Consider the following 60948-nt stretch of genomic DNA (forward strand, 5'->3'; position numbering starts at 1 on the left):
AGACAATGACTGATAAATTGATGTACATCCCCAATGATGAAACACAAAATTACCTCTCTGTAGATTACAATTAGGGATTGAAACTTTTGGACACCTAACTTAATAAACCAACCAAACAAAATTTGATAAAAGTCTTCAAAATTGTTACTCCAACGAATAAGATATTGTAGCTATAAATCTTTGGGTACCAGTGTAAATTTCAGTCTAATGTCCCCTCCCTCCCTGGTGGTCATCTGTCTATCTGTAGACTACATATGTAAATGTTAATGTCAAATATTGAATCTTTTCCTGGCACCCTTGGCGAGGGCCTAGTTAATTTTTACCAAATTTTTGGACAATATACCCTGAAATAAAGAGACGACTGGTTAGATAGATCATATTGTCCTGATCCTTAAATAAAAGTAACATGATCTGTGTCTGTATGTAAGTGTGTGCTATCCGCTGAACCCATATAGATCTCTTTTACCTGAGAAGGGGACGTTACCAGCACTCTTCCTATAGAGATCTACCCTAGCAAAAAAATAATCCTAACCTCCAAACAAAAAAAAATACTTTTTCTGTTAAAAACTTAGTAGAATAGGCATCCTCCCCCCCCCCCTTCCCTCAAGTTCCCCTAGAGGCCTCTAACAAAGTAGCCTCTAATATTGTATAAATAATGATTCATTAAACACTTTACTTTAAATTATATTTTATTTGTTCTAGGTTTGTTTTATACAAAATTTATTGGAAGGGCTGGAGCATTAGCAGCCATATTCCTTACGGAGTGCAGCTTCTTAAGACTAATAGGAATAGTCTAAAATACTAATGATTGCATCTAAAAGAAAGGTTAAATTTAAACATGAAGTCGACCTAATTTTGGGTGAAATTTGTTATATAGCCGACCAAATTATTGAACTATTAGTCCAAAAAACTATCTAATTTGAGTGCAGCTAAATTTTGGGTGAAATTTGTTATATAGCCGACCAAATTATTGAACTATAGTCCAAAAAAAACTATCTAATTTGAGCGCAGCTAGATTTTGGATGAAATTTGTTATATAGTCGACAAAATTATTGAACTTTAGTCATAGAATAAGGAGGAATAGAAGTGAAAACCCTAAATATTTCTGGGAAATTTGAAGGAATCTTTGACTTGCGCAGTAAAGACAATATTGCTGAAGTACAAATCACAATGACTAGTTGGACAAAATTAAAACATTTTAATTTGTATCAAAGTCTAATAGATACTGTTAAATATTTGATTTAAGCCTATGCAATTTAATTTCATATTGTGTTTTGTAAATTGTATCTTTGTATATATTGCAAATGTTAGAAGTGGGTACTCTAAAGCCCTTTCAAATATTAGTTTCATAGAATGTATAACCACCGTTGTAATACACACCTCACTTGGTGGTGGTTCCAGCATTAGATGCTTGGTCGTTTTAGACAAAGATGAAAAGTTACTTTTAATGTACACCTTGTTTTGATAAGTATGATTGACCACGTTTATAATTTTTAAGGGTCAGCTAATTGGGTACAACCCCTCCCCCCCCCCCTTCCCTACCTCAAGTTCATGTATGGATGTAGTTGCTAGTATGTATAATCAGCTGTTTGAAAACAGCATAGGAGCGAAACCTATCATATAAATGCTGAGACCAATAATTTTGGTACATTTTTGAAAAGTAAGTTGCTTACTTTAATTAAAATTTTTAAGGCACATAAAATTCGATTTTAATCCATTGTGAATAGGGAAGAGAAAGCTCGAAGCTTGGCTACAAGGCTTTTAGTAAATTATTGCAAAAGGAATTTATTTTGAATATTTTTTCAGAATAATCACTTAAATCATGTGATTTACTAACAGCCTTGTAGCCGTTTTGATCTTTCAAATGTTCCAATTTAGATTCAGGCTAGCCAGGCAGAATCTTCTACCTGGATTCTATTCTATACTTTATCTTCTTTGACTTTAGTCCAAAAAAACTATCTAATTTGAGCGCAGCTAAATTTTGGGTGAAATTTGTTATATAGTCAACCAAATTATTGAACTATAGTCAAAAAAAACTATCTAATTTGAGCGCAGCTAGATTTTGGGTGAAATTTGTTATATAGTCGACCAAATCATTGAACTTTAGTCCAAAAAACTATCTAATTTGAGCGCAGCTAAATTTTGGCACCCTTTCTGGCTATCCGTCTTGAGGCCATGTCAACAATAATTTCATGCACACTTTTTAAAAGCAAAGCTTTTCTATAATTAGGATCGGTCCGTCCGTTAGAGACAGATAGTTTTTTTACGTTAATTTAGGCTGATAGAATTGTCCTATCGATTTCAAACTTTGCATGGGGATTTGCATTACGATTTAGAAAGCGTAGCAACTCTATAATCATTACCAGAATGTCCGTACGTCCATTTAAACATGTTGATTTTTTAAAACTTTTTTAACAACAAATTTTTATGTGATCTAACTAATAATTAATTTTTGGTATACTGATTACTGGGACTACAAAGAACAATATTATAAGCTAAACAACTCTATAATCATGAAAATATAAGTATGTCCATAAACATCATTCTGTATCAAGCAGTTTTTCAACAAATTTACATACAATTTTTCTTTGACTCTTATACAGTTCTGACACTATACAAGTGTTAATGTTTGTTTGTCCTACCGTTCCAGTGCTTCGCTTTTATTGATGATGTCATCCTTGTTTTTAAAAGAAAGATTTATGTCACTTCACACCATGGAGTAAGAATTAAAGTGTTGGATTATGCCTCTTCTTGTAATAAACAATATTAGAATGACAGGCAAAAGACATTAAATCAATATGTCCTCCTATTTAAAAAGCAACATGATGTCTTTAAGTGTGTGGCTTAAAATCTCGGTAATTGCCAGACGAGTCTAGCTTGGGAGTGTCTTTGGATTGGAAGGTCTGATCAAGAGAGCTAGACCGATATGATTCATCTTTGCAGTGAAGCTTTTTATAGGACCAGGGAAGGTGTATAGCTATTAATAGGGATGGTAACTTCATCCTTTTTAAAAAGTAAAAAGGAAAGTTGAGAATAGAATTGCCTTTCTCCCCCCCCCCCCCCTCTTAAAAGAAGTGTTCCTAGAGACCATGGATAGCAGTTGTGTTAAATAGGAATGTGATAACAAAAAAGTATCTTTGGAAAATTTTTGAATGATGATTCACTGTAAACCAGACGATATAGCCAGGTTGAAAAAGTAGCTGCGCTTTTAAAAATAAATATCAATCAATAGCCACTCTTATTTATTACTCTATGAAAACGTAAATATATTTGAGTTTATTATTGATGAACTGATTTTAGTTTCCGAAAGTGTGCGTAGCTTCCGCGTCCTATCTCAATATTTGCTACTAGCTAAAATAGCTTCAAATTTCAAAAAAAATCAAAATTTGAAAAATTAAAATTTTTGAATGTATAATGTATAAATCGTTTATACATTAAATCGCTTTTCCATTTGACCGGAGTCGCTGAAAATAGGGTCTGCAATAATTGGGTTATATGCTGTACACTTTAGGAAACTAGGGCTCGAATAGGAAATTTATTTCAGCTGATCTTATTATTTGTTTAGGGTGCATCTACATGCAGGGAGTAAGGGATGGGACAATGAATCGAATATTCAATTTTTAAGAGTCTCAGACTTTGGGTACTGGCTTAAAGGGAATGTGCACGAATACAGCAGATTCTGACTGACTTTGGGTACTAGCGCATCAATGTTCCGCTAACTAGTTGAGTTAGTTTTGAAAAAAGCAGACAGAAAAATTTGTTATTGATGGCTGGTTTTAACAAATAGTTTTTCCCAAAAAAATGTCATTTCATGTATAGAAACTCTACTGTGATATTTATGTATTAAACAATCTAAGAACCCCTTGAATTTAGGTGTCAGTTAGAAATATATGAGAAGGGTTGACGTAGTACTAAACCAGATTTTTCTAGTGATTAATTACAGAATGTTTACTACATTGTGATGTATAAGTAATTAAATTTTCAAGTAAATGATGTTTTTCTTAGAACTAATTTTGTTCTAAATTAGATTACCATGATCCCTTTACAATGTTGGTCAAATTTTCTTGATAAATCTGGTTTTCAATGCTTTTCAGCGAATACTCTTAAATTGAATTAACTGTCCATTGTCCCCTCCCTTAATCCCTGATCAACATGGCGCGACGATGGGTCTCTAAAGGACACCACAAAACATTAATTTACGTTTTAGTATCTGTAAATATGTTATTTTATGTAAATGTCTTGTATCGTCTATAAATCAAAATCAACTGAAGATTTGTCGAGTCTAGTTCTATAGATCTTCTTGGAGTTTTATTCATAATGTTTCATTATGCCAGCATTTTTTACAAAGCTTTGCTTTTGCTTGAAGTGAAAGACACCCTAAATAGATTTTAAAACCTTTCGTTTACCATAATAATATCTTAGATGATTCCCCTAGTTAATATGCATCTACTGTTTATGTGTCTTTCTAAATATCTTTTCATATTTTTGTGCTTCGCTACTTATGGATGTTGTCATCCTTGTTTTATGAAAAAATTTCACTATTATTAATGTAGACCTAATAAGATAAAAATGAAAAACAGCAATTTTCTTAGGGACATAGGACATAAATTTAATTTTAATGTTTTTTTTAATAGCAAAGCTACTCTAGAATTCGAAATGTCCGTCTTTTCGTCTTGCCGTTGATGTAGGAATGTTAGAAAAGTCCTATTGAATGTAAACTTTAAATTATTTAGAAAACGAAGCAATATAATCATTACCAGACATTACCGTTTTTCAATTTAAAAGACATTAATTTTTGAAAAAAAATTTATACAATAAAATGATTTAGGAGCTTTGTTTTTATAGATGTTGTCATTCTTATTAAAAGCGAAGCTTTTCTATAATAAGGGTCGGTTCGTACGTCCGTCCGTACGTCACAGACAGTTAGCTCTTTCGTTAATTTAAACATGTTAGAATTGTCCTATCGATTTCCATCTTTCCATGATGATTCCTGTAGTAGGTAGGTACAATTTAGAAAGCATAGCACCTCTATAATTGTTACTAGAATGACCGTACGTCCATTTTTAACATGTTGATTTTTAACCTTTTAAACAACTAATTTTTATGTGATAAATTTATCGGATTGTTCTGATTTTTGGAATACTGATTCCTAAAACAACAAAATACAATATTATAAGCTAAGCATCTCTATAATCAAGTCCTAAATGTAAGCATGTCATTAAACAATATTTAAATATGTCCTTAAACAATATCCTGTATTTTAGCAGTTTTTCAACAAATTTACTCTAATTAATTTATGTTGTAATTATTCATTTCTGACACTCTAAAAGTGTTGATATCCCTTTGTCCTACCGTTTTATAGCTTCGCTTCGATGATGTTATCCTTGTTTTTTTTTATGAATAGAAAGCTGAAAATGATTATTTATTATCTGTTAATATATTATTTTATTTAATGTGAATGTCTTGTATTTGTGTGTATTTATTGGTGTCCTGTGGATTTTTAACCTATGTATCAATTAGCATAAATTTTAATCAGTGGTAATTTTATAAAAATTGCATGGTTGGGTCCAAGAAACATGATTATCTATAATACAAAGTAGAACGATGTCTGTCCGTCTGTCCGTCCGTCCGTCCGTCTGAAGCTTAAGATCTCGGTAACCACTGAACCGATTGAATTCTACTCTTCAGGGTATATACCTACTGGTCCTGTGGTGGTTTTAGGCTATTTTCTTGGGGGGTGGGGCACCCCCCACCCTCCAAAAACAAAAAAATCCCCCCCCATTTTTTTTTATTGCAGAAGATTTCCTTAGTCCTTTTTTTGCAGGATATTTCCTTGGTCCTTTTACGAATTTCACCTTTATTTTTTTTATCACCTCTTGGGGCAAAGCCCCTAGAGGCTAGGGGTGAAGCCGCTGGTTTTTTATAAAGGATAAATTATTATTTTTTCATCACATCTTTATAATAAAGTAACAACATCTTTGTCTGTTTTTTTTTGTGTATGTTTGTACTGAAGGATCTCGCTATCCGCTGAACCGATCAGGTTATCCTTTACGAGTTAGCTTCTCATTGTTTAAACATAACATAAACATAAAAAACATTTATTCAGTGACAGATTACGCCCCGTCTTACGAAGCAGTACATACAATAGTACACCAAGCTACTGCTTAGTACCAGGTGTACTTTACAATTTTTCATAATATTTATAAATTTAAATTGCATGACTAACACTAGATGTTATGTGTGGCACTGATTAGGCTTCCCTAAAAGTAGGAATATGCGTATCCGAGATGTTTGCATTGCCTTTTTTAGGTTGGCATTAGGTTAATAAGAAAAATAAGAAATAATAATGTCAAAATAAATGTAGGTAAAATTAAATGGACAGGGGAAAAAGAGAAGGAAAGAAGGGTTACAACAAATTTTAAGGCTAGTTTTTCTTAAATTTTAAAACCATTTCTGTAATTAATGATGCAAGGTTTTTAATAAATCCAGGCAAATCAATATATTTTAAGTACATTCATTACATTCTTCAATATTACATATAGATTTAAAAAGTTCATCTTTAAGATTTAATGCAAATGTTTTTTTAGGAATATTCTCATTTAAAAGATCTTTTTCATGACAAAAATTATTCCATAGTCTTTGGAATGAAAATAATGGAAACCTTTCAATTTTTTTAAATTTGGCTATTGGAATATAAAACTCACTAGAATTTCTTAGTTGTCTCTGATTTCTTAGATTATTTCTAATCCATACACCATCAAAAGAATTTGGTAGCCTCCAGCGAATAAAATCATAAAAAAATAGTAGTTTTGTATAAATAGATAGCTCCTTAATAGGCAAAACATTAATTTTTTTAAACAAAGGTGGCGTATGGCTGTTATAAGCGGATTTGTGTATAATTCTAATAGCTTTTTTTTGTAGAACTACTAAAGGCTTAATAGATGATTCTAAGCCACAGCTCCATGCTGGCAAGCAATACAATAAATGGCTATTTATAAAAGAGTGGAATAGTGTTACTAAGGATTTTTCACATAATATATGCTTAACTCTATTGATTAAAAACAGACTTCTAGATATTTTTTTCCTTAAATATTCAATATGGTATTTAAAGTTAAGTTGAGAATCAATAAACACACCCAAAAATTTAATTGCAGGAATTTCACTCTGTTGGTTGATATAACCCAAATATCTAATTTTATCTGTATCATTCTCATTTTCATTATTAAAATCTAATTTAATTTTAATTTGTTCCCAAGTTATGGAATCCTCCCTTTTATTAAAGATCATAAATTTAGTTTTAGTTGGATTAAGAGACATTTCATTGCAACGAAACCAATCACAGATATTTTTAAGTTCAATGTTGAGTATTTCAATTATCTCATTCAAATCTTTTCCTGATATCAAAAAATTACTGTCATCTGCAAAGAGTAGTGTCATTAAGCTAGTACAATTTTTAATATCATTGATATAAACTAGAAACAAAATTGGACCCAAAATACTTCCCTGTGGGACACCCTTGCTGATTCCTAATAAATCACTTTTTTCGCCATTTGTATAAACAAACTGATTTCTATTACTTAAATAGTTTTTAAACCATTCTAATTCTAATCCATGTATACCAATTTTTTTAAGTTTTTTTAATAAAATTGTATGCGAAATTGTATCAAAACATTTAGCAAGATCACAGAATACCCCTATAGTAATTAAATTTTCATTTTTTGCTTGTCCTAGATAATTCAAAAGGTGAATCATAGGATGTAGTGTAGATTTTTTTGCTTGAAATCCATATTGATGTTCATAGATAATTTGATTAAATTCAAGATATCTTGTGAGTTGTTCAGATACAATTTTTTCTAACAATTTTGAAAAAATAGGTAGCAAACTTATTGGACGATAATTGCCAGGGTTACATTTATCCATTTTAGAGCTGTTACTATATTTAAAAATTGGCAAAACTTTAGCAATTTTTAATTGTGAAGGAATTTGACCTGTTTTAATAGATTGGTTAATAATGTGAACAAGAGGTACGGCAATACTATTTATAATTTGTTTTAATAAACAATTTGATAATCCAAACATGTCAGAGCTCTTTTTATTTTCCATTTTTTTCACTAAATTAAAAAGAACATGAATATTTATTTCTCTTAGCTTAAATACACTGTCTGTATCAGGAATAAAGTCGCACGGATTAAGTGGGGAAGGGTTAATTTGGCTGGCAATTTCATCAGCAATTGAAGTAAAATAAGTATTAAATTTGTTAGAAATATCATGATTATTACTGTAAGATGTATCATTGACAATTATTTCATCTATACACGATGTCTTGTCATTTGATTTTGAGATTACTTGTCTTAAAGTTTGCCAGGTTTTTCTTAGATTTTCTTTATTTTGATTAAGTTGTTCCCTGTAAAAAATTTTCTTTGCATCTTTTATTGCCTTATTGTAAATGTCCCTATATGTTGTATATGCAATGTTATTTTCTGGTGTTTTATTTTTTGAATAAATTGTCCCCAGCTCAAGTTTTTTTCGTCTAGAAATCATAAGCCCTCCCGTCATAAATCCCTCTATTTTATGAATATTTTTATTAAATTTAACTTCTTTGATGGGAAAATGTAAATTAAAAGCACAATCAAATACTTCATGAAAGTTTTCAAAACTAATTTGTGGGTTTAGTTCATTAAGAACATTACCCCAGTTGTTCGTGTTTAACATTGCATTAAATTGATTAATTTTTTCACTTGTTATATCCCTGCTGATAAATGTTTTAGGCTTTTCTATTTTTTGTGTTTGAGAACTAACATGAAAAATAGGGAAATGATCGGAAATTGAGTTCAGAATAACGCCAGATTCCAATGTATTATTGCAAGAATTAGATAAAATATTATCAATCAATGTACATGAAGCATGTGTAACTCTAGTTGGTTTAGTAATTAAAGGCAAAAACCCATTAGATAAAGTGTTCTCTATAAAATCATTTGTTTTTAAATGAGATTCAAATTTAAGGAGATCTAAATTCAAGTCAGACATGATGTAAGAGTCACCTTTATAAGATGACATTGCTGCTTGTAAATTTGATATTTTATCAATGAAATATTCCATCTGATCATTAGAACTCATGCCTTGTATTGGAGAATTAGGACGATAGACACAACTAATTATATTGTTCATTGTTGAAGATTTATAACTATTTTGGGGAAGATATCAAAACCCTCCCAAGAGAAATCGCCCATAAAAAAAATCTGTTTCTTTTTTACTCTAAAATGAAAAATTGGGTTATTGAATTCAACTCCCCCCCCCCCCCTCCTCAATTGCATCTAGAGGCGTAGCCACTAGTTCTAAATAAAAGGGCAAGGGGGTTTAACTCAGCTTACTTTAACTGCAGAGATCTAAAGGGATAAGACAACGGCCAATGAATTAATGTACATCCCCAATGATGATACACCAAATTATTCCTTTTGGTATCATAAAACTTTGGGGACTAGTGCAATAAACAGCCCAATGTCCTCTACCTCTCTGCTTTTACTGTCTTTATTTTCTGCCTTATGACTCCCATTAATTTTTATCTATAATACAAAGTAGCTTGATGTCTGTCCGTTTGTCTGTCCGTCTATCTGTCCGTCTGTCTGTCCGTCTGTCTGTCCAACCCCCAAAAAATTAAAAATCCCCCCCCAAAAAAAAATTTTTTAGATTTATTTTTAAAAATCTAAATTACGAAAAATTGGTTTGATCATACCTCTTGGGGCAAAGCCCCTAGAGGCTAGGGGCGAAGCCGCTAGTATATATAAATAGGGAGGGAATAATATATATACAGAGATACTACTCATATAAATAGGGTGTAGCTAGTATATTAGAGAAACTATATCTCATGAACTATCTATATCTATATATAGTGAGGGAATAATACATATATAGAGATACTACTTATATAAATAGGGTGTAGCTAGTATATTAGAGAAACTATATATCATGAACTATCTGTATATATATATATAGTGAGGGAATAATACATATATAGAGATACTATTCATATAAATAGGGTGTAGCTAGTATATTAGAGAAACTATATCTCCTAAACTATCTATATCTATATATATATAGTGAGGGAATAATACATATATAGAGATACTACTCATATAAATAGGGTGTAGCTAGTATATTAGAGAAACTATATCTCCTAAACTATCTATATCTATATATATATAGTGAGGGAATAATACATATATAGAGATACTACTCATATAAATAGGGTGTAGCTAGTATATTAGAGAAACTATATCTCCTGAACTATCTATATCTATATATATAGTGAGGGAATAATACATATATAGAGATACTACTCATATAAATAGGGTGTAGCTAGTATATTAGAGAAACTATATCTCATGAACTATCTATATCTATATATATAGTGAGGGAATAATACATATATAGAGATACTACTCATATAAATAGGGTGTAGCTAGTATATTAGAGAAACTATATATTCTAAACTATCTATATCTATTATATAGTGAGGGAATAATACATATATTGTGGTAATCAACACCCAAGTTTATGTATCCTTATCCCTGTTCACATTCCTATACTTCTCTGGCTGAGTCAGACCTCCACTTGTAACCGCCACCATACTCCATCCTGCTGTGTTGAGGGCTAGTTGATTGTTGCAGGCCAAAGAGTGAATACGCTTCCTCCCGTCTGCATTCGGTTAGATACAAGCCTATAAGTCTAGGCTGGCGGTATCTATATTTCCTACGTGTTCAAGTACGTCGTTTCTTACCTAACTAAGAAACAGGACGTCCAAGCCTTTAATATATATCATAATAAATATATCCTATAATAATAATCCCATTAATCTGCCTATTTCTAACCAGTTTTATATGTTTAATAAATGTGTATTTTTTAGAAATACTTTGTTAGATTATTGATTATTAAATTGTATCGGAGCTACTCTATACTCGTATTCGCAGTCTGTCTGTACATCCCCTCATACGTCATTTTGGCGCAGTCTTGTCTACCACTCATTTTTTGAGGGGGGAAGGTTTGGATAATTAGCGTACAGACAAAATTAAGTTGTAAAGTAGCTTCGATTGCAAAGTGAAATTAATATTTTCCTGATAACTAAGTTTATTCACGGAAACGGTTTACAGTAACAATTTGTTACAGAATATTTATAATAATTATTTCGTGGCAAACTGCCAAATAAAGATAAAAAGGAACCCGCCTTTTATTTTCACACTAGTATTTAATTTCACACATTTCCATATTTTCTCCTTAAAACAGGAAGAAAGGGATATTCCCAAGTTCTTAAAAAGTTTCGTGGTAGACAAATCAGTGTTAACGAACACTACACTCCAGCACCATGACCGATAAGAAAAATGATGATAAACAAAAACCGCCGCCTCCGCCGGCTCCGGCCGTCTCTGGCACCTCGCAGCAGCAACAGCAGCAGCAGGTTGACCCGCTTACCCCTGAAAAAATCAAAGATCTCATATCGGAAGCGTTAAATGATAAGTTAAACGAATATTCGTCACATTATAGAGATTTAATAAAACAAGAATCCGAGATTATGCAGCTCGAATTGGAAACAAAATGGGCAGGGTTTAAGGACACAGAATCACATCGCAGATTATTAGCCGACACCGACATTTTAGATCTAAAACGCAGAGTATCAAAACTCCCAGCGGACGGAAATCTTGGCCCATTGTTTGCGGAAAAAACGTTAAACGAAAGTCTTAACATGACTCATTTTAACACCATAGGTGATGATTCAATTAATGCCACTTTTTATGACCGGATATCGGTCCAGCAAAAGATAAACGTGGTTGAATGGGTCGCCAAGGATAGGATGACAGCCCCAGGTTGTATGGCCTATTCAATTGTAGGCTTTATAGGTCCGGCGGATAATGACAATTGGATGAATGTAAGAGAAACTTCTCTAACTGAATATGAAAAAACCTTGCTAGAAAGGATTCCCTTTATCCCTGATAGGATTAAGTCGTTAGAACCCCTCCGTAAAACTACAAGGTCTGCACCCAATGTAGCAACAAGACCCTCTACAAGAAATACGCCAAACACAGGCACAGCCGCAACGGCAACAACTAGCGCCGCCGACGATGACTTTATTAAAGAATGCTTTATTAAGGGACAAAAATGGGATTCCGATTTTGCGAGGGATGCCCCTAGGTGGGACGGTAGGGCCGACTTTGATAACTTCTTTTCTAATATGTGGAGGGTTGCAAAGACATATAGAATCTGTGACCCAATCCTTTTTAAGGATATTTTATACCAGCGAATTTATGACTCTAGAGGGGAACGATTAGGAGACTTAATTACGCCTGAAAGAAATCAGGCCTTATCTGCTTTAAGTTATTACCTGATGATTAGGAGGCTGGTCACTCCTTTCTCGGATCCAGAAGTAGCCTCTCAGTACTTCTACAACCTAAAACAGGAGACTAATCAACCCCTTGACACCTATTTTGAAAACAAACTTAGGGTGTTCAAACTCATGAATCCTGGTCTCATACCTAAAAAGAAGTGGAAAGAATTCTATCTTAACGTTAGCAAAAATCTGCTGTATACCAACCTTGCCATAGACATGGCCAACTATGTTGAGAGTATGCAATTTTTGGACGATTACAACGCTTACTTAAATAAACTTATTAATCTCGGACAGAGATACGTTAACTGGGATGGGTCTGGCCATATTAGCAAGGAAAACCTTTCGGCTTGCTATTCTCAAGCCATGGAAATGTTCCTACCTAAAAATTCTGCGGAAACGAAAAAACAACCCATAATCAGTATTATCGAAGATAATATCCCCACTAACACGGCAATGTATAAGGAAAACTTAACCGAAGAACCTGACGAGGTTCCTTCTTGGGTAGACCATGAGGATGATCCTATTGCTTGGGATCAAATCGAGGGCGTTATAGGAGCCTTTAATGGGAGGAGTAAAAATATTAAATGCTGGCATTGTAATATCCCTGGCCATGTAGTGCAAAATTGCAACAAAAAGAAAGCTGGGGAGCCCCCAAATCCTGAGTCCCGCTTTGGTAAAACACGGAGTAAATTCACGCCCAGAAAAGCTCCAAGTAATAGTAATAAAATACCTGAGCAGTATGCGCGTAAAACTATCAACCAAATGGATCAGGAAGCCAGCGAAGAATCTGAAATAGATAAATATGTACAAGCGATTGTTAAAAATCACGTCCACTAAATATAAAAGTGGATTTATGCGATATTAATTGTCCCTATCCCAGAAAATAAAAATTTGCTGAATGAGTTTCATATTTTGATATGAAAGATAAACAAAATATCCCATGCCAAGCTAAGCTTGCAAATTCCTTAATATCAAATATCCCTTGCCAAGCAATGCTTTGGCGCGAAAAAATAAAACAAATTATTGTTATTAAGTCTGACTAAGCAACACAAAATAAACTCCTCCCCCCTCCTTTCCCTATCCAAATGTAGCTGATACAGGAAATTGGGGGAAATAGGGAAGTAACCTGAGGAGCATTTCACATGCACTTAATATTTCCATTTTTAAAAATCTAATAGTCTTTATCAAGAAGCTAATAAGTGAATACCTATTTTCTATTTAGTAGTATTTATTTTTAATATCGCATGACCTATCTAAAATGTAAATATCGTATATTCTGAATGTATATATAGTAGAACCTAAAACATTCTAGTTCAACTTTTAACCGCTAGGGGAACTTAAGCGAATTATCTGTATATAAACAATGATTTTTGAGTTGAACCCTCAGTATCAATTTTATCTGAGAGTTGCTCACTCTTAGCCTCTGATTTTTGTAGCTGAAATATTTCAGCAATTATGTATAATAACTTATCCATATGGATAAATATTATTGCATTTTGTACAGTGACAATAATAGAACTATATTTAATTTATTATGTATCCGAAAGATGTCGCCTAGAATGCTACCGCGGTCCGTATAAGTAAATGATAAGATTAAGCAGGGGGGGGTCTATGGAAAATCTGTATAAATACAAGCAAATTTTCAAATCTAATTCAGTTGTCCTTCAGTTCTTTGTTGTTATCATTTACTCATTTTTGAGCTGCAATCAAGCAGCATTTAAAAATTAAAATCTTTAATCACTTAAGATGTGATTAATAAAATCTTAAAACATTTTGATTAAATTATTTTCCGCTAGGATTACTAGCAGAATGAAATAAAGTTAGTTCTATTAGCTTCCGCTAGGATTACCAGTGGAATAAAAAGTCTATATAAAAGTGAATGCACATTATTAATCGAGGCCAGTTACTACCAAAGCAGTTACTACAAACCACATCCTATTTTTTTAAGCTGATTTCAGCATTAATTATACTCTTGTAAATATATAAGCTTGTTCTACCCCATAGGTGGAAAAAATTAAGTATAAATACTAACAATATCAGAATAATAAACCAGTCATCATTGACCCTCTTTATTATATTAACCATATCTAATAATTTTTGAGCTATAATTTAGCGCTAACCTTAAATTATTTGTATCGTGAATCAGATACTGACTAATGACACTATATTTTGTATAAATACAGATGTAAGTCAAAAAATAAGTCAGTCTGTTTTTAATGTCTTGTTAGTTGCAAGCTGAACACTTATTTTTAAGCTACTTTGTAGCCCTTCAATCTTTTAAAACTTTTTAGTTCAGTTTTATTCCGATAGGTTTCTATCATATATCCAAGTATATAAATAAGGACCCGTATAAAAATTAAGTAGTTTCTTTAGAACTATTAACATTCTCATGCTTATTGAGACATTTCTGGAGCTGAAAAGCGCTTGATAAAAAACTTAATGAAACCCAGAAAGCTATACAAAATTATTTTAACAATTAACCATATTGTTAAAACATTTCATTATTTAAAAAATTTCGACAGACAACTATACCTGGAACACAGGAAGTCTCTGTGTGAGGATTACCATCGTCTAACCGCTGAGGTGGGGATCTTGGAAAATATGCATCTTAGGCTTCGACTAAAAATATAATTTATTTTATAATGCCTATCTGTGCAAAACTAAAAGTTCTTAATCCCGTGGGGGGGGAATTCCTGCAACACGCTTTAGTGGATACAGGAAATAACTTTAGGTCCCTTATTTCTAGAGAAATCTTAGATGATAATAAAATCACATTCACCCCCGCCAATCTTAGCGCTCTGTCTGTAGATTTAAAACCAGTAAATATCATAGGACATGTAAGTTTAAAATTCAGCTTTGATGGGTCAGATAAAATATTCGAAGAAACGTTTTACATCCCTGAAACGACGTCTAAAATTATAAATCTAGGATATGAATTTCTCAAAGTTAATCGAATTAATTTATTATTAGATAAGTTCTCCTTTGAGCTCCCCACTGGCGAGCAAATCCCCATAGAAAATTCAACAATTAATATAGTTGAAGAAAGTAAAAACATACCCTTAATTCCTACAAGTAATGTTCATACGGAACAAAACTCCCTTATCCCGGGAATAAATTGGAGTAACAAGGGGGGTACTGGGACATTAAAACAAAATAAAACATGCGTAAAATTAGCAAAGAAAACAACATTCTTGCCGGGGGGGAATACAACGGTGATAACAATTCCTATTCATCAGAAAAATAGGAAGCTGTATATATCCCCAAATAATTCTAAAATGACAAGCCATAACGGCTTAATGCTTATGGAGGGTATTTATAATGTAAATGAGAAAGGAGAATGTTGGGTAAATTTTGTTAATTTAGCAGGAAAAAATATTACCTTATTGGATAACGTTAAAGTTGGGTATTGCTTTGAATTCGAATCAGATCCCCCAAATTCCTGCAATAAAAGTATTAATCAAATAAATGAATTATCAGGAACTACACTTCTTAAAAGAATTAAATTCATTAAAGAAAAATTAGATTTAGAAAATAGTGATCTTATCAAAAATAACCCAGGGATGAAGGAAAAGGTAGTAAAATTATGCCTTGATCATTTTGATATATTTTCGGCTGACGATGCCGATATCGGTAACTGTGACCTCTTACAGTATAAAATAGACTTGATCCCCGGGGCTAAACCTATTAAGGCTAGAAACATTCAGTTAAACCCATTATACGAAGCCAAATTAAAAGAACAAATTGAAAATTGGCTAAGGGGGGGCGTCATTGAGGAGGGCTACAGCGAGTGGTCCTCCCCAATCTTTGCGGTAAAGAAAAAACCGACGGCTGGGGGGGAAGGCAAGCTTAGGTTCGTTATCGACTTTCGTGCGCTTAATAGTGTAACACGAAAAATTAATTGGCCCCTTCCCCTGATTTCTAGTAATTTAGAAAAATTAGGCACTGGTAATGTATTTACCACCCTCGATTTGACTAGCGCATTCCATGCGCTAGCCATTTCGAAGGAAAGTAAACACTTGACCGCGTTCACAGCCCTTAACAGGCAGTATCTTTTCAAGAAACTGCCGTTTGGACTGTGTAACGCGCCAAGTGTTTTCTGCCACTTGATGGACAAAGTCCTAACCCTTATCCCTGGCTTATATGAATTTATAATATCTTACCTTGATGATCTTATTATATTCTCAAAGAATGTTGAGGAACATCTGAAACATCTCAGAAAACTCTTCGGAGTCCTAAAAATAGCAAAACTTAAGTTAAATCTAGCCAAATGTAAATTTTTCACATCCGAATGTACATATTTAGGTCATATAGTCAGTTCCCAAGGACTTAAAATGAACCCCGAATATTTAGAACAAATTAAAAATTGGAGCAGGCCCAGGACAGGCAAGGAACTCCAGCGTTTCCTGGGCTTCTCCAATTATTATAGGGCCTATTTCCCATCCTATGCGAAAAATTCTTGTACCCTAGATGAACACAGAAATGATAAAATTATCGAATGGACTAATTCCCTATCAAAAGATTGGGAAAATTTCATAAATATGTTCTCAAATTCTATAAGTAAAGGCTACCCCCAGTGGGATAATCCTAACCCCTTTATAGTAGACGTAGATTTTTCTACGAGTTATTTCGCTGGAATTCTCAGCCAAAATCAGGGGGGGGTAGAAAGAATTATTGGAATATGTTCCAAAAAATGTAACGGGGCAGAGAAAAATTATCCAAGTTATAAAGGCGAATTAGCATGTCTAGTATTTGTTCTTAAAACCTTTCTTCATTATTTAAGATTCAGAAACTTTATTGTGCGTACAGATTCGATTTCCTTAGTTCATTACAAAAAATGGCAAAAAGGAACAATAAATGGTGTAACTGTAAGATGGATTTACTTCATCCAAAGTTTTGACTTTACAGTAATTCATCGAAAGGGTAGGGACCATTGTAATGCCGACAATTTATCTAGAGAGCAATTTTTATGCAAAGAACATAAGGAAACCGATTGTGAAAAATGTACTAGCTCATTTACCTTGGATCCTTATGAACAGGATTGCCCATACCAAGACCAGATCTTTGAGTTACATTCGGCTTCGGAAGTCGGTGTGAACAATGTTTGGCAATCTGAAACACAAAAAGATCAAGTATTATCTGAAATTCGTAGGTGGATATTCGAAAAAAAAAAGTTGTCGAGCTTTGAAAAAGCTGAACTAACCGGCCGGAAAGAGGTCCTTTTTAAATTAATAGAACATTTATACGTTATGGAAGGACTTCTAATATTTAGACAACCTCTTAGCAATGGAACATTCATTGAAAGACCCGTCGTACCCATTGGATTATATAATAAAGTTTTTGAATTGGCACATAATAATAGTATAGGTCACAAGGGGGTTAACGAAACAACACGCAAGATAAATGAAAGATTCTTCCTTATAGGAATTAATAAGTTTGTCGAATCACGCATTAAAAATTGTATTACCTGCCTAAGAAAAATAGGACAGGTACCTAAACACAAGCAACCTATCACCCATTCAGCCATTAGTCACGAGATTTTTGGCCAGGTGTCAGTAGACCTTATCGGTCCTTTAACCCCTAACTATTTTCAAGGACAACATGTCCGTTACATATTTATACTGGTTGACCTATTCTCTAGGTATATTATCGCTCACCCCATCAAGGACGCCACCGTGGAAAGCACGGTGAAGGTCATCCTTGAACAGGTGGTACCCATCTACGGCTTATTTCGGTCATTGAGAAGTGACAGGGGAACAAATTTTACTGGGGAAGTTTTCAAAAAGGTTATGGATGAACTAGGTATCGAAACTAAACTTATTCCCCCAAGAAACCCTAATAGTAACCCATGTGAAAGGCATAATCAAAGCATTTATGCAGGTCTTAGATCCGATGACCGATTTGAAAGTAAAGACTGGGCAAGAAAATTAGCCTTGACCACTTTTGTAATTAACTCTAGTACGTCTAGAAGAACGGGGTATACGCCTTATTACCTCATGTTCGGCAGGCAACCAACTCTCAATCTCGATTTCTTTTCTCCAATCTTGCAGAAAAGGCAGGACATTGACTGCAGGTCTTACTTGAACTACCTAAAAAATTTGGAAGAAATTATTGCACAGGTTTCCAAAAAATCTAAGATTTATTTAGAGTTTCAAAATAAATCTAGGAAGGCTTCATCTCCCCTTTTCGTTAACGACGTGGTCTTTGCATTTTTTAACCTAGTCAAAATAGGGGTCAGTAAAAAATTGCAATCTTTCTATGGGGGTCCTTTTATTGTAACAAAAAAATTCTCAGAGGCCCTTTTTGAGCTCAGTCCCTTTGGATCAAATCCAATAAAAACTAACCAAGTTGTTAGTAGAGATAAAATACGGAAAATAGATTCTAAAGTAGAATTATTGGGGGAAACACTTTCCTTTAACGTCTTTCCTATTGAGGAAATCGTCCCGTCTGAGGAAATAACCTTAGGAATAGATAATACCGGGCAAACCGAAATAAACGATAATAAAGGTATGGAAAATGACGATTTTACCTACCTAGATAACGATGGTGACGATTTTATAGAAGGAAACCCTGAAACTAGTCAGGATTTACCCCAGGGGGAGGTGGATTGTGATGGGGGAGGGGATATAATGGAAAAAAACTCACCATTTGAGTCACAGCCCAAAGACCAAGAACCCCCTGGCGCAGATCGGTCATCCGGTCCTCAAATTCACGTCGAAAATAGTTTCTTGGAAGAAACCGTCCCGTCCGAGGCTTCTTTCTTCGCACAAAGACCCAAACAATCCAGCCCTGAAAAGGTTATTAACGTTAACAAACAAAGCATAGTACCCAAGTATATATTAGAAGAAGAAAGAAAAACTAGGTCACAAGGGGGGGATAACCGCATACATGTCCAAATCGGACTGCATAACCCAATTAAAAGGAAAAAATAAAATGTATATAAATGTATTATATAAAACCAAGGTGGCAAATGTATATAGCTTAATCTACGTATGTATAATAACGAAAATAAACAAAAAAAATATATGTTAAAACTAACTAATTAACATATTTCAGAGAAAAACGAGAAGCATAAAAATAAAATGCAGCATCATTTGGCAAAGGCACCAGGAGCTCGAGGTAAATTTATTTTGGGATTCTTGGGGCTTTTTATTATTTTGGCAAAATCAAATGCGTCCGAAATAATACAAATAGATGCGACTCAATGTGTAGCAAACGAAAATCCGCGTTTGAAAATCTCTGAATGCGCTGCGTTTCTTAATATTACTAATATTGAACAAAAACAATTTCACCTGCTGCAAAAGGTTGAAAGAAAAATTATACCTGGAATTCGTTGCCACCTCCGAACCAGTACTCATTACTGGTATTGTGGCAGATATAGCCACATACACCTCGCTGCTCCAGCTCTTGTAGAGATACCGAACCTCGTAACTTATGAAGACTGTTACACCATGTCCAAAACTAAAATATTTAACTTTGAAGGAAAATCAGTCTCAGTGTATGAACACCAGATGTCATACACGCGTTTCCTGGTAAACGGGACACTTACTTACCCCAACAACATCCTTAACGGCATCGACCCCGCCTGCGAGGGGAACGGCGTAAACATTAACGGCATTTTTATCCCTGGGACATTTGAGGAAAAACAAATAGGGGTCCAGGCTGAGCCTGTTGAATTATTACAAACAAAAGCGGGCTGTTACCTGGGCAGTCACTGGGTGGGAAACAATTGTTTAGATCACAATCTGAGATTAGGCTACGATAGAATTATCTCAGATGATAAAACTGATAGCGCACAAAAATTCACTTCTCCTTGGCGAACGGTAGACATCTTTAATATTTCATTGTTTACATTTGAAGGAGAACAGGGTACCCAAAAATATCTAGTGATCGATCCCCAAATTACTCTAGCACTAGAACTTAAAGAAAAAAAACATTTTGAAAGTCTAATTCCCGAATTATTTTATTACAAAACTAATATTGATAACTTAATGGTATGGTTCACAAATGCTATAAAACCATATTTCCCACTCTTAAACGCTAAAGAAAAAGATGATATGTTACCACTAGAGATTTTCTATTCCTACCAACAATATAACAAATTAATTGTCCCCGAAACTCGCTGTTTACAGAACCATTTTCTGTCTAAAAGCAGTATTCAGACTCATCGTAAAAAACTAGTTAGGGCGCTCGGTGAGCTGGATTTAGTAATACAGTGCGACAGTCTTAAAATCAATGTTTCTTTGGGAGAAAATTTACCCTGTTTTGTGGATCATTTTTCGGTTTCAATCAATAATAAGACTATGGGAATATCCCCATTTTCACGCAGATTAGTTAATACCACCCATTTAACCCCGACTAAATGTGCCGAAAATCCAATTTTCTTACATTTGTACCAAGGAAAATTCCTTGGTAATCAAGGGCAGGGTATGCAAATACTAAATGTAAATCAATATCTTATGGATAAACCGATTAGCTTATTTCTATATCATTCTTGGCAAAGCCTAGAAAAAACTAATTTCTCAGAAAGTGCCGAGGAATTATACCTCAGCCAACTTGCCGCAGACTCCAATAATTTTGAAGTAAAAATAACTGACTCCTGGTTTATTCAAACGTATCATAAGGTGGTTGATTTTCTATCCAGTACTTGGTATCATATAGTGCTTGTAGTAGCAGCCATCCTTACAGGAATAGGGTCGTTATTATGCGTCGCTTTTATTATCTACATATTAGCCTGCACCAAAATTCACGCGTACAAAGAAGGAGGTACGAGTGAAACGCACGAATTGCGGGATTTTACAAATAATGGGGAAAACTAATCCCCTCAAAAACGGACGACCTGTATCAAGCATATATACCTATAAAATTGTCGTCCCTAAAGGTCGTCTTTGTAAAAATATTTCCTTATTCGGTATAAGGAATTAATGACCCTTAATTTTAAGTTTATTATTTTTGTTTTAGGATATCCCAGGCGGAATTTTTCAAGGGGTTTTCACCACTCCCATGGGGCCGGTCACTCTTCATACCGTCGAGAATATGAAGAGGCACCCTTTTACAATGAAGAGGACTATTACTATGACAGCAATCATGGCTATCCCCAGGGCGGCCCTGAGGAAGCCTACTATGAACCTGATGAAAACAGGTATCAGCCGCGGGTAAAACCACCGCGCAACCCTGAAAACCTCAGTGAACTGCAATGTGTCTCAAAGTCAATCCACGTTTACCGCCAAGCGAGAAAAGATGTTCCAAAGGAACTCCTAGACTTGCAAGAAAAATTGCGGCAGGCTAAAAACTTAGAAGCCAACGAATATTCCGATAAAGCCAGGTCTAGAACCAGGCCTCTAATGGAACAAAATAGGGGAGGGGAACCGCAAAAAAATCGGGTGGAATCGCCGCCAAAACGTAATGCCTCACCTGAATTGGAGGTAGTCGCCGTAAAATCTGCCCCAAAAGCGGTAGAAAAACGTCCGCCAACACCAACAGGCAGCGGCGGCCCAGTAGCCAAAAAGGCTAAGGTGGAAATTCAACCGCCTCCATTACCCCCTAAAAAGAAAGAAACATTAGCAGAAAACAAAAGTGAGCCTAAGGCTTTTTGGGTGACCGCTGAGGAATGGAAAAAAGTCCTATCCTCCACTGTAAAAGAAGCAATGGAGGAAGCTCTTCTCCCCTTCCAGAGAAGTCTGGAAACTAAAATTGCTAGCAATGCTTCATTTGTTGAGAAAGCATATATACAACATGGCAAGCGCCTTATTGAAATTTCCGCAGAATTACTGCGGAACCGCAAAACTTTGCGCGACAAAATTCGCACCGTCTCTGAGGACTCGACCGTTGAGTTAAAATCACGAATGACCACGGTTATTGAGGCCACTAGTCGACTGTTGGACCAAAACTCTGACAGGGTAATTAAATATATTAATACTCGTTGTAATGTAATGAATGTACCTGGGCAGAATGTGGCACCCATAGAGGCATCTCTTCCCGCTGGGGACGTACCCCGGCCAGATGATGATGGAGTTGAGCTGATCTCCCATTATGGCGGTTCTGAGTGCTCTGATGAGTACAGGCCCACCGATAGAGAAGGCAATCCAGAGGTCCTGGATCCTGCAGAGGAAAACAGTGACACAGAGCTCGATGCTCAAATCAGTGAGCTCTTTCCATCTGGAATTGATCTGCCTGTTAATCCGCAGGCTGGCGCTGCCTCTGAAGATCCAGTAGCCACGGCTCCCTGTGAGGGCATGTTAGCCCTCCAGAATGCTGTTGCTCCAGAGCCTCCAGCAGCTCCAGAAAATCCTACTCCCGCTGAACCCAATCCTGTGGATATCGTAGAGAGGGCTATGGCCGCAATCGAAGAACCTGCGAGTACCACATCAACCCGCAGAAGCCGGCGTGCAGGTCAACTGTGAGGGAATATTTCATATTCCCTCAGAGGGGGCAAGTGTGGTAATCAACACCCAAGTTTATGTATCCTTATCCCTGTTCACATTCCTATACTTCTCTGGCTGAGTCAGACCTCCACTTGTAACCGCCACCATACTCCATCCTGCTGTGTTGAGGGCTAGTTGATTGTTGCAGGCCAAAGAGTGAATACGCTTCCTCCCGTCTGCATTCGGTTAGATACAAGCCTATAAGTCTAGGCTGGCGGTATCTATATTTCCTACGTGTTCAAGTACGTCGTTTCTTACCTAACTAAGAAACAGGACGTCCAAGCCTTTAATATATATCATAATAAATATATCCTATAATAATAATCCCATTAATCTGCCTATTTCTAACCAGTTTTATATGTTTAATAAATGTGTATTTTTTAGAAATACTTTGTTAGATTATTGATTATTAAATTGTATCGGAGCTACTCTATACTCGTATTCGCAGTCTGTCTGTACATCCCCTCATACGTCAATATAGAGATACTACTCATATAAATAGGGTGTAGCTAGTATATTAGAGAAACTATATCTCATGAACTATCTATATCTATATATATAGTGAGGGAATAATACATATATAGAGATACTACTCATATAAATAGGGTGTAGCTAGTATATTAGAGAAACTATATCTCATGAACTATCTATATCTATATATATAGTGAGGTAATAATACATATATAGAGATACTACTCATATAAATAGGGTGTGGCTAGTATATTAGAGAAACTATACCTCATGAACTATCTATATCTATATATATAGGAGGGAATAATACATATATAGAGATACTACTCATACAAATAGGGTGTAGCTAGTATATTAGAGAAACTATATCTCATGAGCTATCTATATCTATATACATAGTGAGGGAATAATACATATATAGAGATACTACTCATATAAATAGGGTGTAGCAAGTATATTAGAGAAACTATATCTCATGAACTATCTATATCTATATATATAGTGAGGGAATAATACATATATATAGATACTACTCATATAAATAGGGTGTAGCTAGTATATTAGAGAAACTATACCTCATGAAGTATCTATATCTATATATACATAGTGAGGGAATAATACATATATAGAGATACTACTCATATAAATAGGGTGTAGCTAGTATATTAGAGAAACTATATCTCATGAACTATCTATATCTATATATATAGTGAGGTAATAATACATATATAGAGATACTACTCATATAAATAGGGTGTGGCTAGTATATTAGAGAAACTATACCTCATGAACTATCTATATCTATATATATAGTGAGGGAATAATACATATATAGAGATACTACTCATACAAATAGGGTGTAGCTAGTATATTAGAGAAACTATATCTCATGAGCTATCTATATCTATATACATAGTGAGGGAATAATACATATATAGAGATACTACTCATATAAATAGGGTGTAGCAAGTATATTAGAGAAACTATATCTCATGAACTATCTATATCTATATATATAGTGAGGAAATAATACATATATATAGATACTACTCATATAAATAGGGTGTAGCTAGTATATTAGAGAAACTATACCTCATGAAGTATCTATATCTATATATACATAGTGAGGGAATAATACATATATAGAGATACTACTCATATAAATAGGGTGTAGCTAGTATATTAGAGAAACTATATCTCATGAACTATCTATATCTATATATATAGTGAGGGAATAATACATATATAGAGATACTACTCATATAAATAGGGTGTGGCTAGTATATTAGAGAAACTATATCTCCTGAACTATCTATATCTATATATATAGTGAGGGAATAATACATATATAGAGATACTACTCATACAAATAGGGTGTAGCTAGTATATTAGAGAAACTATATCTCATGAGCTATCTATATCTATATACATAGTGAGGGAATAATACATATATAGAGATACTACTCATATAAATAGGGTGTAGCAAGTATATTAGAGAAACTATATCTCATGAACTATCTATATCTACAGTATGACCCTCGAAAAAGTATCTTTTAGGGTATGCAGCCCTTATTTCTTAATGTATCATCAAAAATAGCATATATCCGTGTTCTCTGTACATTTCCACACAAGCATATATAAAAAAATCAATTTTACCTCCATTAACACTGGAGATTTTTAGAGCTAAAGTTTTGAAAAGGTGACTGAGCAAAAAGTAACTTTTAACATAAAATTACATTATAATGATTTTTTAGTCTAAAAAGCTTAATTAACCCCCTATTAAGGGATTGAGATGTCAAAAAAGGGGGCGGAGCAACTGTCATAATTAATCCTTTTCACAAATAAGGGTAAGTAAATATCCTGAAATTTGCAAATAATCAATTCATTCAGTAGTATTTTTTGCCATTTAAAAATTATAATTTTTTGGTGAAATAAAAAAGAAATAATTAGTTAACTCGTTTTTCTTTGTTTATCATTTTTCAGTTACCAGAAAGACATAATGTAACCATCCAAAAATAGTGGGAAACAAAAAAAAATCTTTTTCTCAGTCACTTTTTCAAAACTTTAGCTCTAAAAATCTCCGGTGTTAATGGAGGTAAAATTAAAATTTTTATATATATTTGTGTGGAAATGTACAGAGAACAAGGATATATGCTATTTTTTATGATACATTAAGAAATAAGGGCTGTATACCCTAAAAGATACTTTTTCGAGGGTCATACTGTATATACAGTGTGTTTTTTTTTATTAGAACTTTTTTGAAAGCAATTTTACCCCACTTATAGTTATCAGAATTTAATGATTAATGGCTTATTTTCTTTGTTTTTAAGCGAAATTATGAAACAACAAAAAAAATTACAGTTTTTGTTGAAAAAGTACAGTAAAGTTGAAAATTAAAAACTTAGGTGTCAACATATAAAAATGGTTTTAGCGCATTTTTCTTAAAAAAATGGATTTTCTGTAGTCGACTTAGGGGGGCCAGTACTCCCTCCCTGGTTGAGATATGACCTTCAAACTTTGATATGTTCTAGTACATGTCCCTAATAGTATCTGTATACATTTTTAGCTCTATATTTCAACCTTTGAAGTGTTTAGCAGCCATTCTTGCAAAAGGTTGATTATTTGAGCATAAGAAAAATGCGCTAAAACCATTTTTTAGATGTTGACACCTAAGTTTTTAATTTTCAACTTTACTGTACTTTTTCAACAAAAACTGTAATTTTTTTGTTGTTTCATAATTTCCCTTAAAAAACGAAGAAAATAAGCCATTAATCATTAAATTCTGATAACTATACGTGGGGTAAAATTGCTTTCAAAAAAGTTCTCATAAAAAAAAACACACTGTATATAGTGAGGGAATAATACATATATAGAGATACTATTAAGATATAAACTCATAATTTATACATAATTTGTAATTAAATGCTTGAATAAAAAAAATTCAAACTTCTTTGTCTTTAGAGAATTTTTTGTCAAATAAAAAGGAGTTTTTTTCTTTTTACTATAACCTACGTTATTAAAGAAGATTCTTTTACTGCAAATGCATCACAATCAAGAAATGTGAAAAAATGACAAATTGCAGTTTCTTAAAAATGCTTTTGTTAGGAGCTAAAAAGCATTTCACCTTTAAAACTCATTAAGGTACTTCTTTTATACCTTTTTCTAAATTAATATTGAAATTCTACGATTTTTTTTATACATAATAGAAGAGTTATTTTGATTTTTCTTGCACAACATTTTTCACATAAAGCATTTTTGGAAACTATGTATCTATCATAGAGGCCGTATTTTTAGAGATAATGAAAAACACCTGTTATAAATTTGATGTACTTTTTTACAGAGAATTAGGACATATAATCGTTTTTTCTGTATTCCTTCTGGTTGTGTCAGAAAAACGGAAAACGCAGTTTTTTCTGAAACACTGTGTATAGTGAGGGAATAATACATATATAGAGATACTACTCATACAAATAGGGTGTAGCTAGTATATTAGAGAAACTATACCTCATGAACTATCTATATCTATATATATAGTGAGGGAATAATACATATATAGAGATACTACTCATATAAATAGGGTGTAGCTAGTATATTAGAGAAACTATATCTCATGAACTATCTATATCTATATATATAGTGAGGGAATAATACATATATAGAGATACTACTCATATAAATAGGGTGTGGCTAGTATATTAGAGAAACTATACCTCATGAACTATCTATATCTATATATATAGTGAGGGAATAATACATATATAGAGATACTACTCATATAAATAGGGTGTAGCTAGTATATTAGAGAAACTATACCTCATGAACTATCTATATCTATATATACATAGTGAGGGAATAATACATATATAGAGATACTACTCATATAAATAGGGTGTAGCTAGTATATTAGAGAAACTATATCTCATGAACTATCTATATCTATATATATAGTGAGGGAATAATACATATATAGAGATACTACTCATATAAATAGGGTGTGGCTAGTATATTAGAGAAACTATACCTCATGAACTATCTATATCTATATATATAGTGAGGGAATAATACATATATAGAGATATTACTCATATAAATAGGGTGTAGCTAGTATATTAGAGAAACTATACCTCATGAACTATCTATATCTATATATACATAGTGAGGGAATAATACATATATAGAGATACTACTCATATAAATAGGGTGTAGCTAGTATATTAGAGAAACTATATCTCATGAACTATCCATATTTCATTCTTGAGGATATTTAAATATATCAATATAGATAGCACACAAAAATACCATAAAATTAGAAAATAAAAAAGTAAATTATTTCGAACTTTGGGGGAAAAAATAAGCAGTTTCTTATTTATGTAATATTCTATATTTAGTTTAAATGCAAGAAAGGTATTTAAATATAGTATAGATGTATATACAGACAACTACCAGCCTACCTTTTTCAATTACCTTTTTCGTCTGCTACTAAATTATTTTCTGCTACTTGGCTGTGCTAATATAAGCGACACCATTGGTTGATTTCCAATGACCCAATAAAAAGGTTGCACAAGGTTGATGCGATGGGGAGATACAGTTATTTAACTCTCTAGTGTTTTACTCTAATGCAACAACAAATAATGTAGACTTGTTCAATCTTGAAAGTGGTATTTAGTGTGTGAAGCCTTATGGGGGTTAAAAAGTGGAACACAGTCCTTTATGACATCTTTAAAGGGTGTTACTCAACACAAATTAACTATTTTACTTTATTGTACGCGCAGTAAAAAGCTAGAGGGTTTAAAGAAAAAATGTACACACGTGCTCATAAAGATTTCGTTCATAAAATATGGCATAGAACATTTAGAAAAAAAATCTATGAGAATTTGTTAAAGATTTTAAAGAAGTTTTCTTTAAATAATTTTTTCATCGTATAACACGTATACAGGACACGTTTTGGAAAAGCTTATTACTAGTCTATGTTTTCTTAGAATTGAGACTGGCCTGAAGCTCCTTGAAACTAAGGACTTAACCATAAGTTTGAATCTGTTGGGAACAATTTCTGTAATGACTTGGAAGTTGCCCTATTTATGTTTGCTACTGAAGAAATAAAAAAAATTTAATAATCCGAACTCATTAAGATTGGATGGCTTATTGGCTGCGTAAGCCACCCAATAAGCCTCATTATCAGCCTTACGGCTGCTTAATCCACCCTAAGTCTCACTAGTCTCAGCCGCGTGACTGCCGACCACTGACAAATTTATATAATTTTTAAGACATAGAATCCTTTTTTTTCTGGTCTAAATAGAGTAAAAATTATATAATAGGATTTAAATTGAATAGCCATATTAGTTATGCCTCATACTTCAAGATCAATACAGGGATACAGGAATGGGTTGGTGGAATTTACGTTGATTTTATCCACAATTAGAAAATAAAACACCTAATGCACAAGTGCTCGAAACATAAAAGAGAGAGAGAGACAGAGAGACAGAGACAGAGATAGAAAGAGAAAGAAAGAGACAGAGAGAGAGAGATAGAATGAAAGAAAGAAGGAAAGAAAGAAGAGAGAGATAGAAAGAGAGAGATAGAAAGAGAGAGAGAGAGAGAGAGAAAGAGAGAGAGAGAGAGAGAGAGAGAGGGAGGGAGGAAGTGAGAGAGAGTGGAAGATCATAGTATTGTACAATAGTAAAAGACACCTATTCTTTTCAAAAATTATAAGAATTGGTGAATATACATATATTTCACTTCACATACCTATGACCTACCCCTGATACATAGGTAATACAGTTTATACAATGCAGATAATATTATACAAGAATAAAATATACCATTTCTTTAAATTGATCCTAATTTATTTCGTGGAATTTTGATAATTATCCCAGAGGCATCAATTAAATAGGACATTTCTTACCCAACGACCCTACTTACGAGGTACTCTACCCCCGGGGTTCTTCCAACCTTTACTTAACGTTACCAATCCTAAAAAAATGTATTTTTCGCATTTAAAAAGTTCGTTTATAATCTTGCAAAAAAAGAAATCGCCCTTTTTTTGGCTGTGATGCAAAAGCAATCTATTGAGTGCATTTATTATTGATGTATATTCATACTTTCACTAATAGATTATATTATAAAACAAGAATGATTTTATTTAAAACTTCATAATGATTCTTTTCTTTCTCTCATTGCTCTGAAAGTTTAAGCATTAAAATTTTTTTATGTAATTTAAAATGTCGTCTTTGCTTTGAAATTATTTTGCAAAAATGCAAGTCATCTTCCCCTATGGTTAAGGACAGAAAGGGGTTAGTTAAAGGGTTGAGGAAAATGATTCTACAATACAGTTTGAATTCTTGTTAGCAATTATTAATATTATTATTGGTAAGGCTCACTTGGTGTAGTGAGCCTTGACGTGATTTAAATTCGGAAACCGGAAACTATAGATTTAAGCAAATCAAGAAACAAACACTAAATTCCAAAAAACACTATTTTGGTTTATTGAAAGGCATAAGAACTATAAAACACAGTAAAAATAACTTAATAACCAGAAATATAAAACAATAAAACTAATACTATTACTTAATGTAGAAATGTCTCTTTGTTTTCCCGTTAAGATCCCACTAACCACAGAGCTATTTGAGTTATCTATTTTAGGGAAGCTTCAAAAGGTCGACGTAGGGCTTTAGTAGCTGTTATTTTTAAATCATTCAAGTCTGTGACTGGTTTTAAGCTGTTTTTTGCCATACCCTTCTCTGTCCAATAAAAAGCCAAAAAAGAGCGCTAGAATAATGCTAAAATGATAACTATTTTTTGTACTGGGAGGGGGGGGGGGTGCTACCCTCCCCCCAAAAAGTTATAAACCTTCCCAGGGCCTATGAGAACCTACTCTTTTAAGGGGAACCATATCGGTTCAGCGGTTAGCAAGATACTTCGGTACAAACAAACAGAGAAACACTCTGTTACTGTATTATAAGAATGATAATTAGAATAATTCTAAAATATTTTTGCTTGCAAATATTTTTAATATGTTGTTTTGTTCGAACATAAGTGAAAATATAAGGTATATGATGATAATGAACAAAAATTTCGCAAATACAAAGTTAGTTTGTGAACTAAATCAGTTTTAAGTGCATTATCAAAACTTGAACTTAAATTTTCTTCAGATAAAAACCCCTCCCTATGGGTGAGAATAATGTAATAACTTATATAATTGTGACGATATAATATTTTATAAAAAAAAGTTTTTCTATAATAAGGGTCGGACCGTCCGTACGTCCGTCCGTCACAGACAGTTAGCTCTTTTCATTAATCTAAACAGGTTAGAATTGCCCTATCGATCCCAAACTTTGTATGGTGATTTCTCTAGTAGCTAGGTACGGTTTAGAAAGCGTAGTAACTCTATAATTGTTAGCAGAATGTCCTTACGTTCATCTTAAACATGATGATTTTTAACTTTTTTAACAATTTTTATAAGTTGAAATTATCCGATTGATCTGATTTTTAGAATACTGATTCCTAGGACAACAAAGAACAATAATATAAGCGAAGCATTTCTATACTTAAGTCCTAAAAATGATAGTATGTCCTTAAACAATATCCTGTATTTAAGCAGTTTTTTAACAGATTTACTTACAATTAGTTTCGATTTTTATACTTTTATATTCTGATTATTCAGTTCTGACACTCTACATGTGTTAATGTTCGTTTGTCTTACCGTTTCAGAGCTTCGCTTTTATGGATGTTGTCATCCTTGATAAAATTTGAAAATAAGTGTACATTCAACGGTTGAGAGGTTGTATTTATAAAACTTTGGCTACCAGTGCAGTGTATAATTTTCAGTCAATTGTCCTATGCCTCCATGTTAAAAACCGTTTCTCCCGTTAGAAACGTCCAGGGTGGGGGGGATAAAGGGGTGATTAACCCCCTTCCCCTCTATAATTAATTTTTAATTCCCCCCCCCCCTCCCCAACAAAAAAAAATAAAAAAGCTTTTATGTATTTGCCTATATGATATAAAAGATTATCCCCCCCCCAAAAAAAAAAAAATGTTTTTTTAACTTTTAATTTTTTAAACCCCCCTATCCCCCTCCCAATTAAAAAAGCTTATCGCCCGTAGCCTCTAGCCTGTTATCCATACTTGAAGAGGATTGTCAAGAAAAAGAGCAAGGACAATGGAATGATAATGTTACGACCCCCTACCCCGCCATTGTTTATTGACTTGTTTTTACATTTGTTAGCTTAAAACTTAAAATTGAATCTTGATTGGGAGAGACAGAAGCAGCTTATAGTGCCTATAAGAAAAATAACGTCGTACAATTCAAATGACCAATGATAGGCCATTTTACGATTGGTCAATTACAATGTTTACTGGTATAAAATTGTTCATATTTATTTATGGCGTCATTTATTATAGGCACTAAATATTTCGGTGAGACAAAGTAACAGTGTCAAAACAATAATATTAATTTACAATTTGATTTGTTTGAGGTTGAGACCACTCTTTCAACCAACCAACTAATTAACCAGATTACATTTCAGATAACTAACTTATCCTATGATAAAATGAAAGCATAATAAAGCAGTCTAATCATGAAAATCAATATAAAAGTAAGTTATAAAATACTTTTCTTTTAAATAAATAAGAAGGACGTTTAAATGTCAAAGCTATGTACAAAATAAAACTAAATAAACAATAAAGATCGAAAATTAAGTTCTTAATCTAATTAGAAATAATAAATCTTGGAAAAGTTATTGTAAATGGTAAAATAAAATATTTTCTCAACTTTTCTGCTATTCAAAATTCCGTATGTATCTTTTATGATTTTCTGTATCAATAGCAGTAATTATGAGACGAAATCTGCAAATTGTCGCGAAAATATTATTGTTTTCTTTCCTCTTTATAGAAACCTTAATATCTAAAACTAACTTATTTTTTAGCCAGTTGTACGTTACATTTTGGCTGTCACTGGATTATTTATATTAACAGGTAATATATGAATCTATCAGATAAATTATTGATGAATTATTTAATTTAATTATCAATTATATTTTGCTAATTCGTAATTTGATTACCGTCACAGGAATCCCAATGCCCAGTTTGAAATCGATAGGACAATTCTAACATTTCCTAGCTGAAATTTAAAATTATTATTTGATAAGTTTAGACACTGCTAGCTAGATATATTACATTTACTCAAAGTTTTTAAGCCAACGTTTACGAGAACGCGTTAATAAAACTTTTGGTACCAGTATGGTATTAACTGATACAGTCCAATGTCCCCTCCCTCCCTAATAATAAACATAATAATGTTTCATGTTTCATGCTACGGGTTGTTGACCAATAATTCTTGTAAATATCTTATTAATCAATTTATTTTTGATTAAATGGAGTATATACATTATTTATTATAAGTAGTACATTTCTGATAAGAATTATGTATTAAAAATAAAAATTATGTAATATTGGTTAGATCCTTGTTCTGTTAGTGTGAAACAATATAACCCTCATTTAGAGACCATAAAACAAACGGACATACATACAAAGCGAGTTATAGATTAGATGCTCATTTTTGGCCTATAGAATATTTTCAAAAACAATGGTTACAACATCCATAAGTAGAGAAGCTTGTAGATACATAGATATATCCTTATAATAAAGTAACAGGATGTGTGTTCGTTTGTCTGTACCGAATGATCTCGCTAACTGCTGAACCGATCGGGTTCTCCTTAATAGGGTAGCTTCTCATAGGTCTCGGGAAGGTTTATAGCTATTTTGGGAGAGGGTACCACCACCCTCCCAAGAGAAATCGCCCCTAGAAAAAAAATTTGCAGACAGACTGACAGAAAGAGTGAGTAATTTAGTATATGATCTTTGGTCATTAAAACTTTTACAACAAAGTTTATCTATCTTTAATAGTAGCTAACAAGAACATATTTTCCTTCTAAAATTACATTTTAAATTGATACAAAAAGTGTAGGTTTAACAAAAATGGATGAGATAATTTCCCCTATCCCTTCTTCTATATGAATAATTTTACCCTGTTGGTAAAAACTTATAGGCGGGGGGCCCAAATTTTACCTACGAAATAAACCCCCACCCCCCCACAAAAAAATAAATGCTTGGACGTCCTTGTTTCCTCCCATATCGGTACTATAAGGGACTAAGCCTCGATATTAATTATGAGAAATTACTAAAATTTCAATTATCAATGACGATATCATTTCTCTTTAATAATTATAGTTTTGTAATGAAATTAATTTCTCTATAATAGCACAGAGTGTCCTTATTTTCTATTTTTTTAGATTAATCCCTTAAATGTTTTACTTCATAAGACAAAATGAATAACGTTTTTGTGGAAAACTATTCTAAAAGATAAATAAAATAATGTCATTGCTTTTCATTTTGTTTTATTTTCTAAAAGAGATTTCGCCCATGGATCTAAAGGGATAAGACAATGGGTGATAAATTGATGCACAACCCCAATGAGGATACACAAAGTTACCCCTTTTGTAGATTACAATTAGTGGTTTAAATATTTGAACACTCAACGTAATGAACCAACCAATCAAATTTCAATAATATCATCTCTGGGTTTCACTTATAAAGATCACTAAGGGCCCTTGAGGGAACGAGGGGGGGGGGGGGGAGTTTACTTATTCTATCCTTTACTTTCAAAGTTTTAAAATGAAAATATAAAAAAATAATTTTTGGTGGGTCGGGGTATTTTTTAAGGGGGTTATAATCTTGGAAGGGCAAAGGTACCTTCCCTCAAAATAGTTATAAACTTTTCCTGGACTTATAAGATTTTTTACTATAAAAGAGAACTATATCGACCCAGTGCAGCGGTTAGCGAGATCATATGATACGGACAGATCCTGTTTTTTTTACATATAATAGTTATTTCTCGCATCGTATTATAAACAGCTTTCCGCGGATATAAAATGTACAATTATAAGATTGAAACCAGTTTTTTTAGCCCAGAGGTGCTATTCGTAAAAAGCTGGATATGATACGATGCTAGACATAGTTTTTTTCGTATGGATTCGAACCGGTTCTTATCCACCGGATTCGAATGAATACGAGAAAATGAATATTTTTTTTTGTGTGTTTAGGTTTAAATTACAGTTTTTGGAAGAGGAATCATGGTCCTACTCTAAATGTTTATACAGGTTCACTTTTTTTCTAATTAATGTGCATCTTATTTACCTGGTTTGTTGGCCCTGTATCATTATTTCTTTCAAGAATAGTTATTTATCTCAACGTATTATAGACAGCTTTTAAGATTTGATTTTATTATTCATGAAAAATTTTTATAATATGATTCAAAACTTGAATTTCCATGACGAAGCCCAATCTGTACCACTTTTGATTACTGTGACGTCATAAAATGCTGGAGATGAGAGGAAAAGTGGGAAAGAAAACCCCTAAAAAAGAGATAGAGAGTCCCTCATTTTTATTACGTCACAAGAATCAAAAGTGGTACAGATTGGACTTTGTCATTTTCATCATTGCTCAGAACCGGTTCTAATCCGGCGGATACGATTCGGTTTTAAAGCCTTAGAAGAAATGTTAATGATTAATCTCATTCTTGTAATTTAGATGATGAGCTACCAAAGATCTCTCCATATTCTTGTCCTAGGTAAAACAGAATGCCGTTTATGGATTTTTTTTATAAGATTTAACCTAATTTTTGGAATATTGGACAATTTTATGAGCAAAGCCTCTCTGTAACCAAGACTCAAAATGTAATTTATTTCAATTTAATCATTCTGTATTAGAAAAAGTTTTGAGATAAGAATTTTTGTTTAGACTTTTAAATAATAATAAACTTTAAAAGAGCTCACACTCTGTTTTTTTATTATATTCGTTTGTCTAGTTAAGCTACACTTTTATAAATGTTGTTGCTCTTGTTTTTATGTAGCGCTGCATTTAAAGAAAATTTTTTTCCATTAGATTAAAATTTTTGGGAATAGTCCCTCTCGTGGCAACGCCCCTTAAGTGGCGATTTGTCGTATTTTTAAAACGTTTTTTTATAGGTTATTTTAGGTTAGGTTAGGTTATATTGGGTTAGGTAATTGCCCCAAAGGGTTAGGCAATTGACCCCGCAGGGTTAGAGCACCCCGCAGGGGCTAGAAATAGGAGAAAAGCTACTGTAAAAAATACGAAGAATCGCCCCTTAAGGTGCGTTGCCACGAAAGGGACTATACCCGAATATTTTTTAGGGTATCATATAACTCAACATCTTTTCCAATCTGTATAAAAGATCCCCAAAAAGATAGGGTAAGTGTTATTATTTATGTACAATTTCATAGCATAAATCATCCCAGGACCTATGTGAAACCTTTCTATAATGGAGAACTCAATCGGTTCATTATATAGTTATTGAAATCTTAAGCTTCAGACAAAAAAACTCACTAGTTACTTAAAATAACAGGATAAAATAAAGGCCCCCTAGAATCTAGGGACTCTGTATTCTTAAAGAAAGGGAAAAATAGCTTGAAATCATGCTCAAGTTTTAAATAAAACCGCCTAAAACCAACCCAGGATCTATGTGAAGCTTCCCTAAGAAGAAGAACTCACTCGATTCGCGGGGGGGTGGTCATGTTGTTAAAATCGCCTATTTCAAGTAAAATAATTACTTTTTTTGTTTTCAGGAAATCTCAGGACATTTAATAACAGGTGACAAATAAACTTTTTAAAGTGTAGCTTTTCTAAAAGTCATTTATTTAGTTGGTTGATTTGTACTAAGAATATATTACGCAAAATTTGAATGTAATATATAAAGATAGCATTAAAAACCCCACTGCAAAACAAACGTTAGAACTCCCTGTAAATTTTTGTGTAGTTATTAAATCAAATTAGACCAATCTTATACTCGGCATACACGTCATTCATGGTCGCTTTTATTTAATGCCAAATAGCCGTTACAATTGATCGCATCGTATTATAAACAGCTTTCCACGGATATAGAAATCTACAATTATATGATTGAGACCAGTGTTTTTTAGCCTTGCGAAACTGGTTTTAATCTTATGGTCGTATTTTTTTTAATTGTAGAAAACTGGATTTTATACGATGCTATACATAATTTTTCATTATGGCTGAGAACCGGTTCTAATCCACCGGAAATTAAACAATTTGGAAGCGATTCTGTAATAGTCTACTATATGATTTGAAAAATTTCATGTTGATGTTATGTCGGCTATGGCCATTGTCTTTTTTATCGACAGAATACCACGATAGAAAACTAGAGCATGTTATTTAAGGTTCAGGAGAAGCTACTTTAATTTTTTTTAAATTTATACCTTAATTATGCATTTGATTCAGGGAGAGATATGACATTGGGCTGTTCTTTACACTAGTTCTCAAAGTATTACCATAACGTTTTCTTATTCGTTGTCTCAACAAATATGCTGGTTGGTTTATTAAGTTGAGTGTCTACACGTTTCAACAACTTATTTTTAATTTACAGAAGGGATAATTTTGTGTATCATTATTGGGGATGTTCATCAATTTAGCGACCTTTGTCCATTTAGACTCCTGCTGTTTATTACAATAGTATTATAATTACGTTTTCTTATTCGTTGTCTTAATATCTTTGAAGGCTTTTATTGAATTTTGATTGGTTGGTTCATTAAGTATAGTGTCCAAACGTTTCAACCACCAATTATAATCTAAAGAAGGGGTAATTTTGTGTGCCATCATTGGGGATATACATAATTGTTATTTCAGATTCATTTGAAAAAGTAGATTTAAATTTTATGATTCAAATCTTCAAGAACTATCCATCAGCCACTTTTATAGGTAAGCATTTATAAATATCATTAAGTAGTAGCTTTCTATGTGCCCTAGCAAAATGGGGATTGATGTCACTGCTTTTGACCAACCTATTCTATTGACGTCAGGAAATACCCTATACTCCATCTCTTTTTTAGGGGGTTTCTTTCCCTCTACTATGATGTCAATAGAATAGGTAGGCAAAAAGCGGTGACATCTATCCCCATTTTCCTAGGGCACTAAACACAGTTACAATTAAGTAAAATACCGTCGCGTCCTTCCGTCCATCTTTAAGAAACTTTTATGGGAAAACGTTTCTCGACTGATATTTAAATTTGAGAGCCAGAATTTGTATGTCTGTCCGTCCGTAACACCATGTTGGAAACTTGATTTTCTCAGCTGTTTTTAAAGATAGACCGCTGATTTTTTTGTAAAGATTCCTTATACATATAAGCTTCCAATACGCAATTTACTTGGTCCGCCAGTATGCCAATCATACCACAAAATATATATATATAGAAAAATTTAAAAATACATGTAGAAGGTTTCGTGATTTTTTTCCAAATATATCTATTCTTAACTTATACATCTGCTCTTTAAATGACCTTGTCCGTATTTGTATCCATAATTTTTGTATGTATCTCTACTAGTAAATATTGTCATTCTTGTTTACATTACTAATAGTTTAATTTTCCTAGATCTTGGTGCTAATGTTGGAGTTTTCAGTCTTTTGGCATCAAATTTTATGAAAAGGTTCAAATTATTATATTATACAGGGTGTTTTTTTTTAATTGGACAAAAATATTGCTTAATTTAACCCACTTGTCATTGACAGAAGTAAATAATCGATATCTTAATTTCTTCATTGGGTTGGGGAGTTTTGTATAAGAAAATAGTTATTTCTCGCATCGTATTATAAACATCTTTCCTCGTAGAAAGCTGGATATAATACGATGCTAGTCAAAGTTTTTTCATATGGATGAGATCCAGTTCCTATCCACCGGATTCGAATCAATACGAGAAAAATATTTAGCGATTTTCAAAAAATATGCCTTAAAAACAGGTTTTTCCAAAGTGCCGATGAAATGAAGATTTTTAGATTATGACCAATTTAAAGATTGTGCAAAAGTGCGTCCTATTAAAAAACACACCCTGTATTAAATCTTTCCATTTTTTATTTCACTGGTTTCCCTGGTCCCCAAAATTCAACAACACATTCTGTCCTTCGTTAGCTTAAAACTGTGTGGCTTTTATGATATCTTAATTAGATTTAGAAACTAGCGAAAGCTCCAAACTTTTCCATAAATGTTTTAAATCTACAGAAGGGGTAATGTACTATACATCAATTATAGTCTAATCCCGTGAGATCCCTACAATTATCCTGGCATTCAATTATACAAATTTAGGGATTGGCAGCCGTACTGTTGACGACCCGGCTGCCGAGCCCTTTATATAATTAAGAGAGCATTTCATAATACTTTTCATAATTTGGGTACAGTCCCTTTCGTGGCTACGCACCTTAAGGGGAGATTCTTCGTATTTTTCACATTAGATTTTATCCTATTTCGAGTCCCTGCGGGGGGCTCTAACCCTGTGGGGCATCACCTAACACAATATAACCTAACCTAAAATAACCTATAAAAAGCCATTTTTAAAATACTTAAGGGGCGTTGCCACGAAAGGGACTATTCCCAATAATTTAAGTTTTAATTATTATAAGGATTGTGTCTGTGGATCCCTTAATTGAATACCTTGGATTTATAAGGTAGAATTTTCCTTTATTGGCATAGCTTCAAATCAAAACAGCAATTCTATCACGCCTAAATTAAATGTTTTCTCTTTCTTTCTAATGCTAGTTTGCTTAAAATTTATTTGGTGGATTTGTAAGATGTACCTTTTACAGTTTCATCTTGTACCAAGATATCCTCCTTTATGTTAATTACTAGCGGCTACGCCCCTAGAGGCCTCTAGGGGCACTTGAGGAGGAGAGAGTCGAATTTAATAATTCAATTTCTTATTTTAGATTTTAAGAAGAAAAGTAAAAAAAAAAAATTTTTTTTGGGGGGGGGGTACCCCCCCTTATTTTTAATTTTAGTTAAAAAAAATTTTTTTTTATTTTTTCGGGGGGGGATTTTTTATTTTTTGGGGGGGTTGGGGGTGTCCCACCCCCCAAGAAAATAGATATAAACCTTCCCGGGACCTATGAGAAGCTACCCTGTTAAGGAGAACCCGATCGGTTCAGCGGTTATCGAGATCCTTCAGTACAAACATACAAACACACAAACACACAGACACACAAACATCTGTTACTTTATTATAAAGATTACTATCGGCTACGCCCCCTAGAAGCCTCTAGGGTTACTTAAGGGGAGGGGGGAGGGGTTGAAATTTACCCCCTCCCCTCATTTTCAATATAAGTTTTAAAAAGAAAAAAGTATTTTTTTGGGGGGGTAATTTTGTAATTGTTATAAACCTGGACCCATAAGAAGCTTCACGTAAAGGGGAACCACATCGGTTCAGCGGTTAGCGAGACCCTTCACTACAGAAAAAAGCTTACTACTTTATATGTTAGGATCATTATATCATTCAAAAGGGTCGCTTTTATTTTAATTATGGTCGTTGTTTTTTACCTTAAAATATTTTTTTCATTTTTCAGAACAAGTAAAAACTTGCAAAGTACACAGGCTGAATTTGTCTATATTAATAATGCCATAAGGTAACTTTTCATGGATTAGAAGAGATGGAACAAAGTTAAGGAAAGGTAGAAGTCGGGAACACCCCTACGGGGGGGGGGGTAGATATACCACACTTTTCTGGGATCTTGCAAAATCAAGTATCAACTGTGGGGAATACCAAAGGATGACTCCATGCAAAATTTGAGCCGGATCCGGCCAAAACCGGCCGTGAGTTTAGGGGGTATCTGTAAATCAAGCCCTCTCCTGGGTACGCCCCAATATTGATATTGGCTTTAAGGTCTGATCTGAAAAGTAGCCTCCTAAGGAAAGGTCATGGCCGCAGCGCTCGGCCCCCTGGCCTGCCTAGCCTAAAACCTAACCTAACCTAACCTATGTTAGCCTCAGGACATTTTTTTAAGAAAAATATCTTCAACTGTTAATACATAGATGGTTTAGAATTTCGTGGATTTTTCAAAAAGTGGTTGGTAGATTTTTACAAGTTTTAATATTGTTTTACCAGTGTTTCGGAGCCGGAGCCGGGAGCAGCAACATTTTTGGTGGAGCCGGAGCCGGACCCGGAGCCGTATTTTTCGTTAAAAACGGCTCCGGCTCCGGATTAGCTAAAAATGATTTTTTAAAGTAATATTATAATTTGGCAACGGTCTATTTCCATATAATAAACTGAAAAACTATTGTTACTTAACAAATAGAAACACATCCTTCTACTTTTATATAGCTTTAATCAAATAAAAGCAAAATATTTTATATTATTTATTTTATTTTATCAAATTCAATAATGGAAAAAAATTGATATATTAATAATAAGGTAGGAGCCGGAGCCGCATCAAAATTATACGGCTCCGACAACCTGGTCTTTTACAATTTTTTACATTGGTTTTGCAATTTTTAGGTTGGGTTAGGTTAGGTTATAGGCAAGGGGCCCGAGCCAACATTTCTAATGAGGGATGTAACTGTACCCACCCTCGTTCCAAGAAATATTTCACAGCAGGAAGTAAAAGACCCCCAGTAGAAAATTGTCTAAGGGGTGATATATGCAACCCCCTCCCCCTACGATTAAAAAAAAAATAAAAAGCTTTTATTGTTTTAGTGACAAAAGACAGAAACTGATAAGATACAGTTCTCAAAATGGTAATTTTTTTATCTAAATTTTTCTAGGAGCGAACCTATTCTATAAGTATTGTTAATTACATGTCATGTTCTATTTGAAGTATTTGCACCATATCTATAATACAAAGAAGAATGATGCCTGTCCCTTAAGATCTCAGTAAATACTGAACCGATTGGATGCTACTCTTCAGGCTATATACCTATTGGTCCTGTGGTGGTTTTAAGCTATTTTCTTGGGGGTGGGACTTCCCCCCCCCCCCAAAAAAAAAGAAAAATTATATATTTTTTTCTTTTAATGTTTTTTATGTTTTTACCAATATATTTTTATAAATTTTTATATTTTTTGTTATTTTTTATATTTTTTTTATACTTCTTTATATTTTCAATTATTTTTCTTCTTTTAAACACCCCCATAACGCACGCCACTTGTCATAATAATGTTTATTTTAGTGGATGGATTTAGTTTTGTCACAAAAGAAGAATTATTAGATCTTGAAGAAGTAAGAATTATTTTTCTCGTATTCATTCGAATCCAGTGGATAGGAACCGGTTCTCATCCATACGAAAAAACTATGTCTAGTATCGTTTTATATCCAGTTTTCTACGAATATAGAAATGTACAATCATAAGATTAAAACTAGTTTTAATCTTATAATTGTACATTCTATATCCACGGAAAGCCGTTTATAATACGATACGAGAAATAACTATTCTCTTATTCATTTAAAACCGATAAATATCTGGTGGATTAAAACCGATTCTCATCCACGCGAAAAAATTATGTCTAGCATCGTATTATATCCAGTTTTCCTATGATTGTACATTTTATATCCACGGATAGCTGTTTAAAATACGATGTGAGAACTAACTACTACTTTGGACATGCATATTTAAATGTCCTTGTTTATTTTAGAATGTGATCAAAGACTTAGCTTTCGACACAGTAACCTTCCAGGACATACTAGAGTATGTTAATGATAAAGAAGTTATACTCAAAATTGACGTTGAAGGAGAGAGAATAAAATATTTGAATTTTTGGTTGCCTATGGCATTGCTACTCTATATCTCACTTTGTCCGTATGTTCTAGACTCTGATGCATTATGTGCACTAAAGACGTTAAAAATGGTTCCTACTAAAGTTATTTCAGATGCGAGACATTAATTTTTAGATAAGGGGAGTATGCAGTTTCCCAAAATTTATGCAACTCAATCGATATGTGAAATAGCAGAGCAAACTTACAAAGAATGTAAATAGTAGATTAGCTACTCATCAAGAAAGTACAATTATACAAACAAATTCAATTTAGATTTATTTGATGTGCTTTAAATGTACTTGGAACAAAATAAAATTTTGGTATGCAATCTAAAATAGAATTATGCAAGTGTTGAAACCAGAGATGGGTTTTTGAAAGATGAATGCCGAGTTTTTTCGACCTTTTTTCGACATTGATTGATTGAACAAAGACGATAGGATTTCAACAGAGTATACAACTTAAGAATTCAAAATTTTTAAATTATTATTTTAGCCATTTGTATAATGTCTAATACAGCTCTAAAAAGATGCATTAATAAATATGCAGCAAAAATGGATTGAAGATAATTTGTTTTTCTTCTATGAAGGCCGTACCAACAAAAGCGAAATAATTAAATAAATAGTTGTATACTCTGTTTAAATTTCGCGAATTGAAAAAACGCGGCATTCATCTTTCAAAAACCCATCTCAGAGGCGTACAGAGGGAGGGGGGGGGGGGGGAGTTGTATCCATCCCCCTGCGGGTGAATGTATCCTCCTAAGTGTCCTCTTCAACACCACCTTCAACAAGGGTCTATATACAACCCCTAATATAGCGAAGGGGTGCGTCAAGGTAAAAAAAAACAACCCCCTTAAATTTAAGGGGGATATTGAAAAAAAATTGCGAAGCGTAAAATTACAAATTAAGGGTAGCTTAATAGACTTTTAAGGGGGGGTTTGTACACCCAAAGGGGTGAATTCCCCCCTGACACTAACAAAACACACATCTCTTAGTCTATAATACACCCACCTCAATTTTGGAGTAGGGTGTTTTCAAAAATCGTAAGGGGGTTGTAATAGTTATTTCTCGCATCGTATTATAAACGGCTTTCCGCGGATATAGAATGTACAATTATAAGATTAATACTAGTTTTTTTAGCCCCGAGGTGCCAAAGTAGTAAGAGATTCTTTACATTGTACGCCACTGATTTAGACCATCATTAGATGCGTTTTAGATGTACTTAAAACAAATTAAATTTATGCATTTTAAAATTTAAATATATTTATGCAAGCATTCAGACTTCTATAGGAGGCGTTTTAATGTAATTGGATGCAAATGTAAATTTGTTTTTTTCATAATTCAAACAAAATGGAAATTATCCTTAGGGCCAAATCGCGTCATAACTAAAGATTTCAAAAATTTCACCTACTGCTGCTATGTGTGTTGCGTGACATTGATAGTAAAAGTAAGGATAATGCCTTGGCATAAAATAAGCTCAATTCATTACTGTGCAAACTTAAGACTTCCGGACGAACAAAGGTCGTGCAATTAAAGTGTTGGTTATCTGCAATGGATATTGGTGCCCTTCCCTTTAATAAACATTGGGTATTGTCCTTTTCGTGGCAACGCCTCTTAAGGGGCGTTTCATCGTGTTTTCACTGTAGTTTTTCCCCTATTTCTAAACCTGCGGGGCCAATTGCCTAACCGTGCGGGTGAGTCACCTAACCCAACTTAACCTAACTATAAATACTAATGTGAAAATATGATGAAACGCCCCTTAAGAGGCGTTGCCACGAAACGGACTATACCCTTAACATTAATACCTAAAGAATTTTCAATTGCATTTAGATACAAGATTCATTAATGATGTAAAGTAGTAAGGATTTTGGTTTGTCAGGCCGTTAACCACTGAACCGCTTGAAGTCTTCATTTTGGAAATCTTTACATACTTTCCAGGATGGTTTAAGATTTAAGTCTTGTGATGGATTTAGGCTATTTTTTGTCTTTTCCTTCGCCTTATAAACAGTTTTTAAACGTTTTTTTCTCCATTTTAGCATTTTTAGGAAGAGTTACTCAAGTCCAGCTTAAATTTTAAGCTTTTTGTTCTTAAATTGAAGTCCTGCGATTGTTTATGCTTTTATACTGCCCTACCTCACCTAGAAGTTAGGGGCGCAGCAAGAATATTTTTGTAATTAATTAATATTTTATTCTCATATTTAACAGGTCATGAATGCAAGGTAATATTTCAATTCATTTCTCGTATTCATTCGAAACCGATTAATATCCGGTGGATTAGAACCGGTTCTCAGCCATACGTAAAAACAATGTATAGCATCGTATTATATCCAGTTTTCTACAAATATAAAAATGTACAATTATAAGATTATAAATATCAGCTTTGTTAGCCCCGAGATGCCGAAAGATCGGGTATACGATTCATGATTTTTCAGTGTATCTGAGAACCGGTTCTTATCCACCGGATATTAATCGGTTTCGAAGCCAAACTGGAAAATCTTTTCTATACCTATTTTTCTATGAAAATTTTCTTTCTTGTTTTTAAGAATTTGATCATAATTATATTTAGATTTAATTCATCTGTAAATTATTTATCATATCTACTAATATTCTATAAAATCAAAATATTTATAAATATAATATTGAATTTAATTAAATATGATTTTCTAATTATAGGTCTTAAAAGAATATTTGCTTCAAAAAAATAAGGTAAAATAACAATTTATTCTAATCATATGTATTTCATCAGGAGGACATTGGGCTGTTTATTTCACTAGTCCCCAAAGTTTTATAATAACTTTGGAAAATTTATATCGGTTGGTTCATGAAGTTTATTATTCAAACCTTCAAACCACAAATTGTAATCTATAGGAGGGGTAAATTCGTTTATTATCATAGGGGATGTACATAAATTTATCGGTCATTGTCAGATCCATGGTATTTTATAAAATTATTTTGTTACTCTGGATTTTTACAAAGCATTTGATATGTATATATAACCATTAATAATCATAAAGAGAGGGGTAGGTTTCTGGTAAAATCCGTAAAGGTTGTGTGTTATAAGTAAAAAACAGTAGTAGAACGATAAAAATTTATGTTAACTTTTTAATTTTTTTGTCTATAGTTCTTTTCAATAAGAAATACACATATTTAGTGAATATTATCGTTCTACTACTATTTTTAAGCCTTAAAACACACACCTTTACGGATTCTACCAGAAACCTACCCCTCTCTTTTTTTGGGCTTCAAAACTTTGGTATTTAGTACATCAATTTATCGACAATTGTCTTATCCCTCAAGATCCCTGGCCCCAATTTTTAGAAAACTTGTATACCTAATCGTTTTTGTCTTCTTTAGAATGTGTTTATACCCTACATATTGGTTGAATTTATTATTGTATTGAACAATGTGGAAGATATGTGTCCAGATTTTGATCAAATTGTACAGGTAAATTATTGATTGCGCGGCATCCGTGCGCTAGTCACCTGTAAGCTATAGAAAAATCAACATTAATAACTTCCAAAATAAAACAGCATTTTTCAGAAGTCCGTCTATAATTTTCAGGGAGTATAAAAGACAATTCACTGCTCTTTTTATCCATTTCTTGTATCAATAGTATCAGTTTAAAAAGAGAATTATCTCCTCCCTTCTCCCCGAGTATTAATTAATTGTTAGCTGATTGTATCTAAAACGGCAATGGTATTGGTCCAATATGGTATAAAAGAAAGTTGTTTTGGGTTTCTCATAAAGTACCTATTGAGCAATGATAACTCCTCCCCCCTCCCTGATTTAAACAAATTTAAAAAAAGGGGGGAAGTAGTATTTTCTTATGCTATATTCTGGAGGGGTGGGGGCTAGCCCTACGGGGCACCCATTAACTAATACAACCTATCCTAACATGAACTACATATCTAATAAACAAACAGAAGAAAAACTACCCCCCCCCCCCCCCCCCATATTTTTAATTTATTTCAAAATAAGGAGGGGAGATCAGTTTTTTAACAGGGTTCTTTGCGTGAAAGCACAAGTTAATAAAATATAATCTTTAATTTATGGAATAAGTAATTTTATTATTGCATTTGATTTAAACGATTTTCTTTGTTATTTTCGAAGATTTTATTTAATATTTATATTTCAGTCATTCTACGATTCTGGATATGAACCGTATAACATCTACAATAACAAGTATTTTACATGGGATGAGTAAGTTTGTTTTTAAAAGCGAAGCTTTTCTATAATAAGTGTCGGTCCATCCGTAAAGGATCTTTTCGTTAATTTAGACATGTCAGAATTGTCCTATAGATTTAAAACTTTGCATTATTATTTTTATAAGAGTATAGAATGTTATATGAAGCGTACCACGATAAAATGGTTGTCCCAGCTGGCTAATATAACAACACTCTCCATCCCTTTTGATTTTACCCCACCCCTCTTCTTACAATGGAGGAACGTACTGATAAATATCTGAGGACTATATTGGCAACAACAACAAAAATACCATGTAACAATATCCATATATTTCAAATCTATTAACTAGATCAATATTTTTTTTCTTGTAGAGTGCATTTAGGATTGATAGCAGCATTCCAGAACGTTGCCTGGATACACAAAGATGCAAAGAAAATATTCTAATTTATTTCTGTGCCACTTATTATTTTGTTATCCTTGTTATTTGTTATACTAAGCTGGATCTTTAAATCATTTCAGCGGCGCATTTTAAAAATGCACCGCTGTGATTGGCTGAAATTTCGCGCGGGGTGGTTTAGATCACCAGTGAAATGATTTTAAGATCCAGCTCTAGTGTAGCTACTCTATAACTCAGTTCTTATGTCATTAAGTCGAAAGAATTTAGATTAAAAGGTTTTTTTTTATAATCCGAACTATTGAGCACTTTCAATGCTGAGCTGTGCTACTTCGTCTTTGTTTATATAAGGCAAACTACTCAAACTTAATCCTTACATTTAACATCTTTTATAAATGTTAATAATGTGTTCTGCAATTTAACATACTATTAACTGCGCTCCTAGTCTCTATGGGCTCTGTATTCAAGGGATATAGAAGGAGCAGAAATAACATCCCGGGACCCGTAAAGCTTTATTAAAATGGAGAAATATCAGTATATTAACAACTGTAATGTACTGTACTTTTTATGTAAAAGGAATGACTTTTTTTATTTAAAACATAATTTAAAGATTTTCTGATGTTATCTTGTAATTGTTGTGCTATTTTTGAACATTAATAAATATTGTGATTTAAAAATTTTAAAATAAATATTTATTTTTTTTATTTATCAATCTATTTTCTATAAATAATTTTACAGTATAAAATTAATCATACAATATTTCAATTAATTTTACAAATATTACTCCTACAATCATTAAAAAAAGAGGAGGGGGAAGGACAATTTCAACTTTCTAGGTCCAAAGACAAAATTTATTATTCTTTTCAAATTAAGTTATAATTATATCTAAAATTAGTATTAGCATAGGTGAAAAACTAAACGATTTTTAAATTGTGATTTTTAATTTTACATAATATTGAAAGACAAATAATATAAAAAAATTCTACAATATTTAATTTTCCTATCAGTAGAAAAATTCATAAAAAATACTACACAATTAATATATATTACTTAATTATAAGTAAAGATACAAATTTAAAAAAAAAGGTTAGATTATTAGAATACTATTTTCTTAGCCTCCGCAGGGTTCTGTTCCACAGGGCAGTACGGACACTTGAGCTTGCTGTGGCTGCTTGATAACTTGGACAATGCGTCCCTGAAAAGATAAGAAATTATTTCCCCTTGAAAATTAGTTTGTAGTAGTAAGATTTTTGAGATCAGAGGTGGATTCTTTAAAAAAATTTGCCCTACTAACTTTTGTAGATTTTTTTTGTGATTTTGATGGATTTTTCACGAAAACAATTTTGCCCCACTAAGCGATTAGTGGGGCAAATTTTTTTAAAGAATCTACCTCTGGTACAGTGCACAGTAAAATGTTCCTGGGATCGATAATAACAAAAAATCTATAAACTTTAAAGGCTGATCTTAAATGTTATGCCCGCACATTGTTACAATCAGCCATAACGCCTATAAATAAACTAAAGTGGAATTATGTATGGAATAATTTAACCTATAATCAATTATGTTAATTAAAACACAAAAAGATTTCATTTTCAAAAGGAAAGATCATTATATTTCATCCCTATAGTTCAGTAAGGACAGGGCAACGAATCAAATAAATTAGATACCAATAAGAAATTTCGGAAATAGTCCCTTTCGTGGCAACGCCCCTTAAGGGGCGATTCTTCGTATTTTCAAAATGGCTTCTGATCGGTTTCTTAGGTTAGAGCCCCCCGCTAGGGCTGGAAATAGGAGAAAAGCTACTGTGAAAATTCGACGAAACGCCCCTTAAGGTGCGTTGCCACGAAAAGGACTATACCAGAATTTTCAATTGGATAATATTTCGAATCAACTAATACTGGGACATGAAAAATTTGAGGTTTAATAAGGGAGGGAGGGGGCATTGAACTGTGAATTATTATTGTACCCAAATTTTTATAGTTTACAAACTATGAAAACTTGATTGGGTATTACAAACTACAAGTGTCAAAACATTTTCACTATTAATCTTTATTTCAGAAGGGGTAATTTTGTTATTTCTTATTTGTCCCCTCTTTCCTCCTGCTAGTTTTTTGAAAGTTCACGCATAAAATGAGAGTCAGACAATTCTTCATGTACTACAATGTGTTTTTGTCAGCTAACTGTGTGACAAAATAATGAAAGAAGGGACAGAAAACAATATAAAAGATATTATTATAAAATGTAATAGGATATGATTAACTAAGTTAATTTCCTTACAATAAAAGATTGATTAATAAATGTTGTAACGTTTTCATAAGTGTTTTCAATTTTTAAATAAATATTTTTCTTTGTTTAACTATTCTTCTAACTTTAAACAAGGATGATAACATCCATAATAGCGAAGCACTGAAACTGTAGGACAAACGGACATTAACACTTGTATAGTGTCAGAACTGAATGATATAAATGTATAAGAGTCGAAGCAATATTGTAAGTAAATTTGTTGATACAGGATAATGTTTATGGACATACTTACATTTTTAGGACTTGATTATAGAGTTGCTTCGCCTATAATATTGTACTTTGTTGTCCCAGGAATCAATATACAAAAAATCAGATCAATCGGATAATTAGAGTAAAATAATCAACATGTTTAAAAATGGACGTACGGACATTCTGGTAATGAGTTGCTACGCTTTCTAGATCGTACCTAACTACTACAGGAATCACCTAAAATTGATAGGACAATTCTAACATGCCTAAATTAACGAAAAATCTATCCGTCTCGGACGGACGTACGGACCGACCCTAATTATAGAAAAGCTCAACAGCCATAAGAACGCTTCTGCCGTGCCTTATTGGAATGAAATTAATCTTAATCAATCAATCCTAATTTATGTAAGCGCTAGATCGATATGGCTCTCCTGTGTAGTGAAGCCTCATATTGTTCCTTGGAAAGTTTTTTGGGAGTGAATGTTCATACAACCTCCTACACATTTTTTATTTTCCTTTTAAAACAAATTAATAGTGTAAGATCGATTCCCCCCCCCCTTGCCGTCGCCTTGCTTTGACAGATACTTAAAAATTAGATTTAATTAACATTTTAAACTACCTATTGAAAGATCAATTTCGAAAGTATTATTATTTCATAAATGACATAGATAAAGGTATTATATTATCGTTTAATTGATTCGGAAAATTAGACAAAATAGTTTTTAAATTAAAGTTATATGTTCATTTATTGCGATTTTATAATTGAACAGGGGAATAATTAAACTTGAATAATAGGATTTCTTACAACATGGGACATTTTTAACTTTTGCTTTGTATGTAGTTTCTAACTTTATTGATTAATTTATTAATTTTAACGCACAAATAATCTTAAAATAATAATGTACTTATGAATAGAGACACGGTGTATTCAGGGGAAAAAACTTGTATTAATTAAACTTTTAGAAGCATTATTTGCCATATTACTTTTTAAACTTGCATACCTACAATCTTGGTTATCCAATAAGAGTAATCCTTATAATAATTTACAGATATAAGAGAAATGAAACTTAACATAGAACTTAATAATATAGGTAGCTTCTGTCAATAGTAGCTTAAAATTTATGGAAGTAAAGTGTAAAATAGAGCACAAAGTAATTTTCTACGCAATGTGGGATTTAGTATATCGAAACTGAGATAACAATTAATTTATCAACCATTTCGAATTCCTTTAAATAAGCTTTATATATGCTGTGCTACTTGAAAAAACTTCCACTTACTTTGAAATAACGTGGCCACAGATCAATCTCATGGGAGGATTTCCATCTGAAACCTAAAGCAAAAATATTTTAGTAACTTTTTAGCATATTCGTGCACAGTAGGTAATTAATCAGGGGGATGTGAAGCCTTCTTAAGGTAGGCAAGAGGGCGGGGAAAAGGGGGGGGGATTTCTTTCTAGGAACTTGTTTTAATGGGTGTTACTGTTGACATTCCCTATGTTATAATATTAATTTGTATTTTATTTTCTTAGGTAGTCTAGTAGTTTACCATGTGCTAATTAAAAGATATAATGAATGCTAGTAAGTAGAAAATGAACAATAAGGTATTAAATATCTTATAATGAATGACTACTACATTGTTTAATAAAATAATAAAAATTATTTATATTGAGAAAAGCTGTATAGACTGTATTATATTTAACAATTTTTATTTTGGAAGCAACTTACAAAAAAAATTCATAGACCAGCATTTATTGCATATTTTTTTTTATATATTTATATTTGTATTTTATTACAAAGTAATTACACCTTTAGTCTAAAGAAAAATTTAGATCATGGATTTCGTCGTATTTTCACAGTAACTTATGATAGTTTGTTTTAGGCAAATGTTAATGATTGCCCAGGTGTTAGGAAATTGGCCACGCAGGGTTAGAGCCCCCTGCAGGGTTAGAGCCCCCTGCAGGGGCTAGAAATAGGAGAAATGCTACAGTGAAAATACAATGAAACCCGATACTTCGTTTTCTTTCCATGATCCGATATTTTATATCCAATCACCCCTTTATGATAAAAAAAAAACATAAGAGATCCATACCTGTTGTCTAAGGATGGGGCAGGCAAATACTGAGTGAAACCTCATTTGGTTGGGTAGGTCTATTTCAATAGGCAGTTCATCCCTACCGTTCCATACATCAACCAGGGTGGTCATCAGCTTGTCAGAGGTACCCTCCTATAAATTATTGTGGATCAATAATCATACATGCATTAGTTGGGTTTTCCCAACCCTTGTGAAACCCAACTTTTGTCCTCTTTATGATTGAAGGGCAACCCTATAAAAAGGAGGAGAGGGGCAACCTAGCGCAACTAAAGAGCTGAAAAGTACTGCATGTATGTGGATCATACAGGGATCTTAAGGGATAGGACAATCAATGATAAATTGAACAAATAAACATTTGTGAAAATCGAAATCTTCCCTTGATTGAAATTTAAAATTACTGGTGGAAAAGATTCGACACTGTTAGTTTGTACAACCAAATCAAGATTTAATATTGTATCTTAAGTAACAAAGCTTTTAGGCAATTCATTGAATTGAGAACTTTAAGAACCTGTATAAATTACATTATAATGCCACCTTTCCACCTTAGATTCAGGAAAAAATTTATCCTTACTTTATTCAGCTAATTTTAAAACAATTTTACCTTTTTAGCAAGTTAAAATATATTTTTAAAATATTTCTAGTTATTAAACGTTTACCTTTCTATCAGTCATGACATGTTTAAAATTAAGAAGAGCAGGGAGGGTGAGACAACCTGCTTCAACAGCAACACCTAAATTAAGTTACTGGTTAGCCTGTGAAAAAAATAAATTCAGGAAAAATTTAGATGCATATCATTGGTTTTAAAATTGAGTTTTTTAGTTAAGTGGCTAAGTATCGTAAATTCCTATACCCAGGGACAAGGGAATGATATTCTGACAAACAACTATAAAGGAGAATTTCACCACAACCCCCTTCCCCTTCTTCTTTCCCACCCCTCTTCAATTACATGACAAAAACAAAATATACCACCAGATGCTTAATGAGGTTTCGTGATTTTTTGTAGAGTTGTTGGTTAGAATAGCTACCTACCCTTGCCTATACCTAGTTTTTATATGAATCTTTTATTATTTATCATTTGCACTTTTTTTTATATTTCTAGTTAAATGAAAGACACTGAAGCTTAACTGACAGACCGACGGACCAAGTAAATTATATACTGAATGGTCTTTGATAAGGAAAATCTTCACAAATATATCAGATGTCTATCTTAAATAGCAACATTAAAATTCACGGACAAAGTTGATTCTAGAGTAGATTCGCTACAAAAAAGAAGTTAATAAATGTAAGTTTACCTAGTGGAGATTCTACAGAAAGCCCCAGTAGAGCGCATGAGTCTCTAAAATGTAAGTTTACCTAGTGGAGATTCTACAGAAAGCCCCAGTAGAGCGCATGAGTCTCTAAAATGTAAGTTTACCTAGTGGAGATTCTACAGAAAGCCCCAGTAGAGCGCATGAGTCTCTAAAATGTAAGTTTACCTAGTGGAGATTCTACAGAAAGCCCCAGTAGAGCGCATGAGTCTCTAAAATGTAAGTTTACCTAGTGGAGATTCTACAGAAAGCCCCAGTAGAGCGCATGAGTCTCTAAAATGTAAGTTTACCTAGTGGAGATTCTACAGAAAGCCCCAGTAGAGCGCATGAGTCTCTAAAATGTAAGTTTACCTAGTGGAGATTCTACAGAAAGCCCCAGTAGAGCGCATGAGTCTCTAAAATGTAAGTTTACCTAGTGGAGATTCTACAGAAAGCCCCAGTAGGGCGCACGAGTCTCTCAAGAACATGTCCTCAATCTCAACCCAATGATTAGGATCTAAAAACAAAATAAAATTTTTAGATATTTTGTCAGGGTACATTCCAGTGTTCGTAGGAAATAGAACAATGGACGTTAAATTGATTTATATCCCCAATGATGATAAGCAAAATTATGTCCCCAAAATCGATATTAAAGTAAAAGTTAAAACATCTTCCTTAATATTTGGTTCCTTTGATTTGAATAAAATAGGACACCTGTCCTACGAAGCCGTATTATATAATTATTTTAGTGTTGGATAAGCTCTGTTAAGAAAATCAGGTCCAAATCCGATTCTAAATTTCAACAGCTGTTTCTCATTTCTATACCTACTTAAAAACAATAAATCTTAAGAACAAACTAAAAAAAATAATCTACATAGGTACCTAGTAAATGAGCATATGGAGAGGTGGCGAGTTCTGGTCCGGAATACATCAAGGCAGCCATTAGACTCTGTATCTCTTTTTCTTCACCTATAAATATTCAAGAAATGAAAGGAATAAAAAGTCATTAAAATAGCTAAAAACCACCCCTTGCATAGTATACCTAGGTAAACTAGGAATAATAAAATAAATACCTTGTACAAATCGAGGAAAGTTTTTCCTGGCGTACAGTATTGCCTTCATTCTAAAATAAAAATCTAATAAATATTGGAGTTTAAACAACATTGGTTTTGTAACCACGTAACTCTTTTAGTTCTAGAGCTGTAAGACGCTTGAACAATCTCCCAAATGAAATAAAATCCTCTACCAGCCTGGCTCAATTAAAAGATTGACAAACACTTGAAAGAAGCTTGATTTTTATGTTAGCACCCTCTTTATGGCCCTAAACAGGGCTCGTCGGAGTTTATATTTATATTATTACCTATACGTTATCTTATTCGTTGAATCAACACTTTGGATATTTTTTATAAAGATCCTGATTGAAAAAATAAGACTTACCTATCTCCTTCGGAAAGTAGTTTGATAAACTTAAGCTTGTGAAGTCTCAGTTCTAATGTGGATTTCTGGGAAATAAATTCATTTAAAACTTTGGGTACTTTTATTAATTGGTTACAAGCTTTCCATGCAATAATCTAAAATTTTAAAAAAGATGGATAGTTTTGTTTATTATCATTGGGGATGTATAATAATGTATCGTCCATTTTCTCATCCCTTAAAATCCCTGAAGTTTAGGTTATACGGGGCTCATTGATCCCCTAGGGTGAAGTGCATCGCAAACTTTAAATTATAAGTAAAATTGTATAGGTACCTGTTGTACTGTGGTTCGGCCCCGCTCCTCAAAACATAGCACATTCTTGCCCTAGAAATGATATACACACAATTTAAAATAAAATTATTTAAAAAGAATAGTAGGTATGTTTTTCATTATCAAAACTAGCACTAATCAATATCATTACAGAATCCTTTAAACTATGTGTTTATTTTTTCTGTCTCTTGTCCACTGTCCAGTGATCTTAAGGTATAATGTAGATACAGCCCCAATTATGATAAGACAAAATTGCTCATTCTGTAGATTTTAATTATTGGTTGACAAGTTAAGACAACACTAGTTTGAAACCAACTAATCACAATTCAATAAAGGTACCCCAAGCCTTTGGGCCAACGGTTTAAACTTAGGGTACCAGTGTAAATTAAAGTCCAATGTCACCTCCACCAAAGTCATCAATCCATTTAGACTTTTGTGAACCTTACCTACTCAAAATCAGCAGAGAAATCTTTCCCTAATTATTAACTTGCTTATTACTTACATTTAAATTGAGAGCTTCTCTGTTCTGTTCAGCCCAAGTGAGTGCTGGTTCCAAATCTCTGGCCTACAAAAAAAAAGTTGTAACAAAATCTTTTAGACTTCCTGCTGTTTAAGGGGGAAAACACGTGTTATTCATAAATTAAATATAGTAACTAATAACCCAAATTGAAAGGTAAGGATATACCACAAAAAAAAGGAAAACCAAATCAGCATAGCAGAATTCGAAATCTTTTATTAGCGAGAGACAACCATCCTGTTACTTTTATCCAAGGAATTACCTTCAAAGCCTGCAGAATGTTGTTAATCTGAATGAAAGGTTCTTTTTGTGATTTATACTCGTGGATTCCAGACTCCTAAAATAATCAACATTAATCTACAGCTGGTTGCATGTCTGGCTTTTTTATCTTTGTGTACTAGTGTATTATCAAGTTTATAGGTCAACAAGTTTCTGAAAAGTTTATTATTGGTCCTAGATTGGTTTTGAGTGTCTCAAAAAGTTGTTGTTCTTATAAAATATTTATATCCCCTTTATCTTTTTTTCAATAAATCTTAGTCAAAACAAGAGAATACTACAACAAGATCGAATTGTTCATTGTTGCGTTAATGCAATGAAATAGAATTTAATATAGAATGAGTAGCATTGTTCTTCTCTCTCTCCTAGAAAATACAAAAATGGGTTTAAAGTTATAACAATTTTAACATAAACAAATTGACTCTTTACTCTTATACCTATGGAATTATACAACTTTTTGATGTGGGAAGGAGTTAGTGAGTCAGTCAGTGAGGGAGCCGGATACTTATAGAAATGAATCAATTACTTCCAAACACCTAGGAGAGGAATCAAACACAAACAGGCATTTTACAATAAAACATCTTACTTGAGCTAGAGCTTCGCTGATATCTAGTTGTCCTTGTCTGTATAAATGTTGTATAAAAACTTACTTGAGCCAGAGCTTCGCTGATATCTAGTTGTCCTTGTCTGTATAAATGTTGTATAAAAACTTACTTGAGCCAGAGCTTCGCTGATATCTAGTTGTCCTAGTCTAAATAAATGTTATAGTATTAATACTTACTTAAGCTAGAGCTTCGCTGATATCTAGTTATACTTGTCTGTATAAATGTTGTAGTATTAACACTTACTTGAGCCAGAGCTTCGCTGATATCTAGTTATACTTGTCTGTATAAATGTTGTAGTATTAACACTTACTTGAGCCAGAGCTTCGCTGATATCTAGTTATACTTGTCTGTATAAATGTTGTAGTATTAACACTTACTTGAGCTAGAGCTTCGCTGATATCTAGTTGTCCTTGTCTGTATAAATGTTGTGGTATTAATACTTACTTGAGCCAGAGCTTCGCTGATATCTAGTTGTCCTTGTCTGTATAAAATATAAATGTTGTATAAAAACTTACTTGAGCCAAAGCTTCGCTGATATCTAGTTGTCCTTGTCTGTATAAAATATAAATGTTGTATAAAAACTTACTTGAGCCAAAGCTTCGCTGATATCTAGTTGTCCTTGTCTGTATAAATGTTGTAGGATAACCTCGTTTAACAAATGTTCTTTGCTTGGCCCACTAAAATATTTTTTTTTTTTAATACTTTTATGTCAAAAAAAATTGAAAATCCACAAACGCCCGACCAACGTTTTAGAGATCATTGTTTAGGAGGTCCCACAGACCATACAAATAACAAGAGACAAATAAATTTGAATTGGCGTAAGAGAATAAAACTATATGCCATTTTTTTCAAAAAGACATAAAAATTGCTGTTGTATTACAGATCTAATTGTAAATGCCAATAAAAACTATTTTCTATACCTATAGATTTTGCGCAAGTCAAAGTTCATCTCTAAAAAAGTGTTTTTTGAAAAATAGTGAAAAATGACATCCATTATATCAATGTTCAATTGCATAAAAAGTAATATATTCTTTCATCAAATAAAATATCTGTACATGCAAAACCTTACCTAAAGAACTCTTCTTTATATGTAGAATCAAAATCATGTCCAAAATTTCTGTCGATAGATTTGCCCACTTTGGAAACAGTTGAATGCAAGTCTCGGTGGTCAACCGCAAGCTTTCCTAGTAAAATAAAAAAATTATAAGATTGATTCCAGTTTTTTTGGCCCCGAAGAGCCGAGGCCCAGGAGCACAAAACTAAAATTAATTTTATTATTCGTGGAAAATTGTCTATAATACGATAGGATACAAACTAGAGGCGTTTAAACTGTATATCCAATAATCTTAATCTTGAGAAGGCGTAATTTTGTTTGTGATCATTGGGGATATGTATAAAATAGTCTATACTCTCGTTATTTGAATACCTTACTCTATCTCAAACACTTTATTTCTTAAAGTAAAATTAGGGGTAATAGGGGTAAAAAAAAACACTAACAAAACCATAGCCACTACTTACAATACATGATTTTTCGGGAATTGTTGGTTTCGTGACATCGTCTCTTAAGGGGCGTTTCGTCGTATTTTCACAGTATGTAGTTTTTGATAGGTTATTTTAGGTTAGGTAAATGTTTATGATTGTCCTGCAGGGTTACGCAATTGCCCCCGCAAGGGTTAGAGCCACCCGTATGGGCTAGAAATAGGAGAAAAGCTACTGTGAAAATACGACGGAACGCACCTTAAGATACGATGTCACGAAGTATAGAAAATGTACTACATGGTTTCACCTAAAGTTGTGCAAATTTTGAAACATTTTGATTAAAAATTCCATGATAAAATTCAAATAAAAATGTGTATAATAGCAAAGGTAGGGTAATTTAAATAAAGATAAACTTTTCTGTCGTAAAATTAAATTAATCAAGAAAAAAAATTACTTTTTACATAAAATAGGAAAATATTTCTACAAAAACAAGGATGACAACATCCATAAAAGTAAAGGACAAACGGACATTAATACTAGTATAGTGTCAGAACTGAATAATCAGAATATTAATGAATAAGAGACAAAGCAAAATTTTGAGTAAATTTGTTGAAAAACTTCTTGATACAGGATAATGTTTATGGACATACTTACATTTTTAAGTCTTGATTATAGACCTGCTTTTCTTATAATATTGTACTTTGTTGTCCCAGGCATCAGTATCCAAAAATCATAACAATCGGATAATTAGACCACATAAAAATTTGTTGTTAAAAAAGTAAAAAATCAACATGTTTAAAATGGACGTACGGACATTCTGGCAATGATTATAGAGTTGATACGCTTTCTAAATCGTACCTAAATACTACTACAGGAATCACCTTGCAAAGTTTGAAATCGATAGGATAATTGTTAAAAAACATGCCTAAATTAACGAAAAACGCTATCCGTCTCGGACGTACGGACAGACCCTAAATATAGAATATAAAATAGTTTTCCTAAGAATACATTTCCCTAGGTAAGTATACAAAACTCACATGTACACTAAAATATTAAAATTTTGTACTTTCAACACATTTTCATAAAGTTCCATATTTCCAGATAAATAACTTAATGAAAATTTCCTAAAATTCGCATTTTAATCTCAAATATTTATTTGCAATTTTAGTATTTAGAAACAAAATTGTATTATCTATAATACAAAGTAGAATGATGTCAGTCCGTCTATTCGTCTGTCTGTCTGTCCGTCCGTCCCTTAAGATCTCGGTAGCCACAGAACCAATCGGATTCTACTCTTCAGGGAACATACCTACTGGACCTGAGGTGGTTTTAGGCTATTTTCTTGGGGGGTGGGACACCCCCAACCATCACAAAACAGAAATTGTTTCTTTTTAAAACTAAAATTAGATAAAGGGGGTTGGTCCAAAGTACAAACCCAGTTCATTACCTTTTGGGGCAAAGGAAAGTAACTAAGAAAATTAAACTTTTTTATAACAGTATAAAAAATGAAAGAATTTTAAAAATATTAAAAATATTTCTATTAGTTTTTGGAGAGAAAAAATAAACTGAAATATTTTTGTTGAATTCACTTTTCATTTATAGAAAAGATATTTTCATGTATCATATTAAAAAAGTATTAGCACGTAATATGTAAATTAAATATGTATATTGTCTAGTTATATCACGAAATAAATATTAGGTAGCTAGGTAATAAAAGAACACTAAAATAAAGTAAAAAATTTATTTAACTTTTTAAGTCAATAACATGAGAGAACTAATTCCTAAAATTTAAGACCAGAAAAATTTACTATCCAATGTACCCTCCCTCCCTGTATAATCTGGACAAAACTTACCAATACATTCTGAAATTTTAAGGGTAAGAAGTTTAAGGTCAGTTTTGTGTACACTGTTCACTTCATTTTCTTCTCCCTCGCTAATCCGCTTCTTCAACTCAACTAAAACAAGGATGACAACATCCATAAAAGCGAAGCACTGAAACGTTAGGACAAACGGACACTAACACTTGTATAGTGTCAGAACTGAATAATCAGAATATAAATGTATAAATGTCGAAGCAAAATTGTAAGTAAAATTGTTTAAAAACTGCTTGATACAGAATAATGTTTATGGACATACTTACATTTTAAGGACTTGATTATAGAGTTGCTTCGCTTATAATATTATACTTTGTTGTCCTAGGAATCAGTATACCAAAAATCAGATCAATCGGATAATTAGATCACATAAAAATTTGTTGTTAAAAAAAAGTAAAAAATTAACTTGTTTAAAATGGACGTACGGACATTCTGGTAATGATTATAGAGTTGCTACGCTTTCTAAATCGTACCTAACTACTACAGGAATCACCATGCAAAGTTTGAAATCAATAGGACAATTCTAACATGCCTAAATTAGCGAAAAAAGCTATCCGTTACGGACGGAGGGAACTACCCAAATTATAGAAAAGCTTCGCTTTAAAAAAATGCATTTTATAGGTAACAATGGATGTCTTAAATTTAGGTTGCTATTATAGTCCTAAGATATTGGTCAATACGTTCCTCCGTGGTCAGGGAAGAGAATGGGGTAGAGGAAAGGGGCATTGGGAAATCGTTATATTGGCCAGCAGGGAGAAACAATAGATATTAAGTGTATGCGAGAATAAATCACAATATCCACGTATACTGTATCTGTTTTTATAACTGGGTTGAAGGGAGATGAAACATGATAAAATGGTGCTTTGACCCAAAATTCATTTCTAACTCGTCATGGGGTAATGGCGCAATGGGTAGGGTGTTGGCCTGGAAATCTAAGGGTTCCCGGTTCAAGCCCGCCACGTGCAAAATTAACTCTGGTGAATTGAGCCATACTGATGAGCCCTAAAAGGACGAAACACTGTGTCTATGGATATAAAGTCATGAAGTAGGGGAGAACTTAAAAAATCAAACCTGGTTTTGGCACCTGAGACGTACAGACCTATCAATGTAAGTAACCTATAGAGTAGTTTTGCTATTTTAAATGTTAAAAACTTTATACCTAACTGTTTCAACTGTTCCTCAACTTGTTTGTTAAAATTAGCAGAATAGGAATCAAACTTGGACTTTACTTTGTCCACCTCTCTCTCTACAGTGAGACAGGCATCCATCTTGTTTCTGAAACTTTTACAACATGGAATAGAATTTATGTGATAAAGAAATAAATCTTATGATAACATTTTTTAAGATACAGTTTTATAAATTGTGGAAAAATTGACTTTAGGTTTTTATCGCAATCTATTAGCAGAATTACTCAATTTTAATCATGCAATGTTTGTTTTATTTTTAATTTGACATTCAAGACATTTTATAAAATAGGAATGAAAAAAAAAAATCAAATGGGTGAAAAAGAGGAATTAGGTTTTAAATTAGACATACACACATACACTGCATGTTCAAGATTATTTGATATTAGTGGCGTGCACAGCGATTTACCATAAGGTGTAAACACATTAGGAGGTGAAAAAAGGGTAAGGCATGCGTTCACAATTTCCATTTTAAGTGGGATGATGACCCCCTACCTCATACCACTGATTAAATTATCTCCATATAATATGAAAGTTTTTTTAATTAAGTAAGGAAGGCATGCTTAGATTCAAATAAAACCCTAAAGCTTTGATCCACAAATAATTTATGACTCACTTAATACCAATCAAAAATATCTTTAGAAGATTGTAACTGCATGGTATTAAACAGAAATTAATTTAATATGTAAATTTAAATAAATTCATTTTTTACATAAAACAATTTAGATCACAGGTTAAATTCTGCGCTTTATATTCATTGGTAAAGAAATTTTAAAAGATTTATTTTGTCTTAAATTGTTTAAATATATGTTCAATCCTTTGTGTTTCTGGTGGTTTAATAAAGGAATAAGTTTTTAAGCTTCTGAATATAAATAGGTACCTTTATTAAAAATGATACTTTTTAAAATTTCTTCACCTAAATAAATTTAGAATACCTACAATAATAACATATTAT

At 32.9% G+C, this 60948-nt stretch overlaps 3 protein-coding genes and 2 long non-coding RNA genes across 5 annotated transcripts; 3 read left to right on the forward strand and 2 right to left on the reverse strand.

The window, feature by feature from the left end:
• Nucleotides 1–14372: 14372 nt before the first annotated feature.
• LOC145304523 (uncharacterized) lies at nucleotides 14373–19151 on the reverse strand. The gene is made up of 6 exons (XM_080146419.1): nucleotides 19022–19151; nucleotides 18370–18465; nucleotides 17397–17488; nucleotides 16540–16611; nucleotides 15759–15818; nucleotides 14373–14998 (listed from the first exon to the last, which is right to left on the reverse strand). The coding sequence occupies exons 1-5, from the start codon at nucleotides 19070–19072 to the stop codon at nucleotides 15773–15775; spliced, it is 357 nt and encodes a 118-aa protein (XP_080002545.1). The 5' UTR covers nucleotides 19073–19151; the 3' UTR covers nucleotides 14373–14998; nucleotides 15759–15772.
• A 12640-nt stretch (nucleotides 19152–31791) lies between these two features.
• Nucleotides 31792–34425, forward strand: LOC145303857 (uncharacterized). Its single transcript, XR_013873840.1, has 3 exons — nucleotides 31792–31862; nucleotides 32193–32241; nucleotides 34368–34425. It is a non-coding gene; the product is annotated as an uncharacterized LOC145303857 (long non-coding RNA).
• A 426-nt stretch (nucleotides 34426–34851) lies between these two features.
• Nucleotides 34852–44580, forward strand: LOC145304358 (uncharacterized). Its single transcript, XM_080146225.1, has 12 exons — nucleotides 34852–34894; nucleotides 35478–35535; nucleotides 35910–35934; nucleotides 36988–37059; nucleotides 37731–37785; nucleotides 38753–38797; nucleotides 39689–39748; nucleotides 40816–40856; nucleotides 41286–41335; nucleotides 41749–41843; nucleotides 44069–44084; nucleotides 44539–44580. Exons 4-12 carry the CDS (start codon nucleotides 37017–37019, stop codon nucleotides 44578–44580), a joined length of 447 nt encoding a protein of 148 aa, XP_080002351.1. The 5' UTR covers nucleotides 34852–34894; nucleotides 35478–35535; nucleotides 35910–35934; nucleotides 36988–37016.
• A 640-nt stretch (nucleotides 44581–45220) lies between these two features.
• LOC145304553 (uncharacterized) lies at nucleotides 45221–47147 on the forward strand. Its single transcript, XR_013874116.1, has 3 exons — nucleotides 45221–45309; nucleotides 46001–46065; nucleotides 46422–47147. It is a non-coding gene; the product is annotated as an uncharacterized LOC145304553 (long non-coding RNA).
• Nucleotides 47148–47515: 368 nt separating this feature from the next.
• Nucleotides 47516–60090, reverse strand: Sou (required for meiotic nuclear division 5 protein souji). Its single transcript, XM_080146462.1, has 15 exons — nucleotides 59969–60090; nucleotides 58789–58890; nucleotides 56526–56640; nucleotides 56043–56133; nucleotides 54838–54912; nucleotides 54561–54623; nucleotides 54062–54112; nucleotides 53752–53816; nucleotides 53388–53437; nucleotides 53197–53283; nucleotides 52748–52831; nucleotides 51685–51758; nucleotides 51026–51160; nucleotides 50215–50267; nucleotides 47516–47639 (listed from the first exon to the last, which is right to left on the reverse strand). Exons 1-15 carry the CDS (start codon nucleotides 60075–60077, stop codon nucleotides 47540–47542), a joined length of 1254 nt encoding a protein of 417 aa, XP_080002588.1. The 5' UTR covers nucleotides 60078–60090; the 3' UTR covers nucleotides 47516–47539.
• Between the last annotated feature and the right edge of the window lie 858 nt (nucleotides 60091–60948).

The sequence above is a fragment of the Acartia tonsa genome, chromosome 13 (genome assembly GCF_053477335.1).
Source record: "Acartia tonsa isolate MP-2025a chromosome 13, ASM5347733v1, whole genome shotgun sequence".
Classification (NCBI taxonomy): domain Eukaryota; kingdom Metazoa; phylum Arthropoda; class Copepoda; order Calanoida; family Acartiidae; genus Acartia; species Acartia tonsa.

Excerpts from the sequence above, each read along its gene's own strand:
- LOC145304523 (XM_080146419.1), bottom strand. The coding sequence starts at position 19,072 with ATGACCGATCTGCGCCAGGGGGTTCTTGGTCTTTGGGCTGTGACTCAA. Across the intron at positions 18,466-19,021 it reads TTTGGGCTGTGACTCAAATG|GTAGTTCAAGTAAGACCTGC; the intron begins GTGAGTTTTTTT and ends CAAATTTTTTAG. Across the intron at positions 16,612-17,396 it reads CCTGTTCATAAGGATCCAAG|GACTCCGAAGAGTTTTCTGA; the intron begins GTAAATGAGCTA and ends TGCTATTTTTAG.
- LOC145304358 (XM_080146225.1), top strand. The coding sequence starts at position 37,017 with ATGATTCAAATCTTCAAGAACTATCCATCAGCCACTTTTATAG. Across the intron at positions 38,798-39,688 it reads GAATACCTTGGATTTATAAG|AACAAGTAAAAACTTGCAAA; the intron begins GTAGAATTTTCC and ends TTCATTTTTCAG. Across the intron at positions 39,749-40,815 it reads TATATTAATAATGCCATAAG|TGACAAAAGACAGAAACTGA; the intron begins GTAACTTTTCAT and ends TTATTGTTTTAG.
- Sou (XM_080146462.1), bottom strand. The coding sequence starts at position 60,077 with ATGGATGCCTGTCTCACTGTAGAGAGAGAGGTGGACAAAGTAAAGTCC. Across the intron at positions 53,438-53,751 it reads CTACTTTCCGAAGGAGATAG|AATGAAGGCAATACTGTACG; the intron begins GTAAGTCTTATT and ends TTTTTATTTTAG. Across the intron at positions 53,284-53,387 it reads CTTTCCTCGATTTGTACAAG|GTGAAGAAAAAGAGATACAG; the intron begins GTATTTATTTTA and ends GAATATTTATAG.